This window comes from Diceros bicornis, chromosome 3 (assembly GCF_020826845.1).
Source record: "Diceros bicornis minor isolate mBicDic1 chromosome 3, mDicBic1.mat.cur, whole genome shotgun sequence".
Taxonomy (NCBI): Eukaryota; Metazoa; Chordata; class Mammalia; order Perissodactyla; family Rhinocerotidae; genus Diceros; species Diceros bicornis.
In genome coordinates, this window is record NC_080742.1 from 36611836 (window position 1) to 36683924 (window position 72089).

Below are 72089 nucleotides of genomic sequence, written 5' to 3' on the forward strand. Positions count from 1 at the left end.
AAACAATCTAACATTACACCTAAAGGAACTAGAAAAAAGAACTAACAAAACCCAAAGTCAGTAGAAGGAAAGAAATAAAAACCAGAATGGAAATTAATGAAATAAAGACTAAAAAGCCAATAGAAAAGATCAATGAAACTAAGAGCTGGTTCTTTGAAAAGATAAAGAAAATTGACAAACCTTTTGTTAGACTCACTAAGGAAAAAAAGAGAGAAGCCTCAAATTAAATCAAAAACAAAAGAGGAGAAATTACAACAGATACCACAGAAATATAAAGAATTATGAGACTACTGTGAAAACCTATACACCAAAAAATTGGATAACCTAGAACTGGATAAATTCTTAGAATAATACAACCTTCCAAAACTGAATCAAGAAGAAATAGAGAATCTGAATAGGCCAATCACAAGTAAAGAGATTGAAACAGTAATCAAAACCTCCCAAACACAAAAGTCCAGGGCCAGGAGGTTTCTCTGGAGAATTCCACCAAACATTCAAAGAAGATTTAATATCTATCCTTCTCAAACTCTTTCAAAAAATAAAAGAGAAGGAGAGGCTTCCAAACTCATTTTACAGGGCCAACATTATCCTTATACCAAAACCAGGCAAAGATAATAAAATAAAATAAAAATAAAAAAAGAAAATTAAAGACCAATATTATTGGTGAACATAGAGCAAAAATCCTCAACAAAAACATTAGCAAACCAAATAAAACAATACATTAAAATGTTCATACACCAAGATCAAGTGAGATCTATTTCAGGGATGCAAGGATGGTTCAACAATACACCATATTAACAAAATGGAAAGTAAAAGTCATATGAGCATCATAATAGATATAGAGAAAACATTTGACAGGATCCAACATCTATTTATGATAAAAACTCTCAATAAAATGGGTAGAGAATGAAAGTACCTCAACATAATAAAGGCAGTATTTGACAATTCAGAGCTAACCTCATACTTAATGGTGAAAACTGAAAATTATACCTATAAGAACAGGAACAAGACAGGGACACCCACTCTCACCACTCTGATTCAACATAGTATTGGAAGTCCAAGCCAGAACAATTAGGCAAGAAAAAGAAATAAAAGGCATCCAAATTGGAAAGGAAAAAGTAAAACTGTCACTAGTTGTGGATGAAAAGATTTTATATATAGAAAGCCCAAAAAACTATCAGAAATAATTTTTAAAAATGCAATAAATTGGGGCCGGCCCGGTGGCGCAAGCGGTTAAGTGCGCGCGCTCTGCTGCGGTGGCCCGGGGTTCGCTGGTTCGGATCCCGGGCGCGCACCGAAGCACTGCTTGGCAAGCCATGCTGTGGCGGCGTCCCATATAAAGTGGAGGAAGATGGGCACAGATGTTAGCCCAGGGCCGTCTTCCTCAGCAAAAAAAGAGGAGGATTGGTGGATGTTAGCACAGGGCTGATCGCCTCACAAAAAAAAAAAAAAAAAATGCAATAAATTTCAGGGTACAAAATCAACTTACAAAAGTCAGTTGTGTTTCTATACACTAAAAACAAACTAGCAGAAAGAGAAATCAAGAATATAATCCCATTTAAATCACAACAAAAAGAATAAAATACCTAAAAATAAATTTAACCAAAGAGATAAAAGACCTGTACATTGAAAACTATAAGACATTGTTGAAAGAAATCAAAGAAAGGGAAAGATATTCCAGGCTCGTTGATTGAAATATTTAATATAGTTAAAAAGTCCCTAGTTCCTAATGCAATCTATAGATTCAATGCAATCCTCATCAAAATCCTGATGGAATATTTCACAGAAATAGAACAAAGAATCCTAAAATTTGTATGAAACAACAAAAGACACCAAATAGTCAAAGCAATTCTGAGAAAAGAGAACAAAGCTAAAGGTGTTATATTTCCTGATTTCAAAGTACAGGCATACTTCATTTTATTGTGATTCACTGTATTGTGCTTCATAGATATTGCGTTTTTTACAAGATCCTCCACCAGCAAAGAGATGATGACTCACTGATGGTTCAGATGATGATTAGCAGTTTTTAGAGATACAGTACTTTTAAATTAAGGTAGGAACATTGTTTTCTTAGACATAACGCTATTTCACACTTAGTAGACTACAGTATAGTGTAAACATAACTTTTATGTGCACTGGGAAACCAAAAAATTAATTTGACTCACTTTATTGCAATGTTTGTTTGACTGCAGTAGTCTAGCACCAAACTCACAATATCTCCAATTATGCCTCATACTGCAAAGCTGTAGTAATCAAAACAGCATGGCATAGGCAGGAAAAAAAAAGGCCTACAAATCAATGAAACAGAATTGGGAGCCCAGAAATAAACCCACACATCTAAGGATAGCTAATTTTTGACAAACTAGCCAAGAATGTACAATAGAGAAAGGAAAATCTCTTCAATTAATGGTGTCTGGAAAACTGAACAGCCACGTACAAAAGAATGCAAGTAGACCATTATCTTACACCATACATAAAAATTAACTCAAAACGAATTAAAGATGTGAGATGTAAGACCTGAAACCATAAAAGTCTAGAAGAAAATGTAAGCAGTACACTCTTTGACATCGGTCTTAGCAGTATCTTTTCAAATACTATATCTACTCTGGCAAGGGAAACAAAAGCAAAAAGCAAAAATAAACAATTGGGACTACATCAAATTAAAAAGCTTCTGCACAGTAAAGGAAACCATCAACAAAGTGAAATGACAACCTACCAATTAGGAGATTATATTTTCAAATCATACATCTGATAAGGAATTAATATGTAAAATATATAAAGAACTCATACAACTCAACAACAAAAATCAAATAACCCAATCAAAAAATTGGCAGAGGATCTGAACAGACATTTTTCCAAAGAAGATATACAGATGGCCAACAGGCACATGAAAAGATATTCAACATCACTAATTATTAGGGAAATGCAAATCAAAGTCACAATGAGATATCATCTCACACCCCTAGAATGGTTATTAAGATAAGAAATAACGTGTTGAAGAGGATGCTGAGAAAAGGGAAACCTGGTGCACTGTTGGTGGGAATTTAAATTGGTGCAGCCATTATGGAAAACAATATGAAGATTCCTGAAAAAATTAAGAATAGAACTACCATGTGATCTAGCTATTCTACTTCTGCGTATATATCCAAAGAATACAAAAAACCTAATTCAAAAAGATATATGCACCCCTATGTTCATTGCAGTATTATTTACTATAGCCAAGACATGGAAACAACCTAACTGCCTATTGATGGATGAACAAATCATGTAGAGATGGTATATATACACAATGGAATACTACTCAGCCATAAAAAAGATGAAATCTTGCCATTTGTGACAATATGGATGGATCTTGAGAGTATTATGCTAAGTGAAACAAGTCAAATGGAGAAAGACAAATATTGTATAACTTCACTCACATGTGGAAGATTAAAAAAATCTAATTAACACACAGATACAGAGAACAGATTCATGGTTACCAGAGCAGAGGTCTGGGGGAGGGTGAAATGGGTAAAGGGGGTCAGAGTTTATTGAGGAGATATCATATATATTTATATATATGCATACTTATATATTTATTATAATGTGTATATACATATATATATAGTTATTCCACATCTTATCCTTAGTTTGATACCCTTTTTTACCTCATATTTTAAATTAAATACAGGTATACATTGGAAATATTGCAGATTTGGTTGAGACCACCATAATAAAGCGAATATCGCAATAAAATGATTCACACAAATTATTCGGTTTCCCAGTGCACATAAAAGTTATGTTTACACTATACTGTAGTCTATTGGGAATGCAATAGCATTTGGTCTAAAAAAGCATTGAATATACCTTAATTAAAAAATACTTTTTTGCTAAAAAATGCTAACCATTATCTGAGTCTTCATTGAGTTATAATCTTTTTGCTGGTGGAGGGTCTTGCCTTGAGGTTGATGACTGCTGACTGATCGGGGTGGTGGTTGCTAAGGGCTTGGTTCACTGTGGCAATTTCTTAAAATAAGAAAACACATGAAGTTTGCTGCGTCGATTCACTCTTCTTTCATGAATGATTTCTCTGTAGCACGCAATATTGTTTAATAGCATTTTACCCACAGTGGAACTTTGAAAATGAAGTCAGTCCTCTTAAATCCTTCCACTGCCTTAACAGCTAAGTTTATGCAATCTTCTAAATCCTCTGTTGTCATTTCAATGATCTTTACAGCATCTTCACCAGGAGTAGATTCCACCTCAAGAAACTACTTTATTTAAGAAGAACTTAGGCAGATAAGATAAGAAGCAACTCCTCATCTGCTGAAGTTTCATCATAAGATTTCAGCAATTCAGTTACATCTCTAGGCTCCATTTCTTTTTTTTTTTTTTTATAATTTTATTTATTTATTTATTTTCCCCCAAAGCCCCAGTAGATAGTTATATGTCATAGCTGCACATCGTTCTAGTTGCTGTATGTGGGACGCGGCCTCAGCATGGCCGGAGAAGCGGTGCATCGGTGTGCGCCCGGGATCCGAACCCAGGTCGCCAGCAGTGAAGCGCGAGCACCTAACTGCTAAGCCACAGGGCCAGCCCAAGGCTCCATTTCTAATTCTAGTTCTCTTGCTCTTTCTATCACATCTACAGTTACTTCCTCCATTGAAGCCTGGGATCTGTCAAAATCATCTATGAGGAGTGGAACAAATTCTTTCAAACTCCTGTTAATATCGAAATTTTGACCTCTTTCCGTGAATCACGAATGTTCTTAACGGCATCTAGAATGGTGAATCCTTTCCAGAACGTTTTCAATTGGCTTTGCCCAGACCCATCAGAGGAATCACTATCTATGGCAGCTATCGTCTTACTGAATGTATTTCTTAAATAATAAGACTTGAAAATTGAAGTTACTCCTTGATCCATGGGTTGCAGAATGGATGTTGTTTTAGCAGGTATGAAAATAACATTAATCTCATTGTACATCTCCATCAGAGCTCTAGGGTGGCCAGGTGTATTATCAATGAGCAGAAATATTTTGGAAGGAATCTTTTTTTCTGAGCAGTAGATCTCAACAGTGGGCTTAAAATATTCAGTAAACCATGTTGTAAACAGATGTGCTGTCATCCAGGCTTTGTTGTTCCATTTGCAGAGCACAAGCAGAATAGATTTAGCATAATTCTTAAGAGTTCTAGGATTTTTGGAGTGGTAAATAAGCATTGGCTTCAACTTAATGTCACCAGCTGCATTAGCCCCTAACAAGGGAGTCAACCTGTCCTTTGAAGATTTGAAGCCAGGCATCGATTTCTCCTCTTTAGCTATGCAAGTCCTAGAGGGCATATTCTTCCAGTGTAAGTCTATTTTGTCTACACTGAAAAATCTGTTGTTTAGTGGAGCCACCTTCATGAATTATCTTAGCTAGATCTTCTGGATGACTCACTGCAGCTTCTACATCAGCACTTGCTGCTTCACCTTGCACTTTAATGTTACGGAGGTGACTTCTTTCCTTAAACCTCATGAATAAACCTCTGCTGACTTCAAACTTTTCTTCTGCAGCTTCTGCACCATCTCAGCTTTCGTAGAATTGAGGAGAGTAGGGTCTTCTTCTGGATCAGGCTTTGACTTCAATGAATATTGTGGCTGGTTGAATCTTCTATCCAGACCACTAAAACTTTCTCCATATCAGCAATAAGGCCTGTCTCACTTTCTTATCATTCACGTGTTCACTGGAGTAGCACTTTTAATTTCCTTCAAGAACTTTTGCTTTGCATTCACAACTTGGCTAACTGTTTGAGGCAAGAGGCATAGCTTTTGGCCTATCTTGGCTTTTGACATGCCTTTCTCACTAAGCTTTATCATTTCTAGCTTTTGATTTAATGTGAAAGACACGCAACTCTTCCTTTCACTTGAAAATTTAGAGGTCATTGTATGGTTATTAATTGGCCTAATTTGAATATTGTTGTGTGTCAGGGAATAGAGAGGCTTGAGGAGAGGGAGACAGACAGGAGAACTGCCGGTTGGTGGAGCAGTCAGAACACACACAACATTTATCGATTAAGTTTGCTGTCTTATATGGGCACAGATCGTGGTGACCTAGAACAATTACAATAGTAACATCAAAGATCACTGTTCACAGATTACCATAACAAATATAATAATGAAAAAGTTTGAAATATTATGAAAATTACCAAAATGTGACACAGAGGCACGAAATGAGCAAATGCTGTTGGATAAATGGCGCCGATAGGTTCGCTCAATGCAGGGTTGCCACAAACCTTCAATTTGTAGAAAGCACAATATCTGTGAAGTACAATAAAGCAAAGTGCAATAAAATAGGGTATGCTTGTACAAATAAGTTCTTAATAAATGTTGGACCAATCACTTCTGTTTGTTTTAAGAACCATAAATAGTAAGTATAATTTTGTTTGTTCTTGAGATTAGGGATAGTCTTTTTTTACTCTTCAATTTTCACAGTAACTATCAGTTTCACAGTTATGATTCAATAAAATTTATGAATAAATGATTTAGTAAATTTAATATATTTATATATTAGCATTATCCATTATTTAATAACAGTTATAAATATTTGAAAAATACTCTCAGTTATAATTGTTAAATAGAATAGCATTATGTATGTGATGGAGGCAGAGTGTATAAATGTATTTTATTGTATGTTTCCCTGAGTAGGTCTGAAACAGAAAATAAGTTGATTACCTATTACTTTCAATTTCTAAATATAAAGTGCCACACACATTTTTAAATTTCAATAGAGAATTTAAGATTATATATGACTATTGTCCTAATTTATCTTTTCAATTTCTTTCTGTCTTCTCTGTAACTAACAATATGAACTGTGTTTACAATTGGTAATTCTGTTTGAATCTCACTTTTCCTAACTAAAGCTATAAAAGAAACATCATATAAAATGTTACATAATACTCAAGACATTTTGATTGCATATCCTCTTCAAATTCCATATGCATATGCACTTCCTATTACCACTAATGACAGCTTTGCATGTGTTTTGAGGGGAACTAGCATCCAGTAATTTTATGAAAATGCACAATTGTTAAGTTCTTCTTTTCCTTTCTTTTTTGGTCCTTTGTTGGTTGTTGAGGAAACAAATTCCTGGGGTATTACAATCTGTAGCCTTCCTAAGGAATTCTCTCAGTGCTCTCAAAATCTAATTATGTGACACATGATGGGCCAAAATCACCTCCTCTGGTAATGTAATCCATTAAAAAACAGTTGGTTTAGTAGCTTATTTTTATTGTGTGATGATGAGCAATAGCATCTCATTATCTGTTTCAAATTTGGAATCTCATTAAAGACATCAGCAGCACTCTTAATGAAAACTTCTTAAGAATTACTTTTAATATCTGTTTTTTACCGGTACTGTGAAATTTTTTATAAGAAAAGAAAAGAAAGTTTTCAAGTGTGGCATCAAATTAATTAAAATAAAACTTTATGAAAATCTTTATCAAGTTCTCAGCACTGACTGCTCATTAGAATCATATGTTCAGGGAGGAAATATTCTTCTCTACCCTTCTAGGTTCTTCAGGCTGGTCTAAGAATTAAATTGACATGTGACAAATTAACATGAGAAAATCAAATTTAATTTTGTACATACAGGGGCCCCATAAGGAAAATGGGATCCCCAGGCAGTCAGGCAATTGAGGCTTCTAAGGAGAAGCCTCTCTAAGCTAAGGAGAATGGGGTTGGGGCCTGAGTCTTCAAAGGGAAGAAAGATAATTCACAGGAAGATGGGAAAAGCAAATGTTTGGTAAACAAATGTTTGCCATGTTATGCAGAGACAATGGGACACAGAGAGGACTTGGATCAAACAGGTCTTGCTAAGTTTCCCCCAGTCTACCACATCAAGCTCATATTCTTTGTAGATATCTCTGGTTATAGCTCTTCATCTTGGAACAAGCCCTTTATCTAATTTTTTTTAGGCAGTTAAGGGGGAGGTAAAACCTCTTTCTGAATCTTTCATTTCTTAAAAATAATCAACCTAAAATAATCCTCATGCCAAAGAGACACATTTTGGGGTGGCAAATTTGGCTTCCTTACACATGTGATAAGCTTAAATAAAATATTAATAACTAATCCATGTACTTGGCCAATTAAATCTATGTCTCAGTCAATTTTGCATGGACAAACTCTCAGCTCATGAGCTCTTAGCAATCTAGCTCACACAGTGTGCAGTGAAAAATTATGTATTGATTTACCCCATTACGAGATAAAATTATGAAAACTGCCTACTTGATAATCAAATATCTCTGTACATGACTGTTGCATTCTTGCAATTCACAGATTACACACACGGACCGAAAACAAGTAACCAACTCTTGTTTTTCCACTTTAACTAGAATTCAAGTTAGCAGCAATGCAGATATCTAACAAAAGAAAAACACATTTTATCTAGATAGAACCATAGGCTGATTCCATCAGGCAATAAAGATAAAATAAATAAAATAGAATAATAAAATAAAATGGCAAAGAAGCTTCCTTTCCTTCTACTATTCTAAACCTAGAATGGAGAATCTGGAAAATTGTTTATTCAAATTCTTGTGATTCTCACTCCTCTTTCCAAGTCTTTCCTTAGCCATTTTATTATTTTTTTCAAAGAAGTTTTGCAATTTTCAGTTTATCCTTTTCATTCACAAGAAAAAGTTGCTAGTCATCAATCACATTTTAAAGCTAAAATTGCATATATTAGAATCAGTTAAATTCATTATGATTGGTAAAATGTTTCCTTTCTCCTTTCTATGGTATTTTCAGCTGACATGTCAGGCATAAAACTCACATTTTCTGCTTTTAAGAACAAATAAAGATTAGAAATGTTAGCATTGATGGAAGCTGTCAGTCTGTGCTCGTAAGTGCTTCACTGACCTTTAATTTTGATATGAATAAAGTTTGTTGTCATGTTCATGAAGACTAAGAGGTTTGTGCTGTTGGAAATGGAAGTTTTGTATTATCTATAACATTTGGCTTTCTCACACTGTTAAATTTAACCCTTTTTTATTTAGAACTTAATCTATATCCCTATAATAGAAGATGACTGATCCTTATTTCTAACTACTCATGATCTATATCAAATTTTACTAAGACTGAAATATCTTAACTATTACTTGATTTCCTGATAAAAATTTTCAGGCAAATATTAAAAGTTTTCAAGAGTTCAACAGGAAAACTGAGGATATCTTAAAATAACTACTGTTATTAATACTTCATTCTGGAAAAGTTGAGGACTGTTAGGAGGTCTGTTCATGAAACAGTCCTAAGTGAAGGAAGCATCATTCATGGTGCCTCAGGAAATTTGCTTTCTCTTTGTGATCTTTTCCATCTTTACTGTAACTTATACTATGACATCGAATAGCATTTCCTCTCCAACCCACTCTTGATTGACACCTCGAGTGGGAAACGTTCCTTTCATGCTCTAATTTCTGGCTCTGACTCCTGATTCCACTTCTTGTATATTACATTTGATCCCAGATCCAACCCTACATCCATTATTGAGCCTTGGCATTACCCTGGTTGGTTAACATCGCTCTTTCATTTGAAACTTAAAGAAAGCTTCTATTTTTCAATTTAATTATTCTGCATAAACATTAGAAAATAATACTATAATATTGCCCATTGGCAACTAACTGCATTGGCCTGTACTGTTGGAAAACCTAGATAGCATTTTCATTTCATTGTTAAAACCAGAATGTTTGTAATACAGTTAACACTAGTACTTAGTGTATGGCCTAAGTACACTTAGTGCAGAGCTGCATATCATTGGTGGATTAAAATATCCCCCCATTTTATCCTCCAGAAGCTCCAAAGAAAAGATATTTATGGCATATGTATGTGAAGTCATTTTTTATTTTTAGTTTTACTCATCAAGATCTGGAGTAAGAGAAAGTAGATAAGCGAATAAGCCACGGAGAAGCATTACAGTACTATCCTACGTGCTAACACCTGAAAATTACTTTAATGAATATCTGAAACCCAGTAACAGCAACAAAGACACACAAATTACTTTCTGGAATAAATAAAACTGAAAAAACAGTTAATAGTGAAAGCAGATACTTCAGCAGAGTAGAAAAAGGTAAACCAAAGAATAGTCCACCATTCATAGCTCTAAATCTAAATGTAGGACATAGAAGATTAGCCTGGATAATAATATCATCTGGAATCTTTAAGTATGTGTTTGTGGACTTCAATGAAAATAAATGGGAATGCATACGAAGCCCTTCTACCCCTCTCAGAAAGTCCTGTTCATGAATGAAGGTACTGTTATCATATAAGCATGCAACTCCTGGGAATTTATTTTTGTAACTGTTACTAATACTATTTACACAAATAATTACTCATACTTTATTAAGAGGGTGCTATCATCATATGTTTTTACCTTTTAATTTGATTGTGCTAATCATATAAAATTAGAGAATAAATCCGTTAATGATAACAGGTGTGCTTGTTAGCATACTCAATGGGTATTTTGATTAGTTCATATCCAAAGTATGCAAACATTTTTGATTACCTGTATACAGTACAGCATTATAGCAAAACTCCAAGATGAAGTCATAAAGAATTTCTGAATTGTAATCTGCAAAATATCCTTCAGGTTAAAGCAATGCCTCTAAGGAAAAGGGAAAAATACGATCTGCAGTCTCTGTCATATAGAGTTTAAATTAGAAGACTGATTACTTATTTACAAAACTTGTCAATGAGTTCAACCAGCAGCCGTAGATGGAAGTCTGAAATTTTGTTTTATCTTGTTTTGTAATAAAAGTATTCACAGTACTCTATATATTTAATTTCAAATTGAATGATGAATTCAACAGTATTTTCATAGTCACATAATTAGGTAATACCATTAATCCTTGTTGAGAGTCAAAATTCTACAATGATCAGCTTTTCACTATGTTATATGGATAAATGCTACAGGATAATAAATACTTATTTTTGAATTTATTTCTATTTTACTTAAATACACACAGAAGTTAATGTTTCTAAGTAATTTTCATTCTTTAGAAATATTTGTTTTTATGGCATATGTGGTTATGAAATAGTCTCTAGAGAGAAGTGACAGATTCACTGTTATTATAACGCTCTGCATTTATTGCTACGTTAAGCAACAATAGCCTTGCTTTTTCTAAAACATCAATCCATCAAACTCAGAAGCAAATTTTTGGTGAAAGGTTACTTTTTCCTTTTTTCTTCTTTCTGAAAAGTAACATAACTTAAAGAAGGCTATAAGAATATACCGCAAATGCTAAAATTTGCTATACTGAACTTGATCATAAAGGAGAAATTTTTAATTCTACAAATAACTACCCTTGACTGAACTTTTACTTTGTGCTAGGGAATGCCTGAAGCTTTAAATCTTTATGGAAATCATATGAGATTGATTGTTATGAGACTTAGTTTTAGATTTGATTTAACGGTTTGAAAATTGAGGTCCAGAGAGATTGCCCAATGAAACAACGCTAATAAAGAGAAAAACTGTGTTTTGAAATCCTAGTTATATCATTACTTGCTTTGTGACATAACACTTCTCTCCCACATACCTTCCTTCACATAAACTTGCTCATATGTAAAATAGGTACAAATCCACTTATCTCATACATACAAGGATTAGCAAATACGTGGGGCTAAAAATACCTGGCATGATCAGTGAGTTGAAGTCATCATTACTATTATTATCTTCCCCAGTAGAATTTCCATGTTAACAGAGATATGAAGCCCCCAAAATGTCAAAACTGTCATGGTGAAATTTTGGGATTTGGTTAGCTAGGGTAAAGGAATGCGTTTATTAGCCTTGCCATATCCCTGAAATCATGCCAGGTAGGAAGTCATTTCTTGGCTTTTGTAAGCATGCTATCAGATCTGCTTCTAAATTAAAAGTGTGAAGTTCTTTGCCAAGAAGCCATGGTCGTCATGCATCCACATATAAGTTTGAACTGAAAATGTATATTCTTATCATTGAGATTTTTTTTGTCCCCTGATAAGATCAGTTATCAAAATATGAACATGTGCTTACCAATATCAACACATAGTTGAATTCCGCTAATGTAATCTGCTAATGTAATCTTGCTAAGAAATCCTCTTTCAAAAAAGAATATTTTAAAATAATTAAGCAAACATGCACATAAAATTTGCCTGCATCTGTTGGTCACATGTAGCAAAGCTCTAAACTATTTGAAAAACCAGCTGGGATTGGGATTTCCAGTAGGCAGAGTTTTCCACTCCTTGCCATTACTTAGAATTTCTTTCCTTCTCTTCCTTTCAGCTTCTCAGGCCCAGAGTACCCTATAACCCAGGATCCTTTCCTAGAAATTCTAGGACCTGCTTCTCACGTCACCTACCTGCTGACTGGCCTCTGAAGGAGCCTGTAGTAGAAACAATCTCCAGACCCATCCCAATCTCTCATCCTCAAAGAAATTCAATCAGGTTCTAATAAGGGAATGCTCCTCAAATGTGTTTTCCTGATTATATTACATGAGACTTTCGTGTCTAGAAGTCATTACCATTGTCCCAAATTGTGTGTTTTTTTTTCTTTTCTTGAAAGATTTAAGTGAGTAACAAAAGATAAGGGAGATCTATTTTAGGAAAGCGCTCCACATACACAACCTTGTGTAATTTTGATGGTTTTATGGGAAGATGAATGGTAGGAAATAAGACTTCAAAAGCCAGTTGTGTAGTAGAATGTTGAGGAAGGAAACATTTTGCCCTTTTCAAGATTGTTGTCTGGGGATGACCTCATGTGGTTCTTAGCCCTTCTTCCCTTTGCTCATAATTCCTTCCCATACCCTACCCACCCACTTGTAACTCCCATGCCAAGTAGAGCCCATAATCCCAGAAAATAGAATTTGTCACTAGTATCTTCTCACTAGCAGAGCATAGAGTGCTCAACTACTCTGCTGTAGCAACAGGTTGAACAAACATGAGGTCAATTCTCGACCTCCTCGGCAGGAGTGCTGCAGACTTTCATCAGAGAATCACTACTATTTGCGGAGCTTCGATTTTGTAATTGTGTTAGTGGGGTGCTGCATTTTACTTATTCATTTTTCCTATAAAAATTATAGTGTATACAATGATGTTTTAGGGATATGTGTCATCAAAGAGTTTACGTTTAGTAAGCAGATGACAGTGACCTGCATAGCACATGGCTGAATATAATAGTCCATAGTAATAATGCTAGAGATAATGTACTATGTCCAGTTTAGGAAACTTACAATAGAAACATGTGGGCTGGCTTTTAAAATTAAACTCTATTGACAGCATTTTCTATAAGAAAAGTTAGTACAATTTCAAACAACAGACTAGAAAATTAACACTTTAAAAATAATTAGTTTGTATATTGGAAACTGAGTCCTGATTTCTGCCCAACTATTATTCTTTTCAATTGCATTAAGTAAATTAAATTAAGAACCACTGCAAATCTATTTTCATTATTGTTTTTAACTTTTTAATTACCAAACCTTTGTTCCTCAATTAGTTAATTTAAAAAACCCGCTATGTAGATATACTGAGATAGAAAAAAAATGAGAACAATGAAAGTATTATGGTCTGCCATTTATCCACACAACAGAAAAAGAGGAAAAATAAATGAAGTAAGATTTTCAAATGATTAATTCATATACCAGGAGTAACTTTTTAAAAAATTTTAAATAAATGCAAATCTTGGATGTTGAAAGTCACTTAAAAATGAATATGGAATTTGAAGACCTCAAAATTGTCACTTATACTGTTTCCTTTCCTTTTCATGTTAACATCTGCCTCTATTATTATCCGTAGACATGTTATTCAAAGCCATTTTCGCTATACCAATCATTACACATATTCATTAACATACATAGTGTAGTTTAAAAACTCACTAAATTTTCATAAATAATAAAACATTATGAAAATAAGGGTGTTTGGTTTATCTGAAATTACTATTTCCATTTTAAGAGGAAAGGCATATTGGATATACATAAATGCATATACTGCATATATGTGTGTTTACATGAATGCTTATAATCTGCTTATAATATGTGCAGATTTACAATGCTGTTATTACTTGTTTCTCACTGTAGCTTATTGACATTTCACCATATGTGAAAAAATAATAATCTAGATACAAAAAGCAAAGTGTAGTGAAGTGAGAGCCTTCCCTGGGTAAGATTATATCATTGTGGCCATTTTTGTTTTTCCTTGAAACAATCTTCTTTAAATAAGACATATAATGAGTTATTTTGAGACACTGTAAACGGCTTATCTACTCTTCTAATATGCAATTTTTGTTGTTGTTGTTGTTACAGATATGAAATGGTTAATATCAGTCTGAATAACTTCTGTAATGTTTCCACTGTAAAAGTATAAACTCTTTCTTTGGCTGACAGTTATCATGGCAGCATTTTCTAAATGTACTGGAAACATTTTGGGGAGAAAAGGACAGATGATTCTTGGATATGAATACAGCATTAGATTCATTTTTGTTGATATGCATCTAATCATTGTAAGTAAATTATATATATAATTTATATATAATAATTCTATATAATATATAGAATTGTTATTAATTATATATAATATTATGTAAATATATAATTTATAATATAGAATAATATATATAATACATGATTTATAACACTATATGACAAATTACAAAGTTATTATATATTAAATAACTATTAATATATTATATTAACATGCCAATATAATTTTTAAATATTTATGCATAATGTTTACTTATATATAAATATATGTAATTATATACTATCTTAAATTTTAGCAAATATTATAATGCAATATGATATATCAATGATATACTTTTATAATATATTACACAATTTAACACAATATAAAATCAATAGGCATCGTATTATGAAAACAGGCGTCAAAACCTTTGTTTTGATAGGTGTATTTCCACACATTTTTTTTTTTTTTTTTTTTTTTTGTGAGGAGATCAGCCCTGAGCTAACATCCGCCAATCCTCCTCTTTTTTTGCTGAGGAAGACGGCCCTGGGCTAACATCAGTGCCTATCTTCCTCCACTTTATATGGGACGCCGCCACAGCATGGCTTACCAAGCAGTGCGTCGGTGCGCGCCCAGGATCCGAACCAGCGAACCCCGGGCCGCCGCAGCGGAGCCCGCGCACTTAACCGCTTGCGCCACCGGGCCGGCCCCTTTCCACACATATTTTTAACAATAAGTATTGGGATTAGATTAATCAAAGAACACTCAGATGCTGAGTCAGCCACTTTGCTCCCTGTTTGGCTCAACTGTCTTCCCAGGAGGACTTCACTCTCTGCTTCCATTAGTACAGGCATGGTTTTCAAGTGAGCACTGGATGCTCGCACATTCATACATTCACTGGCTGAAGTAATCACATGGAAACTACACCTCACTGAGCCATGGGAAAACACTCCTCAGGATTTTAGGTCAATAAATAAAGTGGTATTTAAATGAATAAACTAATGAAACATTGGATCTCATTAATCTGGTTAAGGCACGCTGGTCCACTAAAATATCAAAGTCCTTATCACATGTGCAGTGTGATATTTTGTGGCCTTAAAACAATAACTGTTTTCTATACCCATACCTTTTACCTTAGAAGACTCCTTTTTTCGTTCCTGGTTACAAAAACAATTTGGTCCACTTGTATCACTCCTTAACCTCCTAGTTCCATGCTATTCCTAAATTTGGTCAACAAGTTATTAACATCTTCTGCCAAATCATTGACAAAAACATATATTAAGAAGAGACCACAGATACAGTCCCTTTAAGTTGAAAATGATACATAAATTAACAAGGAAAAGTAATAGCATTTTGAGTGATTATGTGCCAAACTTTATACTAAGTTCTCTAGACGCAGTTGCAAATTCTCACAACGACCCCTCTGGTTAATATTATTGGAATTCTCTTCTATAAATGAGGAAACTGAGGCATAGGAAGGTGAGGTACGTTGCCTGAGATTATTATTTAGGTGGTGGCAGAGATACGATTCAACTCCCAGTAGCTGGGTTCCAAAGTTGGTACGCTTAATTTTATGCTGCATTGACATGACCATCACTAATACTTTTCATTACTCCATCATTTATAGCACATTTCTACTTCTTGTCTGAAAGAATATTACGAGAAATTTGTCAGAGCATGTGCTGAAATGTAGGAAAAATATATACACATGGCCAAGTATGTCTTATTGACAGTATCTTGCATATGGTGTAAATTTAGAATTGCTCAGTAATCACTTTTGAAAAAAAATAGTGAATGAATGAGTAAGGAAACCAATGAATCCAAAGTATGGTGGTTTAATGCATGACTCTGGATTCAGATTCCCTGGTTTAGAAGCTAATCTGACATGTTTAAGAGACTTATGGTGGTTCCTTTTCCTCTGTTCCTCCTCTTAAACCATGCTTTTATTATCCTGGCCATGAATACTCACTGACTTTGATATCTATCATTTAAATCTGTAGTTTCCTTGATGTTTTTCTTAACACCAGGGCATTTAACTATCTCCAGTTTTGCAGCAACTCTTCCTTTCTCTGTTACTCTTCAAATATCATGAAAAACAGTTTAATAACCTTAGCTTGAGTTTTCTCAGTACTCTGGGAAATAACTCATTTGGGCCAGGAGACAAACTCATTTAGAGCAGTTACCTGGCCTCTTATTATCTCCTCACTTTCGCGGGCTTCAATTCCCTCTTTGGAAAGTTAGATCTACGCTTTTAGCCAGATGCTCATTCTCTCTGACAGAGAAGACAGAGGCAAAATAGGAGCTCAGTAATTCTACTTTCTGTCGTCTGCTAACCTTACAGCATGAGCTCTGAATAGCAGACCTGATCTTTCCATTATCTTTTTCTTTTTGTATTCTAAATATCACTTTTAAAATCTTTTATCATGTCACTAATTCATTCAATAATATATAGTAAATATCAGGCATTGGATGTTATAGATCAGAAGTTTTCATGCCTGACTGTGACATCACAGATCGTATCTAGAGTAAATACAGTGCAACTAGAAAAGTTCCATTAAAAAAGAATGAATGAGGGCTGGCCCCATGGCTTAGCGGTTAAGTGCGCGTGCTCCACTACTGGCGGCCCGGGGTTCGATCCCGGGCGCGCACCGCTGCACTGCTTCTCCGGCCATGCTGAGGCCACGTCCCACATACAGCAACTAGAAGGATGTGCAGCTATGACATACAACTATCTACTGGGGCTTTGGGGAAAAAAAGGAGGATTGGCAATAGATGTTATCTTAGGGCTGGTCTTCCTCAGCAAAAAGAGGAGGATTAGCATGGATGTTAGCTCAGGGCTAATCTTCCTCACGAAAAAAAAAAAAAAGAATGAATGGAATTTGAGGACATATATAGGAGGGAATGACTGACTCTGCTAAAGGAATCAGGAAGTCTTTAAAGGGGAGGTGACTTTTGAATTGGATTTGAAGAGTTTTTCCATGTTTTCCTTTCTTTATATGCGCTTTGACCTTTCAGACATTATTCTTTTTTTTTTTTCCTCCAATTTTTATATTCACACTTGTCTGTGACTTGTAATCATAATCTCTCTTTGTACAATGGTTCTTTTGACCTCATTAGGACTTACTGTCTCCATATATTTCAAGGACTGTTGACTCTACTTTTCTTCCTTTTCAGTTTAGATCTACGATTCAAACACTTATGATACTTATAATAACTTACCATTAACAATACTCTCAATGATCTTGTCTTTTTGTCAATTTGCTGCAACCTATTAGCAAAACCCACACTCTGGAGGAATCCAAAATATGCACCTCTTCGTGTCCTGTGAAAAAAATCTCACCATTGGGCAGGTTGGTGACAATAAATTCATGCACATCAACTGTATTAGTTTGTTAGGGCTGCCTTAACAAAGTAACACAGACTAGGTGGCTTAAACAAAAGAAATTTATTGTGTCACATTTCTGGAATCTAGAAGTCCAAAATCAAAGTGTCGACAGGATTGGTTCCTTCTCAGAGCTCTGAAGTAAGGATCGGGTCCAGGGCTCTCTACTTGGCTTTTAGGTGGTCATCTTCTGAGGTCTCTTCACATCTTTCCTCTACACGTGTTTGTCTTTTTGTCCAAATTTTCCCTTTTTGTAAGAAGACCAGTCATATTAGACTAAAGCCCAGCCTAATGACCCCATTTTAATGTGATTACCTCTGCAAAGACCCTATCTCCAAATAAGGTCACATTCTGAGGTATTGAGGATAAAGACTACAACGTGTCTTTTTTGAGGGGACAAAATTCAATCCATTACACTAACCTTAATATTTTCCCTGTTAATTATGTTTATTTGTATTCAGATTGTTCCCCTACTCTATCAAACGTATTTCAAATATTTCTACTCTTCCCTAAATTCAAAGCCCTGTCTGAATCAGTACATTATTTTAGCAGATCCTCTTACTCATGCTTCCCAAAAAAATAATAATGATAATATAAAGAAGGAACAAAAATGACCAAATAGGCACACCTATCTATATTTATCACCAATCTCTTTCTCCTATATTTTATATTAAAAATAAAGGATATATTTCTTCTCTCTACAAATAACCTGCCCATCTAGGCTATAAATGATATTTCTTTCCACTTTTCAAAAACTCAGCGCCATGATTAGGTTCTCTCTTCTTTATTTTCAACTTCCCCGTTCTACTGGCCTTTCCCTATTAGCTGGTAAACACGCTCTGGTCTCTCTCTTATGAAAACAAACTCTGCTAGTTAACGAGTTGTTTGTGACCATTTTTTTTATTTCATTATCTCTCATTTATTATCCAGACAATTTCAATCTGGATTACATACTCACCACTCCTTACAATTCCCTAAAAGTTTCAGTGACCGCTGTTATTAAAATCCCGCTCTCAATTTACTTAATCTTTGAACTGAATTTGGCACAACTTAACACCCTCACTTTTCTTTTTCTCTCTGATCAGACATAGCTACGGTTTTCTTCCAACCTTCCATTCATTTCTATTTTCAAATTCTTTTTTCTAACTAACCATAACTATTGGATTTTTTTCAGTGTGTCTTCCTTGGTCTTTGGCTTTTTACTTTAGACCCTCTTATTAAGAGTGAGGATGTGTAGAACCTAACACTCTCAAGGCTTCGATTACCAATAATATATCAACTCAATTCTGAACTTTCAACCTTCTTAATCCCTCCTCTTCATATCCACTAGAGTGTTATTCACCTATTTCATAGGTATGTCAAACTCCACATGTGTAGAACTTTGATTAGCTACTCCCCAAAACATAAAACTCTCCCCTTATTCTTTATCACAGTAAATAGTATCATCATTTTCCCCACTGGTCAAATAGAATTTATTGATTAAGGCTGTATTAGTCATAACTATTTGCATCTCTTCATATTCCCCTTGGTATTGCAAGGGAATTAACTCCATGTTGAGAGGATTTTGACCATTGTGAAACAAAAACTGGGATAAAATCAGGCAGATAAATTCCCCTTCTTGCCCACTCTTATGGAATACCTTGAAGCAGATTCTCTTTGTAACTCAATCAGAGAAGTTTTACTAGGCAAGTGGTCTATAGAACAAATTCCTGTGTCTCTTCAGAAATAGTGCATCCACTTCACAGTATCTCATAGCTTTCCTCATCTCATTCCCTTTTTCATTATCTTCATTGTCCCGCAGTTGTACTTCTGAAATAAAACATCAGCACTTTAATCCTCCCCAGATTCTGTTTTCTAAAGAACCTGAGATAAGACATCTTCCTATCCCTAAATGTTAAATTTTGGTCTTTGGGCTCCTAAATAACTGCATCCATCTATTTCTCTTTCTTCCCACTAACATTACTCTAGTTGAAACCATCACCTTTGCTTACAAGGGATAGTACAATGGCTTTCTAATTGTTCTCCTTTCAACATGCTTTCAACATTCTCTTCTTTCAATTATTTCCCAGAATCTGGTTAGAATGATCTTAGTAAACTTCAGATTTGATCTTGCCATTTTGCTGTCTAAAATTTGTCAAATGTTTCCATTGCACTTCGAATAAAGTTCAAACATCTTTAGAACTGCCTACTCCAAGGCTCTACTAAATCTTGCCTCTGCTAGCCTTGTTTCCCCCCTTTTGTACCATTCTTTCTTTTTTCAACTACATTCTAGCCATATTAGTCCCCTGTAGTTTCCTCCAAGACAGTATGTTCTTGTGCTGTTTTCTATTTCAAGACTTTTTTGCTGGAAGATCTCTCCCTCCTCATCTCCCTGATCATGCCACAGCTGACTCTTACTCATCCTTCATATTTTAGTTCACATGTAATTTCCATAGGGTTGCCTTCCCTAATATCCCATTATAATTTCTGATGGTGTTCTAAAAGAATTGTTAAACCTCAAGCTTGTTCAAGCTCATTAGAGAGTTTTCTGGGTAGCTATATCAACATCTCTTTCTTATGAGACCATTTATTCTTTATAAGTTTGATTTTGATATTGTCTTGACTATCTATCAAATGTAGCTTTAGAAAAGTATCTTCATTCACCAATGCCCAAAGTTCCCTTCTCTGATTTTCACAAGCTCTAAGATGACATAATCATCTGAATTGTTCTTACTTCCACCTAATCAAGAAATTCTTCCTTACTATTAATAATTCGTCAACAGAATATCTCAGTTTAGTGCCTTCTCTGCCATCCGAGAAATTAAATGACCTATTGTTAAATATCTTATATTCATTTAAAAAAGTCTTCTAATCTTCTTTCATCAGTTAGAATACAGCATCTATAAAATCCATTTTATAGTGATTTTAAAAACACTGTGTTACATGTCGATGTGATGGCATCAGGAAACACTGAAACATTTATTAGAATGCTTCACACTTTATAGATCTTAAAAAGTCAGATAAAGTAAGTGCATATAAGATAAGTTAACATGTTATGAAGCTGACAAAGGAGTACAGAAGCAAGCCAGTGAAAGATTTAAAACAGCTTTGGTTTGGAACTGCAATCTCTAGGTGGTCTAATTCGAGCAGAATATTGCCACAAGGCACAGGACCCCAGCATTGTTAGAAACCACTCAAGTCATCTGCCATTTTGTCAGATGGAGGAGCTTCCCCACCTCGTAGATGAAGCTCATCACTGCCTTGACAACGTTGGGTTCCACATCATTAGTTTCCATTTGATTCTATAGCAACAAAATAAGAGAAAATTAATTATAGTAGATGCTGGAAACCAAATAGTGGAATTAAAATCCCAGCATTCTCATTTAATGGCCAAGAAACAAATTACACAATAACAGCAGCACAGCTTTTTTAACCTCCTGTGCTGCTTTCTGTATTTTGCACAAATGTGGAGCTTATACTCTGAAATAAACAACTTTATTAAAAATGAATCCTGAAACATTGCTATGGAGAGTACAGTCAGTGATTCTTTTCAATATGTGAACTCTTATGAAGAAACCACCTCTATATTTCTGGGAAAAACTACTTACCTCCTTCTGTTTTCTGAGTAAATGGAATAACCCTTTTACTTCAAAATCATCTCTTAGATGGACTCAAGCTGGTGAGACAGACTGGCAAACATTGGCACCATCAAATGACTATACATTCTATTCCAATTCCACTCTAAGGCTGAGTAAAACAAAAAAGTGTAAACAGATCCCATTTTAAATGGAGCTGATCCAAATTGCTGGCTCAGACTAAGGTCAAAATTAGAAAGGGCTTGAAGAGAAAGACTGTAGGTACATAATGTGTCTAAAGAATCTCTTTCAGTAGAGATGAGTCCTAATTCTTCCACCTTAAATATGAAACTGCAAAAGGACAACTCTTTCAAGAAAATACTTTATATAAATGACTTCTTGTTTTCATTTCCTACTCTTCATTCTCTAACAACACTATACGTTAAGAAACTGCATTATAAGCTGTATTAGCGATTTGAACACAAAGATGTGCTAAATGGCAAACAATATGCTCAAAAGGCTTTCAAGCCTGCCACATTCTTTTCTACTTGTATATTTAACAGAAAATGTAACACTTTCCAAGTGACTGAAATCAACAATATTTTTGTTATTCTTATTATCCATTGTATATGTATATACTGTTTGGCTTATAGACAGGCAGATAGATAGGAAGATGTGGCCCTCAGATGCTTAATGTAAAGTACTGCATGATAGCCTGGAAAAAAATATATTTAATTTCTACATAGTCTCTTTTATTTTGTCATTTCCTATCATCTTTGTACTTGTCTTTTTATTTCTTTCCTTTTTCCATGTTTCTGTTATACCACTTACCTCCCAGATGTGTATCTATTTGTATACAACTTACATAGTTTCGTTGTATTGGGGGTTAATGAATCTACTGCTCTGTGACTTCCTGAAGAGTTATTTCTTTTGAAGATCAATTGTCAAGTGTTTCTTTCTCTTTCTTTACCTTCAGCCATGTAATAAAAATGTGCTATTTTCTTTGCTTAGTGTTGTGCAGACAAAAGTAGAAGCATCACCTCATGCATTCCTTACGATTATTGTATTAATTACTTATTTTCATTAATAATGAAAATTATTATTAATTAATTCATGAATGATTCTAAGATGTATGTTTTAACTGAGCTCAAGGCACACATGACCTAACTCACACAAATACATATTCAAAGCCAAACACTTTCAGATTAGCTAACCTGAAAACAAAGGTATTAATCACGAATTTGTTAATAACAATATTAACAAATGTATTAATATTGTAATGATAATAGTCTGGAATAAAAGACTCAAAAATATGTAAATCTAATAAATCATGCTTAGGTTACCAATGAGCAAAAAGCAGAGAGCATACAGTTTAAGGGAAATGGTTTTGGGAGGGTGTGAAAATAGGAATCAAATGTTCAAACTATTATGGAACAGGTACTGTATTCATAATGTCATATACATTAAACAATTTAATCTTCACAATCACCCTGCAAAACAGGTATAATTATTCCCATATTCAAGTCAGAGACGTTGAGTAACCTGTCAATGTCAATCATTAGTCATTCATATATTACCATATCAACACTAGACGATGATATTCTTGGCAAATTGTTTTATAGGAGAATTCTCTCAACGTTTCCCTTTTAAGAATCTTTTTGGACTCATTTTTCCCCAAAGACATACAGAAATGTTAGTGAGCTATGGCTAATAAACAGCATTGTAAACATTCAAATTCACGTGTGGTCCAATGCCCTTGGTGCTTTTTCCTGACCCTCTACTTCTAAGCAAGAAAGCAATTTAGGCAGAATAAACTGAGTAGAGCACTCGGAAGACTTAAATATTAGATAAACTTCTTAGGAACTCCATAATTTGTGGCTAGCTACATGTTTATTTAGTGAAACAATAAACTTATAATGTGATGTTTAAATGCTATTTCTCTTTCTAAGTTTCTGACGTTTAAGAATTGCCATACACTAAGTTTATTTTAGAATATCTGTTTTTGTGGATTCTCCATTAATTTGAGCCTCCTTAGTTGTATAGCTATATACTCTTCATTATTCTAATTCTCCGATTATTGTTGCCATAGATCCTTTTGGTGATAAACACTCACAAGATTTCTCTAATGAAACTATCCATTTGGACACAACATAATTAATTTTGAGCACGGACCATAGTGATTAGTCTTTGGAAGATCCCTCCCCCCAGGTAACAGCATAATAAAATGCTATGTAATCACAAAATTTTTACTTTGATGAGAGCTTTAGATAACACAAGGAATTGTCCTGCAATAAACACTAATGTTCTCATGTACCTTTCTGTTTTGATTAAAAATGCCTCCAATAAATGCTTAACTTTGCCTATATTAACCACATAAACTTAACATATTCAAATGAAAGTTTTGTAATAAATTCCCCGAGCAAGTTATTCTAGTGCAAAGTAATGACAAATTTTTATGCATGACCTATGGGTCCAACCCATTACTTTCTAGCCATATTTTGTATTTTGCTACACTTTTTCCTGGATGTGATTAATTGAATATTATCATTGCCCCTACCCACTGTTAGTTTCAGTATGGAATGGTAAATGACGTTAAAATTGCTGAAGTATTTCAAGAAGTTTCCTGGTAGTGAACAACGTTTCCAGTAAAATGGACTAGTATTTAGGAGGAAGAGATTGCTTCAAGGCAGAAAGTTAAAAATAAATAGCCTAACATAAGGCGAACTTCAGAAGATGTGTCTGCAATTATACTTTTTCTCTTAAAGCAAGATGATTGAGAGAGATTGGGAGCAAAGGATTGACACATTAAACTCATAGAGGAACTCTTCACTAAAAACAAGTGAAGACAGAATCTTGAACATAGAACAGAAGAGTGAGTGTCTCTTCACTTCCGGCTTCACCTTAATCCTTGAGACATAATGGGAGATCCATCAACAGAACTGCCTCTCCCAGGGCTGAAAATAGGACCGTGGAATCAGCTAGAGCCACAGAAGAATGAGAAGCAGCTTAGATTTTCGAACCCAGGAATCAGTAGAAGGAATTAGTGGCAGCGGCATTTCAGAAGACGCAAAGATCTCTTGTAGACATTACCTCTCCATGTTAAAAGACCAGGATGACTAATGGGGCCACTTTTCTTGCCACAAGGGCTAAATTAACTTTCAATGTAGTTTGATAAGAAATTCTTGATCACATAGAAATGGAAATCACGGCTACAAGTCTTAGTTAGGACTGTCTACATAATTTGTGAGATCCAATGCAAAATGAAAACCCAGGGTCCCTTACTCAAAAAGCAGGAAAAAAGTGCTATTAAAGGCACTAAAATACAATACTTTTTCCTTTCTTTTAAGGTTCTTCTCTCAACTTGCCATGGTGTTTTTTATCTGCTAACTAATATTCTAAGTAAATAAAACATAGAATGTGAAATTTATTGTTCATCTTTGTATTGTACAATGCCAGTTTTAAATGCAAATATAAGAGCATTTAACTTGTACATGGAATCACCAGAATTACACAATTTGTATTCCATAGCTTAAATATGCATGTGTATTTTGTCTTAATTGAGTAGTGGAAACACTGTGCAAAACTAAACTGTTTTCATTTTACTTCTTGATAATGCACACATTTTACAACACTCTACATTTAGCTTACTGAAAAAAAATGGACCTGTGGGTTGCCCTATTTTTCTCTTTCTTTCTATGTCATCATTTTCAGCACAAGTGGTTAGATGATAAGTGGTTAGATAAGTATCATGAGTAAGAAAGGATATTGTAGAGTCTCTTGAACATTCATGTTTCTTAGTGTGCCATTTCCTTATCTGCCTTCAAAGCAAGTTCAGGTTCAAATGGAAAGCATGGCCTATCAGGTTTGCAGTCCTCTCACTTATGCAGTCATAGACACAACACACCTTGTACTTGCTTTAGGTCTTGTTGAACCTCCATGCATTGTGATCCACTGAAATTCACAGGACATCATAAATGCTACTTGTGAATGGATCAACAAGGAATGGTGGGGAGCACACACATTGTGCATATCTCCTCTCCTCTGGCTTCATTGTCCATTGGACCTCATTTGTATAACTCAAGTTCTATGGTAAAACTATTAAGAATTTTGAGATGGTAACAGCAGAGCATTAAACCAAATATGGGGCCTTTTTGAGCACAGAGCCCTAAACAATTGCACAGGATACGAGCCCATGGAGTTACCTCTGCTTGTAGCTGTCACATCCATTTACCTCCGTGTGGTCTGGTATAAACATCAATGCTACCTGGGGCCTCCAAAACTCATCTGCCAGGAAATTCTCGCCATATTGGCCAAGCTGGTGTATGCCAACCTGTTTAAACTTATCCCTGGAACAGGCATTACTTTGCAATTCCAAAAAGACATTTTGAAAGGGGATTCTCTTTTGTCCTGAAATATTGAGAGGACAATAAATTTCTTATTTGCGAGTTAGTTTAGTGCTAAGTATGAGCATTGTAGTCTCACAAAACCAATTCAAATCTTGTGAAATTGGACACATTACTCAACTTCCTTAATTTCTACAAAACATAGACAATTGTATTAAGTTTAGCTGGCTCCTGTGAGCATTAATTCAAATAACGTATATAAATTACTTATCATAGTGTTTAGAATAGAGCAAAAATTAAATAATCACTAATGATGTCATTATTATTTAAAAGTCAACCTGAGAATTTCTCAATTCAAGTGAATCATTGTCTCCTCTTGATAATATGAAGAGTTAAGACTTTGGAATCAGAGTTCTTGGGTTTCAGTGTTGGATTCTCTACTCACCAGTTGTGGGTCAGTTAACCTCTCTGAATTATAACTTCTTCATTTGTAAAATGGCTGTAATAATAATACCTACTCATAAGATTGTCGTTAGAATAAAATTAACACATATTAAACATTCAATAATTAACTATTATTATTACTTTAATCTTATTCCTTATAATAGTCAATATGATTAGTATTGTTTTTTAACACCTGTAGGAGTAGGGGGATGATTTTATCTACCCACCATTGAATGGATATCAGGATCTTTTTATTAGCGTCTAGATATTTGCCAAAATACAGCCAAAGACTCCAGCTAAAGCAAAGAGCTTAACATCTAGAGTAGTCTTGAGTTAAATTAGAATATTATTAGTCCTATATTAGGAAAAACTCTTAGGAAAACCCATAATGGCTTCAATAAAGCAAATGTAGAGATTTAAGAAAATACAACTATATCTTAAGAAGACAGTATGGAAATACAAGACTCTCTAGTTTTTAAATATTAAATAGTCCAGATAGCCTCTATTGAAAAATTGTATGATGGCTACAAATTCTTACTTTTTGAGAGGATTTTAATTATCTTAACCAATTCTTCTTCACTATAATTAATATCAAAAGGATTCTAATAATCATATTGTATTTCATGGATTGTAAAGTGCTATCTTACACATTAATAGATCTTATTTTCATAAAATTCTGGAGATGGTTTGCATGTACGTATGTGTGTGTGCACTATAGATGAGGCTACTAAGGCACTATGGGAGAAAAGGATACATCCAAGTCCAAAAACGCAGAGTAATAAATAGCACAGCTGACAATCTCACTCATCTTCCCAGATTTCCAGTTCACAGTTCTTCATGTTAGAATACTTTGAGTTTATTTTTTAATCATTGATGTTTGGAGACTACAAAATAGTACAAAGACCAAAATGGAAATCACTCAAAATATCACTTGCACCTACCTTTAAAATTAAATATGTATATTTTAAGTTTTCTACACATAATTCTAAGGAAATATTAAGAGCTTCAGATAAAATTTAAGGATACAGCTTTCATTGGGAAATAACCTAAATATCTAATAACAGCAGATTGGCAAATTAGGTAATGTTATAATCAGTAAGTTGATACACTCTGAAGATACTGTTATGCTTTTGTATTTTGGAAATACATACAATTTCATTTGCAATTATAGAAATAAAAATTAAACTATCTTTTCACCAACCAGATGTTCACGATAAAAAATTTTGACATACAGAGTGTTGGTGCATGAGAGTTCAGTACTTTCATACATTTCTGGTAAATGTAAAGGTAGGGACGCCTTCTCTGGACAAAAATTTGTGAGTATCCATTAAAATTAATTTGCTTTTAACCTACGAATTCCCTTTCTAGGAATTTGTCCCATAGATCCACTCATACATGAGCAAAATATCACAGGTGCAAAGTATGCACTGAGGCATTGTTTGTAATTGCAAAACCCTGGAAATAACCTAAATGTCCATTAAGAGGACCTTGTTAAATAGATGGAGGAATATCATGAAATAAATATTTTTGACATTTCAAATAACATGGAGAATGTTTGTTATTTTGGAGAAAAAGTGTATTATAAATAGAATTTTCAATATCAGCCTAATATGTGTGTAAATATATCAAAGATTTAATAGCCAACTATGGTTCTACTATGGGCAACTTGTATTTTCTTTAGTATTGCAAATTTTGTCAGATGAATGTGCAATTACTTTTAAAGTTTAAAAAGTTTATTCAATTTATATTTAAAAATCTCTCAAGGAAGTGGAAGTATAATTTTTTTAATAAAAATTGTATATATTTAAGGTGCACAACATGATAATTTGGTATACATATACATAGTGAAATTATTACTATAGTCAAGTAGTTAACATATCTCCTCAAATACTTACCATTTTTTGTGTGATGAAAGCATCTGAAATCTACTCTCTTAGCAAATTTCCAGTACTCAATATAGTATTATTAACTACAGTCATGCTGTAAATTAGATTTCTAGGCTTATTCATCATATATACCTCAATTTTGTACGCTTTGACCAACATCTCCCCATTTCCCCCACCTCCCCACCACTGATAAGTACCATTCTATTTTCTGCTTCTACATATTTGAATCTTTTAGATTCCACAGCTAAGTGAGATCATGCAGTTTTTTTCTTTCTGTGTCTGACATTTCACTTATCATAATCTTTTATAAAATTTCTGCCAAAAATAATTACGAAAAATTTGAATATGGCATTTTAAAAGCTAGCCATAATTTGCATTGGAATGCAGAATTCCTCTTTGGGAAAGACCTACTGAATGTTTAGGAAAATGCTGACTGGGTTGATGGACATTTTTCTCTTTCTCTCTCAACACTCCTTCCTCTTTTTCTTGTGCAGTGAAAAATGGGGCTTGAAGAAGGGTGAATGTCCTCTGGGAACTCGAGACCATGGAGCTTCCAGGATTGTAGCCAGTCAGGAAGAGAGGGAGAGGAAGATGGTAGTATCTGAGATGAGCATGGACCAAACAATCTGATGATTGATTCATATTTATGTAAAAAGATATCAAATAAGATGTTTTCAGACTACTATGCTCCAGTTAGTACTAATCTTCAGACTAGTCTTCAAATGCTTCTTCAGATCACTATGACCAAGGACTCTGGGAAAATGAAGTCTAAAAATGAATTTTAAGTACCATCATTCAACAAAAAATTAATGACTATCTAATATGTATGAATACTCTACCAGGCAGCAATCAATATAGGAAGGTTCCCTACTCTCATGAAGTTTACATTCCAGTGGGTTAAGAATAAATTCTATTTACTAATAAATAAACAAATTACAAATGTTGATCGGGACAGTGAAGTCAATAAGCAGGGCATCACTAGGGGGAAAGACCCTTTAGATAGGACAGTCAAGGATGTCTCTCAGAAGAGGGACTATGTATTTGAGCTGAGCACTGGATAATCTTAAGTGACAAACAATGCAATATTTTGGGAGAAGGGCGTTTCAAGTGAGATAACATCAAATGGAAAACCCCCGAGTCAGGAAAGAATTTTCTGTGTTATAGAGAATAAAATAAGACCTGTGTTTAATGACTTAGGGAGAAAAGAGAGCAAAATAAAATTGAGAAATTAGGAACCAGATAATACAGAGCATGTAAAGTGGACATTTGTCCATTTTGGCTACCTAGATTCTATTTCTGCTTTCTAATAGCATCTTAATTTTTTGTGTGAAACCTTGGAGGTGATGGTAAATCTGGCATCCACTCTATCAGTGAAAGCTGAGGAACCCTAGGTGACTTTTCATCACATGGGTACATCAAAGATGAGCACGTGAACAAAATTCAGAAAATTACACTTGTTTCCCCACAGTATTTTAACTCATTTTGGTTGTTTGCAGTCATGTCTCTAAATTATATAGCATAATAAGGAATATCAATTTCATTCAAAATGTGATATGAAGGAGTCTTTCACTTCTAGGAGAATGGCACTGCAATACAATTAGTAAGTATGAAGAACACACATGTTTTTAGGATTGTAAGAAAGTAAAGGAAAGATTCTCTAAGAGTCAAAAAGTTTAAAAATAAAAGTGGAAAATGACCATTAATTGAAGCCAACGAGTGATCAGCAGTACGTGAACCTGAAAGCTGAGGAAACTTGAATATTTAATGGCTATGTAAGTGTCGTGATTGTGTGACTATTGTCCAACTACATCGTGGGAAATCCAAACCAGACACTGTCATTAAACAGAAATTTCTAGAGGGCCTCAAAATAAACCCAGTATCCAAGCAGAAACAAATGCAAATCCTCTCTGAAGGAAAGCATCCACAATTTAGACCATTGGCTTGTCTACAAGTTCAACTAAATTGGAGCTAAAAAAAAATTCAGTAAACTCAAAGGAAAAAACACCACAAAGGAGTTTTAGCGTGAGAAAATCAGATTAATAGCTAAAAAGTTTCAGATTTTAGAAAATATTCAGATACAGTACATAAAATAATTATGTAGGAAATATTTTAAGAAGTACATAGAAAATTTTTAAATGAGCAAGGAACTGTCAAAAATGATCAGGTATATCTGAAAAAACAGAACTTGTGGAAATGTAAACGAAATCACTGAAATCAAATTCTCAAAAGATTAAACAGTAGATTCAACACAGCTAAAAAGAATATTAGTAAAGTGGAAGATAGAGTTAAATATATCATACAGAATATACACAGAGACCACAGTTAGACACATTTTCTGTCAAGCCACATTGGTCTTGCAGTCTGCTTACTTCCCTTACATCTACCCAGTTTTCCCTTACTGCTGACTCCCCCTTATGATATAAAAAAAGATATTAAAAATCTTTTTCTGTTGTATTTTTAGGTGCTTACAGATTACTGAGATCGGCGTTTTCCTCCTATTGCAGTAGCTGCCCTTCCCCTATTGCAATAGTCCCTTGCAATAGTGCTTTTGAATGAGTCTTTGCTTACTAAGTCCTGATTTGTTTCTCTTTGGCGCTGTTTTATACCTGTATCCCTGACTTTGCCTCTAAGCTCCAGACCCATATGTTTCTGTTTGCTCGACACAGCTACTTAAATGATATGGAGGCAATTGGAGTTCAACATGAAAATCCAAGCGGATGCTCTTGTCCCTCAAATCTGTTTCTCTTCCACTGATTCTTAGCTAATTTAATAACACTAACTTCCTCCCAGTGATACAAGCTAGAAAACAGGGAGGTCCTATGAAATGTGCGCATTCTCAACACCCACACGTGCACTCTATCTCCAAATTGTGCTGATATTTCTCTTAAATATCCCTGGAATCCAGTCACTTTTCTTCACATTAACTGTCACCTTCTGGTTCATGCCACCGTCACCTCTTAACCTGGACCACTTCAGTGGCACCCTCCTAATATTTGCATTTTGATCATTTCACCCCTTGCTTCAAGTCTTCTAATGAGTCAGTTACGTCGCTCACAGAGTAAAGATCAATGTATTAATAAGAACAAGATTTGACATAATCTGGCCACCATTCTTCTCTCTAGTCTCACCTCGTACACTCTCACTTCTTGTCTGACTTCAGTTCACTTGTTGCAAAAGGCCACTGCACATTGACTCAGGGGCTTCACATAAGTTTTTGCCTCTATCGAGAGTATTTGTGTTCCTCTCTTTTCATCTAAGTAATTCCTCCTCAATCATCAGATCTCAGTTCAAATGTAATTTCCTTAGGAAATTTTTTTTACACTTCAAACTAGATCAGGTTCCCCTGTTGTGAGCTTCCATAGCAAACAAATTATACGTTTCTGTTATAAATCTTATAATCTTATTTTTAATGTATGACTAGTTTATTAATGTCACTCATCTCCAAAAACCACTACCATTGTCATTAACTAGTACCTCTATGAGGGCAAAGATGTTTGTTATCTATTTTACACCTGGTAACTATCCCATTGCTTTAGAATAGATTCTCAACAAATGGATTGATTGAATGAAGAAAAGAAAGAGTAAGGAGAAAATCAGAGGAATAAAGAAAAGTTGCTAAATTTGGACATTTAAGAAAATAAACTGTTTTATAAATGATGACAACAAATGAAAAAAATGTCCAATACAAATTAAAGGATCAATACCCAGAGAAAAGGAAAAAAAATCCATTTCCTATGTAGCAAAAAATTACTCTTAAAAGTAAATGTATAGAGAGTTTACTCCCAGAATATACTGAGACAATATTTTATTCATGTACAAGGATGTAGTTTGCATTATTTCAAAATCCTGGAGAAGCAGAGTGTCACTGCAATATACCTTATTAATATGGCTGAGTAGTCTAATGCATTTTTGATACTCTTAAAGAACATCATCATATATCATTTTTGCCCTTGAGATATAGCTAAATATGTTAAGTCCAAGACATACATAATATAAGACTACTAGAGTTTTATAGCATAAAAACACAGTTATAGCATAGTATTAAAAATCTACATTATATAAAGCACCAAAATAAAATTGCCTAAGGAATAACATATCAAGTATATTTTCAATAGAAAGATCTCAGAGAACAGAAACAACTGAAATCAAGTATGTATCCATTTGAAAACTCTATTAAAATAAAACAATATAAAATTGTATCTTCCACTGTGGAGTTGCAAAGTGAGAGTGTCTTTCACTACACCTGAAGAGCATTAAAAAATCCCATGTAGTAATGGGAATTTTAAAAAATGGAAGATTTCTGTGCATCTATTATAATATTTATAAATGTTTATATAATTTTTTGAATTAAAAAATACAGCCCAATATGAATATTCTCCCACTATAGGTTGACAGGAGTATTAAGTACAAGCATTCTTTAATTTGGAACTTTTATATTGCCCTTGATAAAGAGTTTCATAAAAGTCAATCAGAATGATTTTTGCTTTTTACATATTATTTCTGGCTCTGTATTACTTTTGTAAATATTTTTTTAAATCCCTCTATCTTTACTTAGTCTCTTATAAAATTCTTGGTATTAGACAAAATTATAAACTTATTGTAAAATAATATATTTTTAAATTTCATTTCTAAAATTAAGTAAGATAATATTGAGGCTCTTTGGCAGCAGAGTTTACAGTTATATGAAATTTTACTGAATGTATAGATACGTGTAACTACAGCCACAAGCAGAATACAGAACCCTTCCATCACTCTAAAAATCTTACTTGTGTTGCCCCCTGAAGTCACATGCTCTGTAGAGATCAGTGTTCAAAGTTTCAGTATGCTGCTTGACTAAAATATTTGAGCCTCTAGGGTCTCAAAAAGTGGTTGTAAATCTTGCCAAGAGTGGATTACACTACTTCAGTTCTTAACTGTATTAGTTCTTTTTGGAACATAGAAGTGCAAAGGCAAGCACAATTTTTTAATTAAAAAGTCTACTGGACATTTTCAAACCTTCAAAAAGGTTCATGTCAGCTTCTGCACTATAAATGAGCAAGCCTATTTTTTTTTTCCTTTGGTGGCAGCTGTTCCTTCACCTGTAATTCAGCACATAATTTCAGAAGCATCTGGGATCCTATAAATCTATATGAAGAATCACAGTGTGTGTAAACAGATGTCTATATGAGCGTATTCCCTGATGAATGGGTATTATGGAGAGGTTTTTTGTTTTTGTTTTTCTGGTTTTTCATAAGTTTGTCCTAAGCACCATTATGGATAAACAGATGTGATTGGAATAGGCATATGAATACCACCAACACTCTTTTCCGTACTACATCTTAAACATATGGATTAACATACCATTACATCTGATAGGAATAAAAGGAATTCACATACATCTAGTAAATGTGTTATCATGTAAGAAAATCCCTTTTTATCTAATAGCAAGCTCCAATTTTCATAATTTAGGTTGATTTTAGACTGACTTTTCATCTTGTTGGAAGATCCAATAGTAACTAAAACTATATTCAACGTTCTCACTAGTGTGATTGACTTGTGGAAATCTCTCCATTATTCTTTTTTTTTTCCTTGCTCAATATTTTTATCACACAGTGAATACCAAAATACCACTGAATAAGTAAAAAAACAGAACATTGACAGAACCCCAAAGGGTCCTTCGCATAACATCTTGATCACTGTATATTCCTACCTTCCCCCAAATGTAGTCATTATCTTGACTTTTAGGGTAATCACTTTCTTGCTTTCCCTTACTTGATTTACCATATAAACCTGAATTCCTAAACACTATGAATCAATTTTGTCTTTTTGAAAAAGTTTTATATAACAAAATCATACATCATGTGCTCTTTGTGTGTGTGTGTGTGAGGAAGATTGGCCCTGAGCTAACATCTGTTGCCAATCTTTCTCTTTTTGTTGGAGGAAGATTGTCCCTGGGCTAACATCTGTGCAATCGTGAGGAAGATTGTCCCTGAGCTAACATCTGTGCCAGTCTTTCTCTATTTTGTATATGGGATGCTGCCACAGCATGGCTTGATGAGCGGTGTGCAGGTCAGCACCGGGATCCGAACCTGCGAACCTCAGGCCACCGAACTGGAGTGCACAAACCTAACAACTATGCCTCCGGGCCAGCCCTCATCATGTGCTCTTTCACATACATTTTATTCACTCATCATTACATTGGTAAGATCTATCAATGTTGTTGTATGTAGGTGCATTTCCTTCATTTTTATTGATCTTTGGTATTCTATTAATTGAATAAACCACAATTTAGTTATCCATTCTCCTCTTTTCCACTATTCTTGAAGCCACAGTTTACCATATTTGAGTGTATGCTAGAAAGCTAACAGATAATGGCATTCAAAGTAATGTCACTTCTGTAAGCCTGGCTATAGTTAGCATGCTCAGCTGCCCTATCTCTTTATTTTCAAAAACCTGTCACTCCTCCCATCCCAGACTAACTCTAGTCTCCCTACACATTGGTTTATTAGGAATTCATTATGAATTTGTTTTTAAACACCACGTTCTCAGATGTACTGAAGCAGTAAAATTCAGGTAGGACCAAGAAACCTATCAGTTTTACAAACACACAATATGATTCTGACATTAAAGGATATTAAAGTTTGGGAAACAACTCATGATAAAAGAACTTTGAATTTAGAATTTCTTGAGGTGATTAAATCTTAATTGATGAAGCAACTAATTCTCAAAGCAATAGATTACTCTTGTACTTTTTTTTCTAAGTCTAAGAGTTTTACTCTATTTTAGAACAATCACCACCCTATCATCTCTCCTTTCCACAATATCCAATAGTCTATGGAACCCATCCCTTTTATATTGCCTATTAGGTCTCTTGGATATTGGACTCCTGCCTCTCTAACAGAAACCCATCTTTCCCCAACAGCATCACTTCTCTTACATCCATCTCAAGTAAATACTATTTTTTCAACCACTTTCTCTGATTCCTGTGTATGGAAGATCAAAAAGAGGTCAATATTTTTGTCTATTTCCACTGCCAATCTCAGACCATTGTTCATCTACTACTATTCTTGAAAAAATTGCTGTATGTCATTGACTGATACTAGTCATAGACTAAAAAGTCAACATGTTGAGACATCAGTTAATATGCCTTTCACCATTAGTACACATCTTCCACCAATTTTCTAATAACAACCCTCTAAGTATACTTGGGCCAGATATGCACTTACATAAACATGTTATGTTCCATGGCTGGTTACTCATCACTGTGCCCTGTTAATTACAGAAAGACCAAATTTGTCTAGCATGATTTACTTTTCACAAAGCCAAGTTGGTTTTCTACCCAGTAACTTGTGTTCATCTAGATTATTGCAATCTGATTGTTTCAATCACTTTACAGGTATCAAAATAAGATGACTGGCTTTTAATTACTGTTAAAAAACAAGACAACAGGCCCCAAATGGAGTCACTTACGATAAGCCCCACATCACCAAACCGAGACTTAACGTAATTACGCTTTTGGCTCTCCCAGAAATGAAATCTTAAACCAGCCAATCAGGAATTGTCTGCCAGTACTAGTTAGGTAATCTGCCTGATAGACCCCCTCCATCCTTAAAGGAAAGTCATCTAGTAATAACCAACCCACTTTTTTGCATAGTATAACTTCCTTGTTCCCACTCTCTTCTGCTTGTAAAAGTCTTTCATTTTGTACAGCTTCTCAGAGATCCTTTTTATCTGCTAGATTGGATACTGCCTGATTTGAATTGACTTTTCCTCAAATCAACTCAAAATTTTTAATATGCTTCAGTTTATCTTTTAACATTACCCAAGTCAACTTTTTCTCCCCTTTAAAAATATCAGCAGAAATTATGTCTTTCTCTGCTTTTCAAATACGTTGTCCCCTATATTCTCTCTATATTTCAACTAGAGCTGATAGTTCAATAAAGTCATCTAGGAATTCAGCAGATGCTTTAGGGTGAATGCTGTTTGCTCACCTGGTTTAAATGAATCTTGTTTTCTTTAGGCAAGAATCCCTTTCTTCCTCTTCTTAATTTGGATTCTGCCTCTCCTTATTGGCAGCATTCTCTCTGCACACATGATCACAATTGGATTTATTTATATATACACTTATTTACATAGGTGTTAGTCCAAAATATTAAATGACTACTGGTGGAACAAGAGAGAAAAGCAGGAGCTGGAAGAGTGAGGGGAGGGGAGCAGAGGCAGAAAATAGGGGAGAGGAGAAGTGAGGTAGGCGACACCTGGACGCGGTAGCACCTAATTAAATATCTTAGTAATCTCAAGGGAACTATAGAGGAAAGAACTATTGTTTTCATAATGTACTGCTGGTATAAACTATTATAAACCAAAGTGTGTTCTTCCGGGATGTACTTTATACTCACTGAGATATATAAGATTAATTGTGGACAGTGAGTGGCTGAATCTGCTATACGACGGCACTTCGCTACGTTACTCACGCAGTCCTCACAACATCGTTCCCACTCTATGACAAGAACTCTAAGGTCCAGAAAGGTATTGCAACTTGACCCAACAATCCTTGGGTTTGAAACCAGATAGAGGCAGCCTCCTTATTTCATTTCGCCACACTGTCTCTCCTGCTAGCCAACTTTGTCCTGAGTTTTGTGTGTATTTATTTATTGAAGCATAATTTATAAATAAAAAACACAAATCTAACGTGTTCAGTTTGATAAATTATGAACTTTTACACATTTGAGTAATCACCACTCTAAAACAAGATATACACCATTTTTACATCAGAAAGTTTCCTGGTGTTCTTTTCCAGCCAATGCCCCACAGGACGGTTCAGGACGCAACCACATTTGCATTTCTGTGTTCATGGCTTAATTCTGTCTGTTCTTGTACTTAATTTATATAGCAAAGAAATAATATGTATTCTTTTCTGTCTAACTTCTTTTGCTGAACATAATGTTCTTGAGCTTCATCAGTGTTATTTTGTGTATTAGTAGTTTCTTTCGTTGCTGAGTTGTAACTCATTGTGTAAATATGACATTCGCCTATTGATGGATATTTGGTTTGTTTCCAGCTTAGAGGTAAATATACTGATGTGGAATTGCTGGGCCATATAGTGGGTCTATGTTTAGCTTAATAATAAACTATCGAACAGCTATCCAAAATGCTTATACCGTCTTACACTTTCACTCACAAATTATAATAGGTCCAGATTGTTTCACATCTTCAAAAAATTTGCTACTGTCAGTTTTAATTTCTTTCTATTATTTTAGCCATTCTGGTGAGTGGAAAATATCTCTCAGTATTGTTTTAATTTGCATGTTCCTGAGGACTAAATATGTCAATAAAATTTTTGTGTGATGATGATTTGCCTTTTTCTACTTTGTTTTGAAGTGTCTATACTAATTTTATGTCATTATTAAATGTTTATGTTCACTTTTATTATTGATTTATAGGAGTTATTTATATGCTCTGGATGTGAGTCCTTTGTCAGATATATGTCTAGAGATAATTTTATACCATTTGTTGACACATATGTATATCTAGATGTATTTAATATGGTATATCAGATATATGATTTTCTTAATTGTGCCTTTTGATGAGCAGAAATGTTTAATTTTTATGAAGTCCAAAATTATTATGTTTTAATTTTATTATTAGCGAGTTATTTTTATCTTTTTCTAAAAAGTATTTGGTTATTCCACCAAAACAAAATTTTTTCTTTGTTTTATACTAAGGATTTTATAAATTTAGCTTTTACTTTTTAGCACTCTGATTTATCACAAATTAATTTTTGCAAATAAAATGAAATAGAAGTTAAGGTTCTCTTTGTTTCATATGGACATCCAGTTTTTCAGCATGCTTTGTTAAAAAGTTTTTCCTTTACTCATAAAATTGTCTTGGTACATAGGTCAAAAGTTATTCGTTCATATATGCATTTGTCTATTTCAGGACAATATTTAGTTACATTGATCTGATGTTTGTCTATCCTTATGACAATGCCAATCTCTTTTTACTACTGTAGCTTTACAGTAAGTTTTGAAATCAGGTAAATTCTACTTTGTTCTTTTTCAAGAGTGTTTTGACTATTCTAGATCCTTTGCATTTTCATATAAATTCTAATCAACTTGAAGTTGGTCAGTTTCCAGATACACACACAAAAGCCTGCTGGTATTTTGGTTGGATTTCATCGAATCAGAAATGAAATCTTAAAGATTTTGAGTCAGTGTACTCCGCATATCTTTTTATTTAGATCTTTTTTAAAAATGTTTTTATTTATTTTTTATTGAAGTATAATTGACACATAACATTATATTAGTTTCAAATGTATAACGTAATGATTTGATATTTGTATATATCTTGAAATGGTTACTACAATAGGTCTAGTTAATATCCATCACCATACATAGTTATAAATTTTTTTTCTAGTGAGGAGAACTTTTAAGACCTACTCTCTTAGCAACTTTCAAAATATATTCTTAATATATGCTCCATTATTCTTTAATACAGTCACCTTAAAATAAAGATTCTAGTTATTTTATTATTATTTAATATTCTATTTAAATATTTCTATTTTTTCCCGCTTTTTAAAATATACTCATGACATGGTTTTTCAACATAATTATGAAAATATTTATGTGTGTGCGTGTGTGTATATATATGTATAAAATGATGCACAGAGAAAGTAGAATATATACTTACTTCCTAGAAGTTGAGTTTGTCAGTGTAAAAACTAAAATTGAAACAAAGTCTTCTGGTAATAATTTTACAACAATTTCATAATTCTAATATTTATTTATTTATAATATTTATTAAATATATAATTTAATATTCTAATATTTTTACAGTGAGGAAATTGGAAAAGGGAATTGTGATAGCCTAAAAAGCATATAAGAAATTTTAGACAGCTTTCAAAAGCACACCATAAATACTTTCTATAACTTTTATTCCAGATAGCTTTTATATATATGGATCATGCCCATTGGTTTTAATATCATCATGCACACATTTTTAAAAAACAGAATAAAATTCTTGTGCATTTACTCTTATAACCTATTTTTGCTTCAAAATATAAAATAGTAATCATTCAAAAGCAATAAAATGCTTTCAAACTAAGTAATATTGAATGGACTTCAGAGTATTTATTCCACTTACCTCTATTAGATGTGAATAATTAAGTTTTAGCCTTAAATATGGGCAAGGAAAGACTTCTTTAAATGAACGAAATCAAAACTAGCAACCTGGATCATCACCCTCATAGCTTTTGAAGCTCTAGTAATTAGTTGACTGTCGCTGCCTGATTTCAAAATTTCAAAGGCAAAGGCACTGATAACAGTTGAAAAATTTTCACAACTTAAATTAATTAATTACTGGAATGTGATTGACAGAATGAGGAAAGAGTATTGTCTATACTGGTTTTTGTTGCCAGGCAAAAAGCCAGGAATCCTGGGCCTAAACAGAAGGAGAAGGAGTCAAGACAAATGAGGTAAAATGATTTTAATTAGGTTGTGGATATATTCTGCTTCTAATAAGTTCTGTCATTAAAAAAAAAGAAACCATCTAATTGAAGAAAGTACAAGCACAGTGGGGAACACATAGGGATTCTCAGGGACTTCAGAAAACTGTTCAGGATGTGATATCTCTCTCTGTCCCTTATAAGCTCATGCCTACATTGATGTAATATCTATCAATGGGATATAATATTTAGACCTTTTCATAAAGATGCTGCTTGAAGCAGATTTGGGAGGTAAGAAGTGGTGGAAGTAAGAAAGTTAGGAAGAAAAAAATTCCCATTTAAAATTTTGTTTTTTGGGTAATAATGAGATATTTTATTCAAATTAATCATGAAGAATAGAGTAGATTTTTATTGTTGAAAATTTTTATAGAAGCTATATATTTAATGTTTTCTTGGTGCCTTGTGGGTATGATATTCTTTAAGGGCTTTGGTGATTTTCAGAATATCCGGTTCCTGTGCAACAAAGCAAACCTCTTTCTGATTTTCCCTCGAGCTCACAACAGTCCCCTGGTCCAGGAGGACATGTCCTTTCCTCGGTGCACGTGCACAAAGAGAGAGATTAAGCTTTCTGGTGTCTCTTCTTATATAGGGCACTAATCCCATCATGAGGACCCCACCTTCATGACTTCATCTAAATCTAATTATCTCCCAAAGGCCTCATCTCCAAACACCATCATCTTATTGTGGTTTAGGGCTTCAACATATGAATTTGAGGAGACAAAATTCAGTCCATAGCTCAATAGCTCTATTTCATGAGCGTGTATTTATTTTAGAACCGAATCATCAGTAGTATATATTGAAAATGTTAAAATTCCTAAAATTACTTAGAACTGTGTCTTCTAGCCAATAAAGAATACTATAGTGTAGCAGTGCAAAGAGACCAACCTCTTTCAGTTCTGGCAAAAGTCAAATTAACACTTTGGAATTCCAGTGAATATTCTTTCTCTGCATTAGTGGATATACACAGGGTTTACACCTTTCTTAAATGGATTTTGCATGGCAGCCACAAAATTTCTGATTCTTACTGTCTATTAACTTAGACATATCTAGATTAGGGTTTTCATGCCAGCGTATCTCATGATGATAAGTTAGTAGAGTTACCCTGAGCTTCTCAGGATACGTCTATCAGAGAGTAAAATAATCAAGATGGAGCAGAGGAAGAAGTTGAACTGCGTGACAGGGACCTCAGCCAATTCCTTGAGAAGATTTGGATCTGGAAAGTCCTTTCAGAGTTTTCCCAAATGAGTAAGGGGTCCTAGACTATGGGGCTGTGGGGCTCCCACACTGACCAGCTGTGAGATGTAGGCTTCCCTTAGGGAGGAGACATAACTTTAAGCAAACCATTTCTCTTCAGTGGAGGCTAGCTCCTGGAGAGTAATTCAGCTGTGTGTTTTCAGCAGCCCACACTTGCAGTAGGTGGGAGAATGAATGACTACACTTGATGGGGGGAATGGACTGTTGAACCACAGCACCCACTGCAGATGCCCTTTGAGTACCAGCTAAGGTCTCTTATGAGCTGCAATATTGAACTTTATCTTTTACAGCTCCAGCAAGACTAGCTTTTCCTTGCACAGAAACTGGCTTTTCCTTGGTTTAGAAACTATTTTAACAGAAGGAAATGATTTTAAACCAATTTCTCCTGCTAAGAGACAGAATTTTGCTATGAAAAGAGCTTTTTTGTGGAGCCAGAAAACTAGTCTAAGTTATATGGCTTATTATTTGACAAGGGTGTTGATCTGCTGATGGGATGATTATTATTTGCCAATACTATTGAAGTGTAAGGAAATGAGTTTTTAAAAATCCAGAGGTGATAAAATAACTAAGACAAAAATGTAGGGTAGCTGAACATAAAGTCACCAACCAACCACACAAACAAACGAAATGCGAATACAAATTTTCCAATACAACAAAAATGATCTCTTCTGAAAACAAAGGGACAGAAAGGATCTATTCACAACAGCAGCAAAAAACATACCATATCTAAGAAAAGCTAACAAGAAATGTGCAAGACCTATATGAGGATAACTTAAAACTTTACTGAAAGACATAAAAGAAAACCTGAATAAATGGAGAGGCATCTCATGTTCCTGGACACAGTGTGTTGTAAAGATGCCAATACTTTGTGAAACTACATAAATAAACAAGTTTCTATCTCTTTATTTGATTGTATGACAAGAAAATATCCAGTCAGACTTTAATCAAATATGGAGGTTAAATTTGAGGCCATCTTATAGAAAGTATAGGCATGCGTGCATGTGTGCTTGAAGGGAGGGACCATTGGAGAGTTATTCCAAAGACGCATCTAAAACAGAGGTGAAAGATACTCTTCTAAAGCAAATTGATTGAGAAACGCCATATATGTATTTTGACACATCGGACAGAGAAAATACATAGTGGTTTCAAGTGTGTACCCTGAAGAAAACATTGTCAGGAGAGAAAATTACGAATTTTAGACCTGAATTCCAATAGGCTGTTTCTTACATAAGCAACTTGATGTGATCTACTCCAGTGTGAATAGTTGCAAGCATTTATTTGTTTATATAATCCAGATTAATAATTTTGGAGCAATGTCAGTATTGACCAGCAGTTAATTTATACATTCTGTACAATCTCAATGAAAACCTTATCAGAAATTTTAGAGAAATCAACAGGACACTTTGCTGGATGACAATGTCTCTTTTTGAGTTGCCAGACAATGAGTTAACTGGGGCTGTGGCTTTCTATCCTCGCAACTGAAAGGGCTTCCCATTGTCTCTTTCTCTGGATGTTATCACCCTTGCATCTTGCATGCTGCATGTCTAAGGTTCTTCTCTTATTTATTTAACATTCAATTTCGGACAATTTTTAGCCCTTGTACAATACCACTCTTATGAGAGCCATAGGAAACGAGAGAATAAGAGTAGTTTCCCATTCCTGGAACACAGACCACTGCATATACAGCTACATCCGGGCCCAGACGCCCTTCTGTAGGATGGCAGATGCACGTCTTGCTTCTATGACCCTCTGCTTGTAAATTTTCCAATAATACCTCCCTTTTCTATAATAGATACCACCTGTAGAATGAAAAATCCATGAATCTCTGCAGAGTCTACTCTTCTGAGCAGTGAAGAGAATTTGATTCCTTCCTGAGGGGTATGACAAATCTTATTTCTAGAACATGAACAAGTTCAATCTTGTAAACAAATGGGAGCATGAATAATCTGTCTTCTTTTCTAGTCCACATATGGAAAAGCCAGTTAATTCATGCCCCTGGTGGAAGGCTTATCATGATGATCCCCTATTATGAGAAGACAAGCAGGACTGTTTTCTGAATGACTCATGTGGTTTTCTCCTGACTTCTAGCACCAGTGATTTTTCTCCCCCTACCCACCCAGGGAGAGAAACTGCAAGATTTCAGTGTTCTTCTAAAGTTTCCAGATGCTATCACTACTGATGCCCAGCTGCATGGTGTGTTCATGACTCCACTAAACAGCTAATATTTAACATGTATATAATCACTATCACAAGACAGACCAGTGAAAATGGAAAGCAGAGGGCAGGGTTCTTTGCTGGAGTACAGAATCCCAGTATTTCCAGTTGCATGAAGCCTCAGGCATACCTCTCCACATATGCCCAAACCATAAAGGACTTTATACTACTTCTTTCTGAAACTTCTACTTGAACGTTTCCCTTACTAAGTTGATTTTATCTTACATACATGTCATTGTAGAATTTGCATTCCCTCATGACTATATAACACTTTATTATTCTAAAATTTATTTTGGAGAATGTTAGTTTTCCACTGCTGTGTAGCGAATTACAACAAATAATGGCCTAAAACAAGACAAATTTATTACCTTGCGGTTTCTTTAGGTTAGAAATTTGGGCATAGCTTAATTATAGTTTAGCTGGATCCTCTGTTCTGAGTCTCAAAAGATTGAAATCAAAATGTTGGCTGGGCTGCATTTTTATCTGGAGGCTTGCCTGGGGAAGAATTCGCTTCAAGACCATGTGAATTGTTGGCAGAATTCACCTGCTATTGGTGTTTCCTTGCTGACTATTGGACAGGTGGCACTCAGTTTCTGGAGGCAGACACAGTTCCTTACCACCTGACCAATTCCCATGCCCTTTCACAGCGTGGTGGATTATTTCTTCAAAGCCAGTAATGGAGAGTCGTTCAATCCATTCTGCTGAGATGGAGTTGTATATATCATGAAGTAATCATAGGAGTGATGTCCCATGACCTTTGCCATATTCTCTTGGGTAAAGGCAAGACATAGCTTCCACCCTCACTCAAATGGAGGGAGTTATACAAGGTCACGAGTCACCGGGGTCAACTTAGGATGTGTCTGCCACAGAGAATAAATATGAACAAATAGTCAATAGATTTTTGAAAAAAACACAACAATGAGGTAGGTATATTGTCCTACCAGACATCAAAATATGCCATAGGATTTTATCAATTAATCTATTATGATTTAGCAGCAGAAATAGAATTGAGAACCCGTAAGTAGATTTACATTTATCTTGGTATATGGAACTTGGTATAAGATAGTATTGAAAAAAATAACCATTAATGAAATGATGTTGAGACAATAGGATACTGCACTGGAGAAAACAGAAAATTAAAGGTTACCTTAAAAGTGAAAAGAATATGTCACTGCTTATAATAAAACGAATAAGCTAATTCGAATTAAAAGACAGACTTATTTGAAAATAAACTTTCGGAATCAAATATGGAGTAGCAGTTTAACATGAGCTGTCATGAATTGTACGAATATTTCCATGTGGACCTATGACTCATTTTCCCTCTTGATTTTCTAATCTGAGAGTCCACATCTACTCCATTCAGAGGATTTTATCCACAATGCACAGAAGAATATACCTCATTTTATAATGTTATTTAATACAAAGCTTCTTGTTAATTGGTGTATTTATTTGTGGACGACTTTATTTCTATCCCTTTAATATCATGCCTTACTTAAATATAGTTACTTCTTTCCTATTTTATGACACTGAATTACGTGAATTAAGGATATTTTTTCTATAACATTTTAAATGTTCCAAAGAGTTACTTGAGTACAAAGCAATAGACAAAAACAGATATTTTGTCAAACATTTTTGGTACATTGTAGAGTTAGTCTTAGAAGGAATTGGTCAATCAATTGACAACCTCGTGAACATTTATTCTCTGCTCTTATCACTGATTCTTTATGAACGCCATTTATTCTCAATTAATTATTAAACTATAATTAAACTATAATTTGTCCAAATACAAGGCCTGATAGAGTACTATTTTTTCTTTAAACATGATGGACTTTATTATTCAGTGGAAAATACTTCCTGCAGAAGATCAAGAAAGTCTCATTGAGCATCCTTGAAAAAAAAGATATCCTATAAATATAAAATTTTTCATTAGTTTTGTGAGTTCATTAGGCACATATTAGTCCCTCTGTTCACTACATCCCAGCCAATCTAACACGAACACACACTCTCTCCTCCCAACTCGCACACATTCACACCCACTCACTCTCTCAAACATACTCCTTCACTTACACACAAAATCACACATACAAGCATGCATACACACACATACTCAAAAACTCTCATTTCTTTTGAATGTAGTTGAAAGGGAGCAAAGATATGCAAAAACTCTGAGGCAAGGATATTCTTTGCAACTAAAAGCCCAGCTGTAAACGGCTCTGTTACTAACAGAAGAAATCAAGTTTTTTAAAGGGCACATAAGTAATGAGGTTGCTCTCTTTTACAAAACACACTGGCTTCATCTCTGTGCATCCAATTATCTGTTTGTCTTTCAAACTTCACAAACTGAAAATAAAGAAAAACAAAGTCACCAAGGGTAAAACCTTGCTTATCATCCATGGACTATACAAATTAGATGCAAAAGATCATTTCAAAAATATCAGAGCTCTCAAAAGCACTCCATCACAAAAATATTTAGAAATCAGCAGTGAATTAAATCAATCGTCCTCCCCTGTCACACTGATGAAGGAATTGTATGCTCTGTTTTCTTGACAAACACATCATTAGTGTACATACATTTAAACTGATTATTTCATTCAGCACAAGGGACATTAGGGTTAGAGTTATATAAAAACTCAAATCACACTTGATGTTTCCCAAATATCATGCTTTGTGCAGCCTAATCAAGATTTCATCAAATGTTTTATTAAGCTCTGTCACAGGAACCCAGCTGAAGCCAGATGATCCTTTATTATTAAGCAAAAGTAAATTGCATTCATTTTTGGTCTGAATTTCAATGAAATGGTTCCTAAAATATGCAGGTCACTTGTAATACCACCAAAATACTATGGTGTATTCATGTAGCAGGAGAGTAGAAAGAAATGATGAAGTGTAAAAATGGGATTTTAGCAGAAGAAACCAGAACTATTATGTATATGCAAACATCAGCACATCACCAACATGAGAATTATTAGGCAAAGATGGGTGAACACTTATTATTTTTACTATAGTTCTGTATTCATCACATTTCTGATGCAACCACAAAATCAAAGAAATAGTGCGCCAATTATCATTAAATATAAGCGTATGTTTTTTAAGGTAAATTCAACTATTGTTTTTGATATGAAATAGCTTGAAAATTAAAAATACCTTCCAATATCAAAATATATCCTAATGATGTCAAACAGACAATATTTTAACAGAATCATTCTAAATTCTAGAGAATGGTCAGAATTGAAAAGAAGTTCCATACAAAATCTTGTAAGTCAGGATTGTGTGTATCCACGTAAACCAGTTTGCCTCGGACAGTTCCATTTTATGCCTGGTGCTCTGCTGTTGTTACTAACAGTTCTCCCTTTCACTCTAAGTGTTCTTATTTAGCTTACAAGAAATTATGTGGCCATTTTTTCCCAATTCTTATTAGTACAGATATGCCAGACCAGTGTTCTTTCAATTGACCATGAGAGCAACAGGTCTTCATTTTCTTGCCTCAAGACTGCGTCTCCTCCCTTCTTTCCCACATAGCCCAGAGCAAACATAAATGTCTTGATATCCCCAGGACATTATGATAGTCCCTGAAATAGATGGAATTATGCTAATAATACCCGATGAGCAAGAAGTTACATGTCCCTAGATACTTTTAGAAGAAGCACACATGCCATGTGGTACAGTATAAGCACCCCTACCATAGCCTTCTACATTGATGAAGTTTCTAGGATATCAATCATCTAGGCCATGTTGCAATATTCCCTCCTGAAATGAAATACAAGTTTCTGTACCTTGTTTCTCACACTATGAAAAAGAGATGCACAATGCTTGGCGGACCTCTTTGGATTCTGGAGGCAACATTTGTCACATATAGATGTGAGTCACTGATCAATTTATTGAGTAACATGAAAGCCTTTTTGGGAGAGGCACAGAGGAAGAAAGGGCCCTCCTGAAGATCCATATTGTCTTATAAGCAACCCCACCAGTTGCTCATAATGACACAGTGTACCCAGTGTTGCTTACAGTATGTGTAGTAGACAGAGTGCCTCATGACACCTCTGTCAAGTCTCAATTAGAGAAACACTTGGAAACCACTAGAGTTTTGGAGTAAAGCAGGGCCCTCTTCTGATAATTATTCTTCTACTGAGAATCATCTCCAAGCTCACTATTTGATAGAAAATAAGTGTCTTTGAAACACAAAGTAAGTACGTGATCTGATTTCGCTGTCATAAACAGGAGGCTATTTAAACTAAATCACCAAATCTAAAGTGGATCATGGTCAGAAGAATTCTATCATTAAATGGAAATGATATCTATAAAACTGGCCAAAAACAGGTCCAGAAAGCACAAGTAAATCACATGTCTGCGTGGCTTAGACTACTATTGTACAATTACTTTTGCTTTGCTACCTTTCCCTCAACCCACACCAATGGATCATGAGAAGAAGAAAAAATGCAGGCCTACTTTGTCTATGGTTCTTCATGATATCCTAAGACAAGCTGGAAGGGGAAGGCTGCAGCAGCACAGTTTTACTAAGGAGTATGTCTGAAAGATAGTAATAAAAGAAATCTCAGTGGACAGAAATATGAACAGCATTATCGACATTAACTTATGGAGAATGGCTAATGTGTTGGATAAGGAGTTTGGAAAAACCAAGATGGGAAGATTATCAACAAAGAGGTCTGTGTAAGACAAATGGGCAAAACTTATAGTGAATATAAGTGTGTCCCATATGCATGTCCATGAGGGAGCATCTACTGCAGAAGCATGCTCAATAATCAGATGGAAAGATGACCCATTGTGTAAATGTTAGCCTTTTTCCACTGCCACCCCAATGTTTGATCAAGGGGCTCATGATCGAAGTGCCATGGCTGCAGAGATAGAGGCTATACATGGGCTCAATAGTTTGGAATTCCCCTCATCATGGCTTACCTTTATATATCTATTGCTAAGTGCTTAGCCTGCCATATTAGAGGCCAAAATCGAGCTCTCATATGACACCATTCTCCAGGAAGATTAATCAATCTGGTGGCAAATCAATACTCTGGATGCTTTCTATTATGGAGAGGGCAGTTATGTTTATTTTTGTTTATGTTTTTCTCATCGGAATAGGGACATACTACAAATATGGATTTGCCTTTCTTATCTATAACACTGTGTCAAAAATCCCATCTTCAGACTTTTAGAGTGCCTCAGATAACACTGTGATATTTGTCATAGCATTATTTCTGATCAAGAAACTCATTTTACAGCAAAATAACCATGGCAATAGACTCAGTCCAATACAATTGATTGGTTGTATGAGATATCCCAGAACTCAGAAACAATTGGCTTTACAGAATCATGTCCTGAAGGCTTATTTACAGTGACTCCTTGGAGCTAACACCTTGTGAAGTGGGTACTGGTCTAAGAGAGATAATATATACTTTAAACGAGTGATCTCTATGTTGTACAATTTCTCCAAGACCCAGAACTTATATCTAAGAACCAAAGGGATAGAAGTGGAAAATGTTCTCTCACTAATACATATAATAGCTCATAATTAGAAAATTTTTTCTCCCCATTCCTCTGTCATTGGATTCAATGGTCCCAGTTCCCAAGGAAGAAAGACTTCCTTCAAGGAACAAAGCAAAAATTTTACTAAACTGAAAGAGGAGATATCCTACTGGCCTATTAAGTCTTCCTATACCGGTGAACCAAAAGGCATAGAAAGGGACTAATCTACCATGTATGGTGATTAATCCTGATTACTAAGGGGAAATTTGGTTGACATGACATAATGAATTCAGTAGAACCATGCCCAAGGTACTTCTTAGAACTCATGTGTTCAATAATAAACATCAATGGAAAAAATTAGCAATATGATAAAGGCAGAATCTTTAAGGACTCAAATCGTTACAGAATGAAAGTTTAGGTCAACTCACCAGATAAAGAATTTCAACCAAATGAAGTGCTGGAAGAGGGTAAAGATACACTGAATGGAGATCAAAAAAACCTCTTGCCTAGATACAGAGGTGATGAGTAGAGCTACTGCGCATATTTTATGTTAGACAATTTTATCTTCTTGCTAGCTTGTGTCAAGAATGGTAAGTTACAGGGCCAGCCTGGTGGTGTGGTGGTTAAGTTCACGTGCTCCACCTCAGCAGTGGCCCAGGGTTTGCAGGTTTGGATCCTGGGTGCAGACCTATTCACCGCTCACCAAGCCATGCTGTGGCAGACGTCCCACATATAAAGTAGAGGAAGATGGACACAGGTGGCAGCCCAGGGCCAACCTTCCTCAGCGAGAAAAAAAAGAATGCTAAGTTACAATTAGGGTTTCACTTGTGTGTATTACTGAACTGATATTACCTCTGTTGAAAGGGGTTGACCTCAATGTGTGTGGCCTTTAGGTCCCCTGTACTAGAATTTGAGAGCTTCTTCTTCTGAGCAAAGGGTAAGAATGGAGACTGAGTGATAAAAGGCATAAACTCTGCTGAGTATTCTTCTTTTACTGTCCATCTCCATCATTTCCTCACCCTTCTCTGTCTTGCTCTGAGTCCCTAGAGGCTAACCTCTTTTGACTGTGTCACCCAGGTTCAGCTGATGGCAGATGGTTGGACTTGGCTAATGGGAGGTACCAAAAGGAGAGTAACAGTTGAGAGAAGAAAGAATGTTGAGGTATTTCTTTTCTGCTCCTGACTTCCCCTCTCAACCCCAGCTATGTGCGTTAAATCCTGCCACCACTAACTCCCGCTACGTGATCCTCCTCTGGATGGTTCCAGTTCTCACTGATTTATATTTGTTCTATTCCCCCCACCTTGTTCTTCCAGCCTTATGGGTAAAAAGAGCTTTTACCATTCCTCATTTATTTGCTTAACCTTGGCCACATCTTTATAAACAGGGCCCTTTTAAAAGTTTCTTCATCTTAACTATTTGGAGTGAATTCTGTTTTCTACCCTCACTGACACCGATCCAGATGAATTCTCAATTTCTTTTATGCAAGAACCATAACTATTTTCTTTTAATTCTCGTTGAACTTAGCACAATGACTGGCCTTCTGCAAAAAAACTGTATTACCATTGAATGAGTGAGTGAGTGAATGAATGAATGAATGGATGACTGTATTAGGATTGTCTAATATAATGAGAGACGTCACCTTGCTATAACACCAGGAATATGCATAAGGGGATATGCTGTTTCAAGAGCTTTTCAAATTTCCTCACAGGAATATCCCTTTGTCCATAAGGGAAAACCAGATAATTGGTACATTAGCAATTGCAAATCCCTACGTGACTTCTACTGAGGATGGCTACCGGAAAAGCCTAGATTACTGAGATATTTGATGGTCTGAGAAACATGAGACAGGGAATTATCAGGATATTTTGAATATTTTTTATTAATATAACTATCTTTTTCAATGTGTGAGGAATATAATATATGTATCAAGGTCATTTTACAGATTAAAATTAAATTGAATTGCTCTATATAACACTCCTAGTATGCTGTAGGACTAAGATTAACATGTAGGTCTTTTGTCAATTATTCTGTGCCATTCCATGAAAAAAATTGATACTACTTGACATACATAGTAGCCCATTCATTTTATGTTATGTTGATTAATTATATCAAAAACAATTGCTATACAATGAGATTTATAAGTAAGTGAAAAATGTATACAGATTCCTTATTTTTGTATGATAAGAGTCCAGAAGAGATGAATTGGATCTAAATTGGGAATGCATCAGAAAGTAATGGTAAGAACACCAATCAGGCCAGACCCATATCTCTGAATTATTGTCTGTCCTACAACTTTATTCTTTGGGACTCTGAAAGTCATAGCACCTCATGGTTTAATTATGAGTATCCCAAGGTAAAGTAATATACTCCCTTTTATAACAGTGCAGAATAAAGGTTTTAGATGTTTTATGATGAGATGTTTTAGGAAATATTTTACTAGCCATGCTGGCAAAGAATATGCTGGTGCTTTCAACAAAGAGGAATCAATTGGGCCCATTAGTTTTAAAATATCAGGGAAACTGGATTTCTGACTCATCTAATAGTGACATAAACCCTAATTAGTCATGTCTGATCACTGTCACTGGCTATCAACTGGTTTTATCATAGTAACATAATTATGTAACATAATTGCATCAGTGATTTTAAATTTTAATAATTATTCATATACAAAATTTAAGAAAATTAAAAGAAACTAAAAAATCTGTGGTGTATAAACTAAAGTCTAACAATATACTCCATTGTAATTAAATTTCTTTTCAAATTTTCTTTATTCTTTCCATTCTGATACCTTTAAAGTCATAGAAATTGTTTGTCTCATGCAATTGTCTGTCTGAGACACTATGAAGCATAATGCTTTGCCTGTAATGTTTTCAATATTTAGCCCACTATGTTCAGCTGGATGTATATAATTCATTATACTTTTATGGCAGTTATACATTCATTCATGTAGTGAACTTCATCAAAAAGAGAGAATAAAATTATAGTATCAGATTAATCACTAGCACCACTCCACTGGAATCGGCCTTATGCAAAAGATTTGTGCCCAAAATAAAAAAACACCATGAGGTAGACTGTGTATTCTGAATTACATCTAGAACTACACTCATTATTTCATTAAAAAACATCTTACAATCACATTGTAATTCTTTTTCCTATATTTAAATATTAGACTTAAAATGGAAAATATTAGATGTTATATAACAATCAAAAGCAGATACATTTTACTTTTAATAGCAGCACTGTTCAATAAATCACTTTACCATCTCTTATTAAACTGAAGAGTTTCTAAATGAACTGTTCGTGTATATTTTTAGGAATCATTCAATCAGTGGGAGGAAATGCTGACAAAATAAAATTGTAGTAACAAATTACAGAATTACTAAAAATTTTCCAATATCTCAGTCAATTTTTTTAAACTCTCTTGTAAACATCCATAAGTCTATTGCATTTGTTTTAAAAGATAAAGCTGCACAACTCCTTGCTTTTGCCTCTTCTTTAAATGACCTTTATTTCTAATGACTTCCAGAATGTGATAAATTGGGTCACTGCAGGCACTATCTAGAGAAGAAGAACTACCTTATTCTTTTCGTTCTCTTAAGGTTCATCTTCTGGTACCTAAGATCTTTCTTGAGAGTCATCCATTTATTGAATAGGATGTATCTATCTATCAAAATGATGGGATAGCATTGTTTATGAATAAGTACAGTTTCCATGGCTACCTTATACCTTATATCTTCATCAGGTAGCGATAACATAAATATTCTCATTTCTTAAAGTGGTATTATTTACAAAGAGTAAGTCACCATGTAGGCATATTTTCAAGTTTTGTCATATTTATGGTGTTTAATTTTTACTTATTAAAAATACCACAGCAAATACTTGAAAATGTATTTTAGATATGATTTAATTATGAGTTCCTTTCTTTCTAAAATAGGTGTTAGATTGATCTTAAAGCATAATCTTCTGAGTAGAGCTTCCTGAATCAAGAACCTACACCCATATGTAAAGTTTATTAGATCAAATCCAAAATCTTTAATTTACTATTTTATTCCCTGACTCCTTATATATTCAACCTTATCTCTCATTATTTACCAAGATAGGTTCTTTTCTCTAGTCAGATGATTCTTCTCAAAAAAATGGTTATTCCAGTCTCAATGAATTTTCTCCTTATTCTTTTCTCTTAGCTAAAATGGCTTACAATCTCACCTCCAACATTGCAAATTTCACCAGTGAGCCTGTCTTATAAAATCACCTTTTCAGCAAAGCTTCCTACAGCATAAGTCCTGAAAGTGTCACAAAAATGACTGCTGTCAGACCGTTGACTTACAATTGACTTTTGGCCAAGCATTGCAACTTCCACGTGTTGACTGCAGTAGCAGCTGCACTAACAGCCTCCAAATGCAATATTAGGTTCATATGCTACAACTGATTGCCCACCTCTCTGGAATAAGAAGAAAGCTGTGGTGTTTATCTACCAACTACTGCTGGACTGAGCCCAGGTACGTTAACACTCTGGCATTTCTCACCTTCCTCAGTCTGAGCATGCTCCTTAAGTAAGGCAAAGCCCTCAGGAAAAGAACTGCAGGTGCTTGGAACAGGATGCTGCAAGTAGGTGTGAAAACTTGACGTGAGGTGGCTCCTCATATGGACCTACTCAGAAGCATGGTTTATGCACTCTCCCAAAGTCCCCGGGGGGACTGAGTCAAATTGTTGAAAAACGACTTTTGAAGTCAAATAAATCAGAGTTTCCATTTTGGTTCTAATACTTGTAAGCTGCATTCTAATTGTCATTAATAGTAATATAAATATTTATCATATTATAGGAATGTTGTTGGGATGAAATGCAGGTGTAAACTTTGATTTATGATACTCGATTCATGATTTGGCCAATATGTCAACTGTCATGTGTCTTCAGTCTGGTCCCTGAGACTGTTCTTCCTCTTCTCCATCTGATTTCTCTGGACAGGGAACTAGTAAACTGAAAGCATAACTTGTAGTGCTTTTTTTAGCTGAAATGTGATCATGATCTGAGCCTTTACAGGAGGAATACGTAACACAAATTGAGTCTCAATCAATCACCTGAGGTCGGGGGGAGAGAGTCCAGATCTCCTTCTAGCTGAGCTGCTGCCAGAGTGACCTTCAGTAAGCTAGTCAACCTTCTTACTCATTAACTTCTTCCTTGTCAAAGTAAGTGGCTAAGAATATATGGCTACCAGTCATGCATGGCCACAGTGAAGAGAAATGGAAAAATTGGAACCCTAAGATATGGAGATTTGCTGTGGAAATGTTTGATGCATGTAGAAATTTTAATTGTCTACAATGTTTACTTTGTGATTGAGCTTGAATGGGTGATGCTCAAGTATTTTGTCGATTTTAGATTGTTGCTTATTTTAGTCTCATGCAAGACAGTTTCACAAAATAGATTAGATTTTAGGATATCTTTCCACTTAAAGGAAGCGGATAGTTACATGGCTGGTTTCACCTAACGGAGAGATTTATTGTCATGCTGAAGTGAAAATGTGATAAATGTATTTCCTAATTTAACCTTTTTGCAATCTGCATATTTCACATTTCAATCAAATACAAATGACTGCCAAGCAATGATATTATGCACTTGAATTACATCAAAATGGTAGAAATATAAATATTACGAAGATCAAACTCTATGTAAAATGTCTTATTAATTCTGGGAACTAACTACTTGACTTTTGCATTATTACACTGAAATTAAAAAAAAAAAGATAAGAAACTGCCAATTCTTTCAGAGATGAAATCTAACATGTATTATCCCTAAATGAGTAAGGAAAATTTAACACAAGTTTCGAAAGTAAGCAAGAGATTACATAGGTTCAAATATCATGAAATTACTGTATTATTTCATTACTATTTTTGTATTTTCTTCCTTACCTTCATCTATTGTTCATTAATTAAACTATTAGCGTTGTTTAAAACTCAGGTTATTGATTCTCTACGAAAAATTTGTTCTTTTGATCGGGGTCTGGACGAGAAGTAAGATGGTGTCAATTGTATAACAAGGAAGGACGAAGCTAACATACCTCCTATAAAAAAGAGGAAGGGTCTATGTATGAAATTATTGATTAACATGCATTTAAAATCAATAATACTATAGAATACGTTATTTAAAGAAAAATGAATTAACTAGGAAACTAGGAAGTTAGGTAATTGCCTGAGTCCTGTTAATAGAGGGTTCCCTGGTTTCACTTCCTTATCCTAAAAATGAAGTTTGGAATTAGATAATCTGTAAGGTTCCTTCTAGCACTAAGATTCCATGATTCTTCTATATTGTCATTCATTTGCTGTAGCAAATTCATGAACATAATCCTGGTAATGTAGCTTTGAGAAGGGGCCACCAATCTGTCCAGATTTACAGACAGGCTAGAGTTAGTGAAAATCAGCTCCTTTTGTGGGCCTCTCAAGGTCTGACTATTTAAATCTTATACGTAAGGGACATTGCTGTTTTCCTCATGGGGAAAGTAGATAGTCACAAAGTCATTGTCTCCTGGAATTTTATCATGTTACTGCTCATTGTTGCAAATCCTCAAAAAACTTAGAAAAAGCCTTCATCCCGAGAAGCTTGTGGCCAAAGGGGATCCCTTTCAATCAAATCTGACAATTTGTAGCTCCTGTTCTGAGTTACTTCTAGTTGACCGCTTACTAACACTGCCTCTAGTAGATCTATTTCAGTGTTTACTTTTAGAAAAAAAATCTAGACTATGTCATGTATAAAGTTATTAATATAAATATTTCAAAATAGTTTCAAATGATAACCAGAATTATTTTCTTTTATTTGACTTACTTCTTAATACTTCAATAAATTCATCAGGTAATTGTGAAATTTTCAACTATACTTCAACTGTATAAACACTGAAATAAATGAAATTTGATTTAGTAACACCCTGGATATTAAGCTTTTAAGTCTCTTAACAATCAAGATTCCAAAATAATCCAAATGAGATTAACACAAGCTTAGCATTGTTTAATGCTCCACATAAAATCAATAATTAGGACACCCTGTGATTTTCATTTTCAATAAACCAATGAGACCAACTAAATTTTGTCCAAGTATATCTAAAAAAAGATGACCATACTTGTTCACAGATTAAGAAAAAAGGTGAGTCAAAAGGTATTAGATAAAGCATAGTGTACTTTTACAAGTTCCCACAAAAATGAGCATTAGATTATATTTTTAAAACCTAAAATGAACAAGGACAAAGCAAAATAAGAAACAGCTAGTTGGAAAAAAGTGCGTAATAAAGTATACAGCATCGATTCTTTGTCCTCCTATTTCATTCATTTCAGTATAAACACTGAGGAATCCTGAGATGTGTACAAAATGAGAAATACTGATTTTTGGTAAAGTTGCTGCGAGTTTTCAGTCACTTTATAAGCAGGTCCCTATGTCTCTCCCTAGTTTATTATTTACTTATCATTTGTACAACTGGGCACTTAGGTACACTAACATATGAGTATAATCAACTGAAAAAAAAATTAAGGTCTTTCTAATGTGGCTTTAAACAAAAGTTTGTGCAAACTGTTAAGTATGTGAGTGTAAAAGTGTAGGAATCCTGAGATTATAAATTAAAAGATAAAAGGATACAATTTCACATTTTACTGTAGGATTAACAAAACATAAATTACTAAACAACTCTTAAGAGAAACTGAATTTCTCTGTTTAAAATCCAAAAGTACTCAGAATGAGGTGCTAAGAATTTTAAACTTAAAAATACTTTCATTTTTATAATGATTCCTTATGTATAAGAACGTCTACACATAGATCTCACTCTGTCATCGGTGTATATACCTTGGAGTTTGATACTGCTATTAATTTAGTCAACAGTAATTATTAGAGTGCATATTATCCTAAACTTTAGACAGGACTACCTTACTTTAAAATATGAATTTAGAAGGTGCACAATTTTCCTAATGCCAAAGTTTTTCTCCACCAAATTCTGACTTTTCAAGCAAAAAGTACATCTTATCATTAACGAATGAGTGTAGAAAAAAACAACATATAAAGGCTGCTCAAAACCTCAGATAATTGGACTATTATATTTATCACATTTTAACATGTCTGAAATTAGGATGATTCTGATGACTGATGTCATCTTATAGCAACTAATAGAATGATAAGGAAGCATAGAAAAAACAAAATGAACATAAAGCACAGTATAAGAAGACTAAGCTAGTTAATGAATATGTATATATGCATTTATATATTCATATATAAGGAATATAATTTAAGATATATATTTTTATTTTCTGAGGAAGTTTCACCCTGAGCTAACATCTGTTGCCAATCTTCCTCTTTCTTTGGCGTGTGAGCTGCTACCACAGCATGGCAACTGATGAGTGGTGTAGGTCTGCACCCAGGAACCTAACCCCAGCCGCTAACGCGAAGTGCACTGAACTTAACCACTATGCCACTGGGACAGGCCCAAGATAGATTTTAAGGTATAAAAGAAGTATAAGGGATAAATATATAATGTTAAATGTTCAATATATTCAAGATATTATCATAATCTTAGAGATGTGTATACTGAAAATATTATCTCAAAATGTATAAATCAAAATGATCATACTTACAAAAAGAAGCAGAGAAATCAGCAATCACAATGGGAGGAATTAAACATAATTCCTTCTACAATTACCTATTAAAGAGAATATTAGTAAGGGTATCGAAGATTTAAGCAGGAAAATGAACAAGCTTGAACTAAGGTATCTTATATAAAACATCGCATCAACAATTATAGAATTCAGGTTCTCCTTGAGCACACAGAACATTTATAAAAATTTATATCATAGGGTCTGTATTATATAGACCATATTTTCTGAATATGAATAAATCAAATTAAAAAAATTGAAACTTTAAATAACAAACATCTAAATATCTCATAGGTAAAAGAGTAGAAAGAAGAAAAAATCATAGTAGAAATTTTAAAATAAAACTGAAAGCAAATGAGAATAATACATATCAAATTATCAGAAACTCAATTAAATTAGAATTTTGAGAAGTATAGCCTTAATGCTAATATTTGGAAAGAAAGAGTAATAATTACTATTAAGCTAAATGTACAACATGAGAAGTTAGAGAGAGAACAATAGGGTAAACCTTAAGAATCAGGAAAAAATCAATATGATAAAAAGAGAGGGGTCCAGCCTGGTGGCGTAGTGATTAAGTTCATGTACTCCACTTTGTTGGCCCAGGGTTCGCAGGTGCTGATCCCGGGCCTGGACCTACAGCACCGCTCATCAAGCCATACCTTCTTGGCATCCCATATTCAAAATAGAGGAAGATGGGCACAGATGTTAGTTCAGGGCTAATCTTCCTCAGCAAAAAGAGGAAGATTGGCAACGGATTGTTAGCTTAGGGCCAGTCTTCCTCAGCAAAAGGAGGAGGATTGGCATGGATGTTAGCTCAGAGCTGATCTTCCTCGCACACATGAAAAAAAACAACAAAAAACCCCACATCTAGTATGTGGTAATGTAAAGGAATATATTTGATTTTTATAAATTGTGTGTTCTGTGACCTCATTAGTTCCCTTACCAATTGTGAAAGGTGTCTATACTTTTTTTTGTTAATTCTGTTTTTTTTTACTGTGATAACACTGTTTTATAACATTATATAAATTTTGGGTGTACATTATTATATTCCAATTTCTGTGTAGATTACATCATTTTCACCACCCAAAAACTAATTATAATCCATCACCATACACATGTGCCTAATCACCACTTTTGTCTTACTCCCTTCCCCTTTCCTTTCTGGTAACCACTCCAATCTCTGTTTCTCTGTGTTGTCGTTGTTTTTATCTTCTACTTATGAGTGTGGTCATATGATATTTGACTTTCTCCCTCTGACTTATTTCACTTAGCATAATACCCTCAAAGTCCATCCATGTTGTCACATATGACCAGATTTCATTGTTTTTTAAGGCTGAGTAGTATCCCATTGTGTATATATACCACATCTTCTTTATCCATTTGTCTCTTGATGGGCACTTAGGTTGCTTCCAAGTCTTGGCTATTGTAAATAATGCTGCAATGAACATAAGAGTGCATGTATCTTTACGCATTCTTGTTTTCATGTTCTTTGGATAAATACCCAACGGTGGAATAGCTGGATCATGTGATAGTTCTATTCTTAATTTTTTGAGGAATCTGCATACTGTTTTCCACAGTGGCTGCACCAGTTTGCACTCCCACCAGCAGTGTATGAGAGTTCTCTTTTCTCAACATCCTCTCCAATGCTTGTTATTTCCTGTCTTGTTAATTATAGCCATTCTGACAGGCATGAGGCGATATCTCGTAGTTTTGATTTGCATTTCCCTTAGCATTAGTGATGTTGAACATGTTTTCATGTGCCTGTTGACCATCTGTATATCTTCTTTGGAAAAATCTCTGTTCATATCCTCTGCCCATTTTTTAATTGAGTTGTTAGTTTTTTTGTTGTTGAGATGTATGAGTTCTTTATATGTTTTGAATATTAACCCCTTATCAGATACATGGTTTGCAAATATCTTCTCCCAGCGGTTAGGTTGTCTTTTTGCTTTGTTGATGGTTTCCTTTCCTGTGCAGAAGTTTTTGAGTTTTATGTAGTCCCACTTGTTTATTTTTTCTTTTGTTTCCCTTGCCTGGTCAGACATGGTACTTGAAAATATGCTGCTAAGACTGATGTCGAAGAGCATACTGCTTATATTTTCTTCTAGAAGTTCCATGTCTTACATTCAAGTTTTCATCCATTTTGAGTTAATTTTTGTGTATGGTGTAAGCTAATGGTCTACTTTCATTCTTTTGTATGTGGCTGTCCAATTTTCCCAGCACCATTTATTGAAGAGACTTTCCTTTCTCCATTGTATTTCCTTGGCTTCCTTGTCGAAAATTAACTGTCCATAGATGTGTGGGTTTATTTCTGGGGTCTCAATTTTGTTCCGTTGATCTGTGTGTCTGTTTTTGTGTCAGTATCATGGAGTTTTGGTTACTATAGATTTGTAGTTTATTTTGAAATCAAGGAGTGTAATATCCCCAGCTTTGTTCCTTTTTCTCAGGAGTTCTTTGGCTATTCGGGGTCTTTTGTTGTTCCATGTGACTTTTAGGATTCTTTGTTCTATGTCTGTGAAAAATGTCATTGGAATTTTGATAGGGATTGCATTGAATCTGTAGATTGCTTTAGGAAGTATTGACATTTTAACTATGTTAATTCTTCCAATCCAAGAACATGGAATATCTTTCCATTTCTTTGTATCTTCTTCAATTTCTTTCAACAATGTTTTATAGTTTTTGGTGTACAGGTCTTTACCTCTTGGGTTAAATTTATTCCTAGGTATTATATATATATATATTTTTTTTTGTAATTGTAAATGGGATTGTATTCTTAATTTCTCTTCTTGCTACTTTGTTGTTAGTGTATAGAAATGGAACTGATTTTTCTATGTTTTTGTATCTTGCAACTTTACCACATTCATTTATTATTTTGAAAAGTTTTTTGGTGGATTCTTTAGTGTTTTCTATATACAAAATCATGTCATCTGCTAATAGTGACAGTTTCACTTTTTCCTTTCCAATTTGGATCCCTTTTATTTCTTTTTCTTGCCTGATTGCTGTGGCTAGGACTTCCAATACTAAGTTAAATAAGAGTGGTGAAAGTGGGCATCCTTATCTGGTTCCTGTTCTTAGAGGGATACTCTTCAGTTTTTCTCCATTGAGAATGATATTAGCTGTGGGTTTGTCATATACGAGCTTTGTTCTGTTGAGGTACTTTCCTTCTACACTCATTCTATTCAGAGTTTTTTATCATAAATCGTTGCTCTATCTTGTCAAATGCTTTATCTGCATCTATTGAAATGAGCACGTGATTTTTATTCTTCATTTTGTTAATGTGGTGTATCACGTTGATTGATTTGTGGATGTTGAACCATTCCTGCATCCCTGGAATAAATGCCACTTGACCATGGTGTATGATCTTTTGATTTGCTAGTATTTTGTTAAGGATTTTTGCATCAATGTTCGTCAGTGATAGTGGCCTGTAATTTTCTTTTTTTATGTTGTCCTTGTCTGGTTTTGGTATCAGGGTAATATAGTCTTCATAGAAAGTTTGGAAGCTTCCTGTCTTCAAATTTTGGAATAGCTTGAAGGATTAGTGGTGTCTTCTTTGAATGTTTGGTAGAATTCACCAGGGAAGCCCTCTGGTCCTGGACTTTTATTTTGGGGTGATGTTTTTGATTATTGTTTCAATCTCCTTACTGGTGACTGGTCTATTCAAATTCTCTGTTTCTTCTTGATTCAGTTTTCGGAGGTTGTATGATTCTAAGAATTTATCCATTTCTTCTAGATTATCCAATTTGTTGGCGTATAACTTTTCGTAGTGTTCTTTTATAATCTTTTGTATTTCTGAAGAATCTGTTGCAATTGCTCCTTTTTCATTTCTGATTTTAAATATTTGAGCCTTTTCTCTTTTTCTCTTGGTGAGTCTAGCTAACGGTTTGTCAATTTTGTTTACCTTTTCAAAGAACCAGCTCTTAGTTTCACTGATTTTTTCTATTCTGTTTTTTAGTCTCTGTTTCATTTATTTCTGCTCTGACTTTTATTATTTCCTTTTTTGGCTGTTTTTTTGTTCTTCTTTTTCCAGTTCCTTTATGTGCACTCTTAGATTGTTTAGATGAGATTTTTCTTGTTTGTTGAGATAGGCCTGTATTGCTATAAACTTCCCTCTTAGAACCGCTTTTGCTATATCTCATAAATTGTGGCATGTCATATTTTCATTTTCATTTGTGTCCAGGTATTTTTTTATTTATTTATTTTTTTTGTGAGGAAGATCAGCTCTGAGCCATCATCCATGCTAATCCTCCTCTTTATTTTGCTGAGGAAGACCGGCTCAGAGCTAACATCCATTGCCAATCCTCCTCCTTTTTTTTTCCCCACAGCCCCAGTAGTTAGTTGTACGTCATAGTTGCACGTCCTTCTAGTTGCTTTATGTGGGACGCGGCCTCTGCATGGCCGGGGAAATGGTGCATCGGTGCGCGCCCGGGATCCGAACCTGGGCCACCAGCAGCGGAGCTCATGCACCCAACAGCTAAGCCACAGGGGTGGCCCCTCTCCAGGTATTTTTTGATTTCTCCTTTGATTTCTTCATTGTCCTAATCATTGTTCAGTAGCATTTTGTTTAATCTCCACATATTTGTGGCTTTTCTGATTTTCTTCCTGTAGTTGATTTCTAGTTTCATACTGTTGCTTGGTATTATTTCAATCTTCTTAAATTTGTGGAGACTCCTTTTGTGGCCTAATATGTGATCTATCCTGGAGAATATTCCATGTGCATTTGAAAAGAATGCGTACTCTGCAGTTTTGGGGTGGAATGTTCTGTATATATCTACTAAGTCCATCTGGCCTAATGTGTCATTAAGGCCAATGTTTCCTTATTGATCTTCTGTTTGGATGGTCTATCCATCAGTGTAAGTGGACTGTTAAAATCCCTTATTATTATTGTGTTAGTATTTCTCCTTTTATGTCTGTTAATAATTGTTTTATATTTTTAGGTGCTCCTATGTTGGGTGCATAGATATTTACATGTGTTACATCCTCTTCTTGGATTGTTCTCTTTATCATTTTTTGGTGCTCTTCTTTGTCTCTTCTTACAGATTTTGTTTGAAAGTCTATTCTGTCTGATATAAGTATTGCTACCCCAGCTTTCTTTTCATTGCCATTTGCATGAAGTATCTTTTTCCATTCCTTCACTTTCAGTTTGTGATGTCTTTAGGTCTGAAGTGAGTCTCTCATATGCAGCATATATATGGGTGCTGTTTTTTCATCCAATCAGCCACCCTATGACTTTTGATTGGAGCATTTAGTCCATTGAGGTTTAAAGTAGCTATTAATAAGTATGCACTTATTGCCATTTTGTTACTTTTCTTCTGAGTGTTTTAGCAGTTCTTCTCTGTTCCTTTCTTCTTCTCTTGCTCTCCTCCCTTGTGGTTTGACAGCTTTCTTTAGCATTATGTTTGGGTTCCTTTCTCTTAATTTTTTGTGTATTTATTAAAGGTTTCTGGTTTGTGATTACCGTGAGGTTCATATATAATGATCTACTTATATAGCAATGTATATTAAGTTGATGGTTTCTTTAGTTTGACCTCTTTCTTAAAGCTCTACTCTTTTACTCCCCTCATCCCACATTTTATGTTTTTGATATCATACCTAACCTCTTTTTTGTGTGTGTCTGTTACCCTCTTATCATGGAAATAGATAATTTTAGTATTTTTGTTATTTGACCTTCATATTATCTTCATAGGTGGTTGATCTGCTACCTTTACTGTATATTTGTCTTTACCAGTGATTTTATTGCTATTTTTTTTTTTGGATAATTTTCTTATTCCTATTTGTGATCTCTTTTCCACTTAAATAAGCCCCTTTAGCATTTCTTATAAGGCTGGTTTCTTGGTGATAAACTCCTTTAGTTTTTGCTTGTCTAGAAAACTCTTTATTTCTCCTTCCATTCTGAATGATAGCCTTGCCAAGTAGAGAACTCTCGGCTGTAGATATTTTCTTTTCAGCCCTTTAAATATATCGTGCCACTCCCTTCTAGCCTGTAAGGTTTATGCTGAGAAGTCAGCTGATAGCCTTATGGGGTTTCCTTTGTATGTAACTTGTTGCCTTTCTCTTTAATCTTTAGGATTATCTATCTTTAATTCTTGACATTTTAATTATAATATGTCTTGGTGTGGACCTCTTTGGGTTTACCCTGTTTGGTGTTGTCTTTGCTTCTTGTACCTGGATGTCTGTTTCCTTCCTTAGGTCAGGAAATTTTTCAGCTATTATTTCTTCAAGTAGATCCTCTGCCCCTTCGTCTCTGTCTTCTCTTTCTGGGACACATATGACACAGATGTTAGTGTGCTTGATGTTGTCCCTTAGACTGTCTTCATTCTTTTTAATTCTTTTTTCTTTTATCTGTTCAGCTTGAGTGATTTCCTCTAATCTTTTGTCCAGCTCACTCATCCATTCTTCTGTATCATCTACTCTGCTTTTGAGTCCCTCTAGTGAATTTTTCATTTCCTGTATTGTATTCTTCAGTTCTGATTGGTTCATTTTTATATTTTCCAATTCTTTGTTAAGTTCCCACTATGTTCATTTATTCTTCTCCCAAGATCACTGAGCATCCTTATGACTCTTAGTTTGTACTCTTTGTCAGGTAGATTGTTTATCTCTGTTTCATTTACTTCTTTTTCTGGGGTTTTGTCCTGTTCCCTTACTTGGAATATATTCCTTTGTCTCCTCATTTTTCCTCTTTCTCTGTGCTTATGTCTATGTATTAGGTAGAGCAGCTATGTCTCTTGATCTTGGAGAGGTGCCCTTATTAAGAGATGCCTTATGAGGCCCAGCAGTGTGCTTGCCTTTCATCACCAGTTCCAAATGTTCCAGGAGTGTCCCCTGTGTGGCCTCTGTGTGTCCTTCTATTGTGGCAGGGTTGCTCTTGATGCAAGTGTCTGGGGAGGCTAGGCTGTCCCCCTGGCTTGCTGGTTGTAATGCTCAGCTGCTTGTGGCTGCTATGGACACTTCACTCACTTTATCAGACATGAGGAGCTCCAGCACAGTTGACTGCAAGGTCTAATAGCACTTTCTTATTGTAGTTTTTCTATTAAGTGAGTAGGCCCCTAGTGCGGCTGGTTGCTAGGTTCAGGGGCTTATAATTGTTGTAAGCCTCCAGCCTGCAAGGCTGTTATCAGCTCTCTCAGGATTGCAGCTGAGTGGAGTTGGCACCAGGCATGGAAGTACCCAATTGTTTCAGGCTTTGGAATGTGAGGCCGATCCCCTATGTGGCTGTTTGAGAACACATGTCTGCTACAGCTGACAAGCCCCACCTCCTGCAGGGCCACACACCCTGTCAACACAGTCCTGCCCCAACCCACTGAAGCAGGTCCACTTGCCCTAGTGCAGAGGCCCTGCACACTCCACCAATGCAGGCCCACCCATCGTGCATGCCCTGCCCCACAGAGATGGATCCACTCACCCAGCTGCAGAGGTTCCAGGCACCCTGCCTATGCAGCCCAGAAGTTACCTGAGAGCTTGCTGTTGGGTGGGACCAGTCGCTAGAGTGGGCTGCCTGCCTGGCTGAGCTGGATTAAATCAATGCTCTAGTGAGTGGGGCAGACCCCTAGGCTGAAAGGCCAGGGGAAGAACTCCAATGGCATCTGCCAGCATCTGTGTCAGCATGCCTGTACTAGGTCACAATAATGACTGCTGCCAATGTCTCAATCCCTGGGGAGGTCTCACCTCGCACGGAGATGTACATCGAACCTATCAAATAAGTCTCTTTGCACCAAAGGGACTGTGCACTTTTCTTTCTGGTGATTTCAGGTTGTTTTCCAAAACGGATGAATTTGTGTGGGGGCCCTTTAAGAGCTGGATTTTTTTCCCTTATGTCCAATAACCTTTCTGAGGGTACTCCCCCTTATAGTTAGTAGCCCGCAAAGCCAATTATTATGACCCTTGTCTCAGTTGTGCTGAGTCCAAAAGCTGCTTATTGTGGTAACACTCCCCTGCCGAGATCCCTTGTTCCTTCAGGGAAGGTTTCATACCTTAGGATTGCTACCAGCCAGCTATGAAGCACTGTGGCTCAAAGATGGCTTTTTTCGCTCTGGAAAGGAATTTCTGCCTCTTCCACCTCAGTCATCACCATCCCTTGTGGGGGTTCTTTTAGTCCAGTTTTCAGTTCTCTCTCAGGGGTAATTGTTCCAAGAGTAGTTGTAAATTTGTTGTGTCCTTGGGAGGAGGTGAGTTCAGAGTCTGCCTACGCCACCATCTTGACACCATCTCCTATACAGTCTATTTGAATTTCTTTGTACACCATCATAATGTATGCAAACAATGGCAGTTTTACATCTTCCTTTAAATACTTATACCTTTTAATATATTATTGAACAGACTGGGATATGCAGTAGCCATGGTGAACAAAATTGGTGATACAGGGTATTTTTGTATCATTCTTGTTAATAGGGAAAATATTTTCAATAGTTCAAAATTAAGTATGATATTTTATGCAGAATTTTTATAAACATCCTTTGTGAGATCAAGAAAGAGACATCATCTTTACAGTATTTTATGTGCTTTTATCATGAATGTGTGTTGAATTTCATCAAAGCTTTTTCATAATCCATTAACATAATCATATTTTTCTTCTTTATTGTATTAATTTATAATTATCATCCTTTATAATCTCTTTAACAGAGTGGCTAGGATTGGAAATGATGACTCCTTGTTCATTCCTGATATTGTATGTTGTACATTGTCTCATATATCTTCGTAGACTTTTATTGATTTTATTAATCTTTCCAAAGAATTAAATTTAGTCTTTGTAATTTCTTCTATTGAACATTTTAAAAATTTTATTTCTTTTTTATCTTTCTAATTCGATTATCTCTGCTCTTTTGTTTAACTTTCTGAGATTATTTTTCCTAGTTTCTTGTGATGGACATTATTGACTTTTAGTCTTTTTCTTTTTGAATTAAAGCATTTGTCTATTAATTTGCTTTTTTTGCATGGTTTACCTGTTTCTCAACAGTTTTGATATATCATATTTTTTTATTACTAATTCAAAATATTTTCTAATCTGCATTTTCCTATCTCCTTTGACACATTAATTATGCAGGTTGTATTCTTTTTGAATTAGAGCATTTGTCTATTAATTTGCTCCTTTTCATGGTTTACCTAATTTCTCAACAGTTTTGATATATATTTTTTTATTACTAGTTCAAATTATTTTGTAATCTCCGTTTTCATATCTTCTTTGACACATTAATTACGTAGATTGTATTTCCTGAATTTTCAATATTTTAGTATATTGTGACTGTTATTTATTAATTTATTGTTTTCACTTAATTTAGTTTACATTCACTCTGATCAGAGAACACACTTCGAATAAATTAAAATATTTAAAAGTATTTACGTTTGTTGAGATTTACTTTTTAGCCAATGTTATAGTCAGTTCTGGAAAATATTTCATGAGTACTTGGCAAAAATTTATGCATTCCATAGTGTACTAATTTCCTATTGCCACTGTAACATATTATTACAAACTTAGCGGTTTAAAGCAACACAAATTTATATCTTATAATTCTGGAGATCAGGAATTGAAAATGCCAGGGGGAATGCACTTTTTTCTATACGCTGTAGGCGAGAATGTGTTTCCTTGTCTTTTCTAGCTTCTGGAGGTTGCCTACCTTCCTTGTCTCCTGGCCCCATCCTCTAGCTTCAAAGCTTAGCAGTGTGGACTCTTTCAATCTCTTCTTTCTGCTTCTGTCATCATATTGCCTTTTATTGACTCTGGTCCGTCCTGTCTTTCTCTTCTAAGGATACTTGTGATTACATTGGGCTCACTCATATAATCCAGGATAATCTCCTCTTCTCAAAATCCTTAATTTAATCACATCCACAAAATTCTTTTTTCCATGTAAACTTAGTAACATATTCACAGATTCTGAGGATTTAGGCATAATATTTTGGGGGCCATTATTCTGTCTACCACGTGTAGTTTGCAGTATAGTGTGTTAGCTGTGCTTTTCAAGTAGTGTATATTTGCTGAATTTTTGTCTCTTTTTCTATGATTTACTTAGAAAGCTAAACTAAAATCTTCCATTATGATTTTAAATTGATTTTTTAGTTCTGTCAATTTTAGCCTCACATGATTTGAGGCTATGTAATTGGTGAATACAGTTTTATTTTATGATTGGATTAACTCTTTCATTTTACGGAATGCCCCTCTTATTTCTTGTAATATTTATACCTTTACCTCTCCTGAGACAATGTGTATATCTTACAATAATTTAACTCCTACACTTGACTTTTATGCTATTATTGTCATGTATTTTAATATTAAATATATTTTTACCCACATAATACATCATAATTGTTTTAAACAGTTCTTATTCTTTTAGATCTATTTGAATATTTTCCATTTCCAGGATCCTTTAATTCTTCCTGAGATATCGTGCTTCCTTCTGGAATAATTTTCTTTCTGCTTTGAGGATTTTTCTTAGTGTATTTTTTTTTTTTTTTTTTTTTTTTTTTTTTGTGAGGAGATCAGCCCTGTGCTAACATCCGCCAATCCTCCTCTTTTTTTGCTGAGGAAGACGGCCCTGGGCTAACATCTGTGCCCATCTTCCTCCACTTCATATGGGACGCCGCCACAGCATGGCTTGCCAAGCAGTGGGTCGGTGCGCGCCCGGGATCCGAACCAGCGAACCCCGGGCCCCCGCAGCGGAGCGCGCGCACTTAACCGCTTGCGCCACCGGGCCGGCCCCTTCTTAGTGTATTTTTAAATGTTTGGTCCAATGATAATAAACTCTCTTAAGTTTGCTTGTCTGAAGATGTCTTCACTTTGACTTCATTTTCAAGGGATATTTTCAACAGGTTTAGAATTTTACATAGATGCTTTTCTTTCAAGACCTTAAAGATTTTTAATCATTGTATATAATCTTCTCTCATTCTTATAAAAATACAGGTATCACTCATTGATGCACATTAGAAGATAATGTGTATATTATAATATGTATAGTTGAAGATTTTTTTTAAATATGGTGTTTTCTTAAAGATTTTTATCTTTGATTTTCAGGTATTTTTCAATAATACTTCTATATGTGATTTTTTTTAGTAATTCTGATAGGTGTTTTATTTTCCTTTCATTAATTTTGAAATATTTTTAGCTTGCCTGTCTTCTATTATTGCCCCTGTGTTATTTTTATCTCTTTTTTCTAAGACTAATATTACTTGCATTCTGAGCTTTTCTTCTGGATTTCATATATCTCTTCTATGCTTCTATATCCTTTTTTCATCTATATGCTTCATTCTGCGTATTTTCTAATTGCATATTTTCAAATAATACTTCCCATTTTAATATTGTCTTTTATCCTATGTCTGATCTGATTTTAAAATTATCTTTTGAGTTTTTCATTTTTGTAGTATGTATGCAGTATTATGTAGTATGTATGTCTCACTTGAGCGTTTTATCTATTACGGTTTTTTTTTAAACTTTCATATTGTCAACTCTTTTATTTTGCATATTCATAGCAGTTTTATTTTATTTTCCCAGCTTTGTTGAAATGTAATTGACATATAACATTGTGCAAGTTTTAAGGTGTAACGTGATGATTTGATATACATAAATATTGCGAAATGATTACCACAGTAAGATTAGCTAACATTTCCATCACCTCATGTAATTACTTTTTTGCCTGTATGGTGAGAACATTTAAGATCTACTCTCAGTTTACTGACTTTTAATGTTTATTATTTTCTGTTTCAAGGGATAAGTTTAATAATACTGTATAATAAGAACCATGGAAGTAATCACCAGAGGACCCATTTTCAGCTCAAACAAGCTTTGTTGCTTAATTGTTACTGTTAACGGACATAATTGTGTTAAAACACTCATTCCACTCATCTTAATGCCAGAGTGAGTCACAAGTTGATTGTGTTATAAAAAAGCAGCATCAAACATAGGTATAGATTTCTTAGGTTAAAGACAAAGAGCATGAGCAGTAATGATCCTGAAGAAAAGAAAAACATCTAAGCCAATACAAATTAGTTACACAGTTAAGTATAACAAAACATAAAAGATCTCTTTTACATGAAAGTCAATATACTCTGTCCAGTAATTTGTTATAATTTTAAAATGAAAATATTATATTTTGCTATAAAAGGAAAATAAAGAAATCTACACTGATAAAAGTAAAACTTTTCCCTTACAATACAGATTGAGGAAAAGAGTGGAATAGGCAAACACAACAACAAAACTTCTTGATAGATGTGAAAATACCTTAAAAATTGCATGGATGAATTCTAAACACTTAAAATTAAAGTTGATGATGTTATTATTAATGTAAGGCATCTAAACCTTCCATAAATAAGTCAAACTTAGATACCAAAATATAAAGAGTGGTTCAAGAGAATTATTGTAGGTCATATAAATTTGGTGTGAAATTTTAATATCTAAAAAGAAAATTCAGCAACAACAGTAAAGGATTGGGGAAATGCAATTTATTTCATCATTGTATAAAATAATAAAAATTATCTCCAAGAAAATAAATATTAACTTTATATAATTCTAAAAATTTAGTATAACATTATAACAATATACTATCTAAAAATTTCACACCTTAGAGAATTTCCTCACTAATATAATTTTAAACTAGTCCTCCTTGGATATCCTTTGCTTAGTGTATATACTGAATAGTTGTTAATCAAAATTATTCAAATCAAGAATATCATACAATAAACATTCCTAGAGAGGATTATGTTGCAAAAATGTTGTGACTTTCTTCATTATTCATTTTTATAATTCATTATTCACTGATCTGCCCCTGTGTTCTAGAGAACCACTCCCAAAATATCTGCCCCACTTTTAACAATATAACATAAGCATTAATATAGACAAAGACAATCCACTTTTAACACTTTGCAAATACTTCAAATGTAACTGCACTGAGGGCAATAACTACATATTGTAATATCTATGAAGATGATAGTGGTGATAATTATGAAAGCTTAAAGTTATGGGGTGTTTATTATGTGCCAAGCACTATGCTAAATGATTTGCATTCATTATCCATTATCCACAATAGACCTATAAAAATACTGCAGCTTGAATATGTTAAGTAACTTGCTCAATATCATTTAACTAATACTTGAGAAAGTTTCGGCTTCAGGCAGCATTGTCAGAATCTAGAAGTGGCATCCTAAAGCATTTCACAATTTGATTCTGATAGTGCAATATTTACCACTAATATATTAATAAACTTAACCTTTATCAGAGAATCTTAAAAAATAGGTCCAGGGATATTTTGAAGAGAAGTCATATTGGGTTTTCTAATAACACAGAACAAAATAAAATAGATTTCTAAATATGTAATGTTATGGAATATGTTATCTTAGATATTAAAAGGAGAACAATACTAACTACACAAATTCAAAGCATGTTAAATAAGCAGATTGATCAACTGACCTATTTTTTCTATTTTCCTCAGTAGTCTGCTTCCTCAATGGGTCAATTTAGACCTTCCTAATAATTAATTTTCTATGAGTTTTATTAGTCTAGAGATGTATACAGAGTATTTTAATTAACCTCATGAGTTTCAATGAATATTTAAACGTCTCTAACTTTATTATATTTAAATTAATAAAATCACCCATATACTTCATCGGGTCATAGAAATGTATGATTGAAATTTTTTCTGGCAAGTGCTATCCCCAAAAGTACTTAATTGACTTCACTTGAGCATCCAAATATGGTGTCTCAATATGAAATCAATAGCAAAAACTGGTTCTCTGAGAAATGTCATTAACTCTTCGCACATTATTTTTGCATTCATACATTAAACAAGCCAGAATCAAAATATATATGCCTTCTCATTTTCATTGTCCAAAAGTTATTATTCTATATAACGCCAATAATGTCATTCCTTGATGAAAAGACTTATCTTCATGGATTCTCAACCTTACCCGGGTCATCTATAATCCACCTGGAGATGTACACAAAATTTTGTGACTATATGTGAGATTCTGTTGTGAAATTGTAATATATAAAAGAATATTCAACCAAAAAAAGTGACAAGGGTGGAAAGATAATATATTTGCACAACAAAATATAAATCAGTGTTTTCAAAATAATTAAATATTAAAAGAGAATAATCATTATCAATTATTTCCTTAGAGAAACAAAATACACAATGCGTATATATTTGGCTTAAATTTCTTAAAACATTGACCCTCCATTGCAGCTATTTTCCTGAAAGTTCTAAAAACAAATTAAATTTCCCCTCTGACACAATTGTCAAAACATCGAAGCTTGTAGTATCATCTACCTCTAGATGATATTTTCTTACGTACTACTTTTTAAAGACTTTATTTTTTTAGAGAAGTTTCAGGTTCACAACCTTCTCTAGGTAACTACTTTTTTCCCCTTCATTTATTCTTCTAGTGTTGTTTCTTCTGTTTTACACATGTACAATTAAATGTGAATTTGTTTTCATTTTGAAGTTATTTGAAATGTGTGTTATTTGAATTTAAAAATTGGACTAATATAATTGGAAAACAGCAGATTGCTTTTGGTCAAATTTCAGGAATCAAAGTGGCAAATGTTTGGCTAACACTGATGCTGCCTAGATTGCCATGTATTGCCAACCACCTACTCCACCTGTTATCTGCTCTTAGAAATGGTCACACAGCCTCACTACCAGGAAGGCTTTGCTCTCTCCCATATTCTGGAAAGAAATAGTCCTCAGCTTAAAGATATGAACACTATGGTTCTGAGTTATAAAGAAGTAAATGTTCTACTGACATATCAATGACTTTTATTTTTAAATGTGAATTATACCCAGAAGCAAATGCATCTATTATATATGGGGACAAAATCAGTGTTCAGAGGAAGCTACTTACAGTTTATTTCAAAGATCATGAATTACAACAAAAATATAAATGAAAAGAAAAAGAACTTATGATAAAACCGTTAGAGCTTTACGGTGTATTTTAAGAACAGAGTAAGTTTAACAGAGTAAGTTTTTCAAAAAGACCTTATATTTAATGCACAACAGTCGTATTTACTTTATAAAATACTTT